The 71,536-nt window shown below is 43.3% G+C and overlaps 4 protein-coding genes across 7 annotated transcripts; 1 reads left to right on the top strand and 3 right to left on the bottom strand.

The window, feature by feature from the left end:
* The first annotated feature begins 15,469 nt into the window (after positions 1-15,469).
* Positions 15,470-19,054, top strand: LOC123181827 (peptide chain release factor PrfB3, chloroplastic). Its single transcript, XM_044594214.1, has 6 exons — positions 15,470-15,766; positions 16,016-16,233; positions 16,534-16,734; positions 17,097-17,309; positions 17,954-18,134; positions 18,221-19,054. Exons 1-6 carry the CDS (start codon positions 15,628-15,630, stop codon positions 18,496-18,498), a joined length of 1,230 nt encoding a protein of 409 aa, XP_044450149.1. The 5' UTR covers positions 15,470-15,627; the 3' UTR covers positions 18,499-19,054.
* On the bottom strand, positions 18,975-20,563 carry LOC123159153 (protein synthesis inhibitor II-like). The gene is made up of 2 exons (XM_044576978.1): positions 20,491-20,563; positions 18,975-19,968 (listed from the first exon to the last, which is right to left on the bottom strand). Exons 1-2 carry the CDS (start codon positions 20,561-20,563, stop codon positions 19,079-19,081), a joined length of 963 nt encoding a protein of 320 aa, XP_044432913.1. The 3' UTR covers positions 18,975-19,078.
* Positions 20,508-27,386, bottom strand: LOC123181828 (28 kDa ribonucleoprotein, chloroplastic). Of its 3 annotated transcripts, none has more exons than XM_044594216.1 (14): positions 27,250-27,386; positions 26,548-26,766; positions 26,367-26,456; positions 25,914-25,979; positions 24,977-25,042; positions 24,771-24,859; positions 24,639-24,684; positions 23,581-23,635; positions 22,921-22,997; positions 21,608-21,758; positions 21,390-21,523; positions 21,214-21,318; positions 20,990-21,121; positions 20,508-20,823 (listed from the first exon to the last, which is right to left on the bottom strand). In XM_044594216.1, exons 2-14 carry the CDS (start codon positions 26,563-26,565, stop codon positions 20,758-20,760), a joined length of 1,095 nt encoding a protein of 364 aa, XP_044450151.1. In that variant the 5' UTR covers positions 26,566-26,766; positions 27,250-27,386; the 3' UTR covers positions 20,508-20,757. The 3 variants fall into 3 exon arrangements, with proteins under 3 accessions (XP_044450151.1, XP_044450150.1, XP_044450152.1); XM_044594215.1 differs by having other exon boundaries at positions 21,608-21,761; XM_044594217.1 differs by lacking the exon at positions 26,548-26,766 and having other exon boundaries at positions 21,608-21,761; positions 26,367-26,504.
* Positions 27,387-28,574: 1,188 nt separating this feature from the next.
* Positions 28,575-36,740, bottom strand: LOC123181830 (uncharacterized). Of its 2 annotated transcripts, none has more exons than XM_044594218.1 (14): positions 36,501-36,740; positions 36,310-36,411; positions 36,176-36,208; positions 36,026-36,093; positions 35,532-35,629; positions 35,300-35,351; positions 33,039-33,164; positions 32,361-32,471; positions 31,322-31,520; positions 30,365-30,789; positions 30,043-30,152; positions 29,812-29,870; positions 29,490-29,677; positions 28,575-29,010 (listed from the first exon to the last, which is right to left on the bottom strand). In XM_044594218.1, the coding sequence occupies exons 1-14, from the start codon at positions 36,568-36,570 to the stop codon at positions 28,822-28,824; spliced, it is 1,830 nt and encodes a 609-aa protein (XP_044450153.1). In that variant the 5' UTR covers positions 36,571-36,740; the 3' UTR covers positions 28,575-28,821. The 2 variants fall into 2 exon arrangements, with proteins under 2 accessions (XP_044450153.1, XP_044450154.1); XM_044594219.1 differs by having other exon boundaries at positions 33,039-33,131; positions 36,501-36,675.
* Positions 36,741-71,536: the final 34,796 nt, after the last annotated feature.

A 71,536-nucleotide genomic window follows, 5' to 3' on the forward strand; every position in this document is an offset into this window, starting at 1 on the left:
GCACGAGTAGAACACAAGTTGTTGTGGGCGTCGATTTTGTCAATTTACTTGCCGTTACTAGTCTTATCTTGATTCGGCAGCATCGTGGGATGAAGCGGTCCGGACCGACCTTACACGTACGCTTACGTGAGACAGGTTCCACCGACTGACATGCACTAGTTGCATAAGGTGGCTAGCGGGTGTCTGTCTCTCCCACTTTAGTCGGAACGGATTCGATGAAAAGGGTCCTTATGAAGGGTAAATAGAAATTGGCATATCACGTTGTGGTTTTGGCATAGGTAAGAATCATTCTTGCTAGAAACCTATAGCAGCCACGTAAAAGTTTGCAACAACAATTAGAGGACGTCTAACTTATTTTTGCGGCAAGTGTCATGTGATGTGATATGGCCAGAAGGATGTGATGAATGATATATGTGATGTATGAGATTGATCATGTTCTTTTAATAGGAATCACGACTTGCATGTCGATGAGTATGACAACCGCCAGGAGCCATAGGAGTTGTCTTAATTTATTTATGACCTGCGTGTCAACTGGAACGTCATGTAATTACTTTACTTTATTGCTAACCGTTAGCCATAGTAGTAGAAGTAATAGTTGGCGAGACAACTTCATGAAGACACGATGATGGAGATCATGATGATGGAGATCATGGTGTCATGCCGGTGACGATGATGAACATGGCGCCCCGAAGATGGAGATCAAAAGGAGCAAAATGATATTGGCCATATCATGTCACTATTTGATTGCATGTGATGTTTATCATGTTTTACGTCTTATTTGCTTAGAACGACGGTAGCATAAATAAGATGATCCCTCGCTAAAATTTCAAGAAAGTGTTCCCCCTAACTGTGCACCGTTGCTAAGGTTCGTTGTTCCGAAGCACCACGTGATGATCGGGTGTGATAGGTTCTAACGTTCGCATACAACGGGTGTAAGCCAGATTTACACACGCAATACACTTAGGTTGACTTGACGAGCCTAGCATGTACAGACATGGCCTCGGAACACAAGAGACCGAAAGGTCGAACATGAGTCGTATAGCAGATACGATCAACATGAAGATGTTCACCGATGATGACTAGTCCGTCTCACGTGATAATCGGACACGACCTAGTTGACTCGGATCATGTATCACTTAGATGACTAGAGGGATGTCTGTCTGAGTGGGAGTTCGTTAATAATTTGATTAGATGAACTTAATTATCATGAACTTAGTCTAAAAAACCTTTACAATATGTCTTGTAGATCAAATGGCCCACGCTAATGTTGCCCTCAACTTCAACGCGTTCCTAGAGAAAACCAAGCTGAAAGACGACGGTAGCAACTACACGGACTGGGTCCGTAACCTGAGGATTATCCTCATAGCTGCCAAGAAAGCATATGTCCTTGAAGCACCGCTAGGTGATGCACCTGTTTTCCCAGCAACTCAAGACGTTCTGAACGCCTGGCAGTCACGTAGTGATGATTACTCCCTGGTTCAGTGCGGCATGCTTTACAGCTTAGAACCGGGGCTCCAAAAGCGTTTTGAGCAGCACGGAGCATATGAGATGTTCCAAGAGCTGAAAATGGTTTTCCAAGCTCATGCCCGGGTCGAGAGATATGAAGTCTCCGACAAGTTCTACAGTTGTAAGATGGAGGAGAATAGTTCCGTCAGCGAACACATACTCAAAATGTCTGGGTTGCACAACCGCTTGTCTCAGCTGGGAGTTAATCTCCCGGATGACGCGGTCGTTGACAGAATCCTTCAGTCGCTCCCACCTAGCTACAAGAGCTTTGTGATGAACTTCAATATGCAGGGGATGGAAAAGACCATTCCTGAGGTATATTCAATGCTGAAATCAGCGGAGGTGGAGATCAAAAAGGAACATCAAGTGTTGATGGTGAATAAAACCACTAAGTTCAAGAAAGGCAAGGGTAAGAAGAACTTCAAGAAAGACGGCAAGGGAGTTGCCGCGCCCGGTAAGCAAGCTGCCGGGAAGAAGACAAAGAATGGACCCAAGCCTGAGACTGAGTGCTTTTATTGCAAGGGAAACGGTCACTGGAAGCGGAACTGCCCCAAGTACTTAGCGGATAAGAAGGCCGGCAATACCAAAGGTATATGTGATATACATGTTATAGATGTGTACCTAACCAGCGCTCGTAGTAGCTCCTGGGTATTTGATACCAGTGCGGTTGCTCATATTTGTAACTCAAAGCAGGAGTTGCGGAATAAGCAGAGACTAGCGAAGGACGAGGTGACGATGCACGTCGGGAATGGTTCCAAGGTCGATGTGATCGCCGTCGGCACGCTACTTCTACATTTACCTACGAGACTAGTTTTAAACCTCAATAATTGTTATTTAGTGCCAGCTTTGAGCATGAACATTGTATCTGGATCTCGTTTAATGCGAGATGGCTACTCATTTAAATCCGAGAATAATGGTTGTTATATTTATATGAGAGATATGTTTTATGGTCATGCCCGGCTGGTCAATGGTTTATTCTTAATGAATCTCGAACGTGATGTTACACATATTCATAGTGTGAATGCCAAGAAATGTATGGTTGATAATGATAGTGCCACATACTTGTGGCACTGCCGCCTTGGTCACATTGGTGTCAAACGCATGAAGAAACTCCATGCAGATGGACTTTTGGAGTCTCTTGTATATGAATCATTTGACACGTGCGAACCATGCCTCATGGGCAAAATGACCAAGACTCCGTTCTCCGGAACAGTGGAGCGAGCAACCAACTTATTGGAAATCATACATACTGATGTGTGCGGTCCAATGAGCGTTGAGGCTCACGGTGGCTATCGTTATGTTCTCACCCTCACTGATGACTTGAGTAGATATGGGTATGTCTACTTAATGAAACACAAGTCTGAGACCTTTGAAAAGTTCAAGGAATTTCAGAGTGAGGTTGAGAATCAACGTGACAGGAAAATAAAGTTCTTACGATCAGATCGTGGAGGGGAATATTTGAGTCACGAATTTGGCACACACTTAAGGAAATGTGGAATTGTTTCACAACTCACGCCGCCTGGAACACCTCAGCGTAATGGTGTGTCCGAACGTCGTAATCGCACTCTATTGGATATGGTGCGATCTATGATGTCTCTTACCGATCTACCGCTATCATTCTGGGGTTATGCTTTAGAGACTGCCGCATTCACTTTAAATAGGGCTCCGTCGAAATCCGTTGAGACGACACCGTATGAATTATGGTTTGGAAAGAAACCTAAGCTGTCGTTTCTTAAAGTTTGGGGATGCGATGCTTATGTCAAGAAACTTCAACCTGAAAAGCTCGAACCCAAGTCGGAAAAATGCGTCTTCATAGGATACCCTAAGGAAACCATTGGGTATACCTTCTACCTCAGATCCGAAGGCAAGATCTTCGTTGCCAAGAACGGGTCCTTTCTGGAGAAAGAGTTTCTCTCGAAAGAAGTAAGTGGGAGGAAAGTGGAACTTGATGAGATGACCCCTCTCGAACCAGAAAGTAGCGCAGCACAAGAAAATGTTTCTGTGGTGCCTGCACCGACTAGAGAGGAAGTTAATGATGACGATCATGATCAAGTTACCACTGAACTTCGTAGGTCCACAAGGACACGTTCCGCACCAGAGTGGTACGGCAACCCTGTCCTGGAAATCATGTTGTTGGACAACGGTGAACCTTCGAACTATGAAGAAGCAATGGCGGGTCCAGATTCCAACAAATGGCTTGAAGCCATGCAATCCGAGATAGGATCCATGTATGAAAACAAAGTATGGACTTTGACAGACTTGCCCGATGATCGGCGAGCGATAGAAAATAAATGGATCTTTAAGAAGAAGACGGACGCGGATGGAAATGTTACCATCTATAAAGCTCGACTTGTCGCTAAGGGTTATCGACAAGTTCAAGGAGTTGACTACGATGAGACCTTCTCACCCGTAGCGAAGCTGAAGTCCGTCCGAATCATGTTAGCAATTGCCGCATTCTACGATTATGAAATATGGCAAATGGACGTCAAAACGGCATTCCTTAACGGCTTCCTTAAGGAAGAATTGTATATGATGCAGCCGGAAGGTTTTGTCGATCCTAAGAATGCTGACAAAGTATGCAAGCTCCAGCGCTCAATCTATGGGCTGGTGCAGGCATCTCGGAGTTGGAACATTCGCTTTGATGAGATGATCAAAGCGTTTGGGTTTACGCAGACTTATGGAGAAGCCTGTGTTTACAAGAAAGTGAGTGGGAGCTCTGTAGCATTTCTCTTATTATATGTGGATGACATACTATTGATGGGAAATGATATAGAATTCTTGGAAAGTATAAAGGCCTACTTGAATAAGTGTTTTTCAATGAAGGACCTTGGAGAAGCTGCTTACATATTAGGCATCAAGATCTATAGAGATAGATCGAGACGCCTCATAGGTCTTTCACAAAGCACATACCTTGACAAGATATTGAAGAAGTTCAATATGGATCAGTCCAAGAAGGGGTTCTTGCCTGTATTGCAAGGTGTGAGATTGAGCACGGCTCAATGCCCGACCACGGCAGAAGATAGAGAAAAGATGAGTGTCGTCCCCTATGCCTCGGCCATAGGGTCTATTATGTATGCCATGCTGTGTACCAGACCTGATGTAAACCTTGCCGTAAGTTTGGTAGGAAGGTACCAAAGTAATCCCGGCATGGAACACTGGACAGCGGTCAAGAACATCCTGAAGTACCTGAAAAGGACTAAGGATATGTTTCTCGTTTATGGAGGTGACGAAGAGCTCGTCGTAAAGGGTTACGTCGATGCTAGCTTCGACACAGATCTGGATGACTCTAAGTCACAAACCGGATACGTGTATATTTTGAATGGTGGGGCAGTCAGCTGGTGCAGTTGCAAGCAAAGCGTCGTGGCGGGATCTACATGTGAAGCGGAGTACATGGCAGCCTCGGAGGCAGCACATGAAGCAATCTGGATGAAGGAGTTCATTGCCGACCTAGGAGTTATTCCCAATGCATCGGGGCCGATGACTCTCTTCTGTGACAACACTGGAGCTATTGCCCTTGCCAAGGAGCCCAGGTTTCACAAGAAGACCAGGCACATCAAGCGTCGCTTCAACTCCATTCGTGAAAATGTTCAAAATGGAGACATAGATATTTGTAAAGTGCATACGGATTTGAATGTCGCAGATCCGTTGACTAAACCTCTTCCACGAGCGAAACATGATCAACACCAGAACTCTATGGGTGTACGATTCATCACAATGTAACTAGATTATTGACTCTAGTGCAAGTGGGAGACTGTTGGAAATATGCCCTAGAGGCAATAATAAAATGGTTATTATTATATTTCCTTGTTCATGATAATTGTCTATTGTTCATGCTTTAATTGTGTTATCCGGAAATCGTAATACATGTGTGAATACATAGACCATAACATGTCCCTAGTGAGCCTCTAGTTGACTAGCTCGTTGATCAATAGATGGTTACGGTTTCCTGACCATGGACATTGGATGTCATTGATAACGGGATCACATCATTAGGAGAATGATGTGATGGACAAGACCCAATCCTAAGCATAGCACTAGATCGTGTAGTTCGTTTGCTAAAGCTTTTCTAATGTCAAGTATCATTTCCTTAGACCATGAGATCGTGCAACTCCCGGATACCGTAGGAATGCTTTGGGTGTACCAAACGTCACAACGTAACTGGGTGGCTATAAAGGTGCACTACAGGTATCTCCGAAAGTGTCTGTTGGGTTGGCTCGGATCGAGACTGGGATTTGTCACTCCGTATGACGGAGAGGTATCTCTGGGCCCACTCGGTATTGCATCATCATAATGAGCTCAATGTGACTAAGTAGTTAGTCACGGGATCATGCATTACGGAACGAGTAAAGTGACTTGCCGGTAACGAGATTGAACGAGGTATTGGGATATCGACGATCGAATCTCGGGCAAGTAAAGTACCGATTGACAAAGGGAATTGTATACGGGATTGCTTGAATCCTCGACATCGTGGTTCATCCGATGAGATCATCGTGGAACATGTGGGAGCCAACATGGGTATCCAGATCCCGCTGTTGGTTATTGGCTAGAGAGGTGTCTCGGTCATGTCTGCATGATTCCCGAACCCGTAGGGTCTACACACTTAAGGTTCGATGACGCTAGGGTTATAAGGAAGGTTTGTATGTGATTACCGAATGTTGTTCGGAGTCCCGGATGAGATCCCGGACGTCACGAGGAGTTTCGGAATGGTCCGGAGGTAAAGATTTATATATGGGAAGTCACCATACGGTCACCGGAAATATTCGGGGGTATACCGGTATTGTACCGGGACCACCGGAGGGGTTCCGGGGGTCCACCGGGAGGGTCCACCTGCCCCGGAGGGCCTTATGGGCTGTAGGTGGAAGGGAACCAGCCCTTAGTGGGCTGGGCGCCAACCCCCCTAGGGCCCATGCGCCTAGGGTTTGGGGGAACCCTAAAGGGGGGGGGCAAGCTCCCTCCCCCTTGGCCCCCCCCCCCTCTAGATCTCATCTAGAGGGGCCGGCCCCCTTCCCCCTTCTCCCTATAAATAGAGGGGTGAGGGGAGGGCTGCAGTACCACATCCAAGGCGCAGCCCCTCCCCTCCCCAACACCTCTCCTCCTCCGCGTGTGCTTGGCGAAGCCCTGCCGGAGAACTGTCACTCCACCACCACCACGCCGTCGTGCTGCTGTTGGAGCCTTCTTCCTCAACCTCTCCCTCCTCCTTGCTGGATCAAGGCGTGGGAGACGTCACCGCTCCGTATGTGTGTTGAACGCGGAGGTGCCGTCCGTTCGGCGCTTGGATCATCGGTGATTTGGATCACGACGAGTATGACTCCATCAACCCCGTTCTCTTGAACGCTTCCGCTCGCGATCTACAAGGGTATGTAGATGCACTGCTCCCCTCTCGTTGCTAGTAAACTCCATAGATTGATCTTGGTGATGCGTAGAAAATTTTAATTTCTGCTACGATCCCCAACATCCATACCTTTACTTGTGGTGCTTGCTAATTAGCTTGTTGCTTTTACTTTCCTAGTTGCTAGCTAGCTTGTTGCATCATATAGGTTGTTCTTACTGTATATGTTGCACATTGGGAGATCTTACTTTATCCGCATTACCCCAAATTTGTAAAGAAATGATAAAATTTGGTAGTTTCATATTCAACCCCCACCCCTCCTCCTTCTAGACGATCTCTTCAATCCTTTCACCGGCTAATCTCTATTTCTATCTACTCTCTACTTCTCTACTTATATCTTGTTCTGTAATTTATACTCTATCTCTATATTTCAGAGGAACCTAAGGTTTCGTCATAGGTCGTCTATTTCCTGTGACACCCCACGTCCCTCCCTCCACGTACGTTCTCTTCCCACCCTCCACCAAATTTGCACCCCACATGGTTTTCTATTCTTTCGCCCACACGCTTCTCATCAGACCGGCTAATCACTATCTCTTCTCTACTTCGGTAAATATGAAAATTGTGGCCAACTACCGGTACGAGAGGAGGATATATCATCTAAACATTTTTTTACATTTTAAAATATTTTACATTTCCATACACCGATAAAAAAACATGTTATTTATTTTTAAATCAAATAGTCATGCAATGGTTGAGACAAATGTCTATTATACCCCTCTCCTAGCTTACCCTAAAGGAAAGGATAATAAAATTTATTTATATTGAATTTATTTATTTTGTGGGAAAATGTATACTCCATTGAATTTCAACCCATGCTCTCTGGGTGAGGCGTAGAGAGACTGTACCGACTGTTTCACTCTTCATTCTCTCTTTCTCTCTTCATTAATGAATTAGGCAAATCTTCTGCCTTGGTTTCAAAAAAAAAATTGTTTCTCTCACAGGAAAAACAGCAGCAAATTGTGTGAATCATGTTTGGTCTCATTCTCAAGTGGGAGAAAAGCAGTCCAGTGGAAATTCTTTATCGCCGGCAACGCACAGCCCCAGTTATATGCATACACAACCGAAAGGCCCTTTAATCCTTTCCCTGCTTATGTGGCCGGCGGCGCACACCTTGTCCCGTCATCGAGTAGATCGATCGCTACAGGCTCCCGATCAGGCGTCGTTGCCTTGCTGGAATTCTCTTCTTGGTGCCTTCTCCCGGCGGCTCCCGCCGGCCGCGAGGGGCGGCTGGTTATCTTCTTGGACTGCGATCCTACGTAGGCCCCTGCCCTTTTCCTCCATGTCCTTTTGCCCCCGCTGTCTCTCGACGGCCACGGCATCTTCTTCGATGATTCCTGTCATCCTGTGTGTGTCCTCGGAGCAAACAGCAGCAGCGCTGGACGGACGGAGATCCGATCGTCTCGAAGAAAACAAGAATGGCTAGGCCCTACAGCGCCACACACACACACCGGCCGGCCGTTACTAACTGTACATTGAGATAAGAAGACGCTCTCCGTCTCACGTTGCTCGATGGATGAATTGAATGCACACGTAGAAAGATCGGATCACATTTCCTTCCTAGTCACCCGCCGGAAAAATAAACAAAGGGTTCACATTTTTTCTGGATATTAAAAAGCGCCGGCACAATGCATAATGTACACTCCAAAAAGCCATAGCCACCAGTAGCCAGTAGCCAGTAGAGTAGACGGTTTTCTCGTAAAATAAATCTATGGCAAGTTGAGCTGAAAGGGAGGTCGATCACTTCAAGGAAGAAGAGACGAGAGCGAGGTGAAAAGGAGGAGGATATGCACGTAACGGAATGTCATGCTTGGGACCATGATCAAACCAGGGCCCACAACTGTTACGTGATAAGCGCAGAAGTTATTGGCTAAGCCCGACGGGTCGGACCGGACCAACGGATATTTCCCGGCAAAGCGGCGGATAAAGCCGGTAAACCTCACCGTTCCGGCTGGATTTGGACGAACGAAGTAGACCGGGCTGCGTGTCGTCGATGAAGATCGTTTACTTTTCCCGGAATCTTTTCTTGCCCATCACCTTCATGAATTCATCCATTCGTTCGCGAGAGTTCCGGCAACTCTTCTCTTCCTTTCCTTGCTCGAGTGGGTCTCCTTGGCGGATAAGCCACAAAAACGACTTGAAGCCCCTGCGTGCCCGATCAGGATAAGTGTAGATAAGACCTCCGTGTCAGTTTTACCACACACATCGCAGGCACACACTCAATGCACCACTGCGTGTATCTACGTACGTGTTTGCCTACGTATACGTGCATAAATACTACGGCGCCGGCGTCTAAAAATTCCGCATTTCGAGATACTGGCCAGCTCGAGAATGTACGTACCTCGAGGATGTGCTCGTTGGTTTTGATATGTACGTATCTATAATTACGTGGGATGGGCACATTGGTGTCCACATGTATATCCACACGTACGTATACATGCATGCAGTGTGTGTGGTATGAGAGCATAAATCGTGGTCTGTTATTTGACTTGTCTTTGCGCCGACTAACGTATATGCACGTAGTATACACAAATATCATCGCCACTGCGTGGTCTATAGCCGTATAAAACTATGTATATTGCACGAATTCACTTTTGTTTTGGCATAAATAAAAAAATTGTTTATTGATTGGTCGATGTCGACGTGGCTCAGCGGGCCAAAATATAAGAAGCTTGGACCCCATTCGGCCGGAGTTGAATAGAGCGGATAAGATTTCCGTGTCACCTCAGCATGCCTGAACCATCCATACCTACGTGTATGTGTGCAAAGTGGACGTGTAAGACTGCGCGGTCGATCGACCAGAAGCTGCGAGGGACGTTTTTGTTGGACTGCGTGGATTTATGCAGCGCGTACGCTAGCTATATATTTTCTTCCTTCTTGTCATGGCAGGAGCCTAACTTGTTATTGTCATGCCACGCGTTGCGTCTCCTGAGCTCGTCTCAGAAACGGCCAAACATGTCGCAAAGTTGCATCTTCATATAGCTGAAACTAAATTGGGTTGGGCTTCCCATGCATGTAAAAGAGAGAGAAATTTGGTCAGAATTTGTTAAAAAGAACGGACGTGCGAATGGAGCACAACAAAAATAACAGTACACAGTACTCTCTCCCTCTCTCAAAAAGGAGTACAACTTACACTGAATAAATGAATCCAGAGACGACCTGTTCTCCCCTAGCTAAAATGTGAAAAGAATAGAGAGATTCTTATCGGGAGCAGCTAGCTCGTGTGCATTGTTTTCCAACACGTAAACATCCATATCACCTCATGAAATTGCTTACAAGACTCTACTTCCTTTGATTAAGCCGCCTGTAGCAGTACAAAGTAGGTGTGTTTGGGCGTGATCCTTGACGTTACTTGGCCCGTGGCTAGTCAAATTGGTGTGGTGTGGTGGCACAAATCATTGCATACGCAAAACTAATAAAATAGCCCATCTTAACAAGTGTGGTTTTCCAAGTTCCAATCGGACATACGTAACACTATATATATTTTACACCATTGACGGACATGAAATGACAATTAATGGTACAACATGAAAGGTTGGTTTTCCGTCCTATGCCATCCTCGCTTGGGCAAGTCTTTGTAAGGTCTCAATAAAAAAATTCTCTATAAGGCCTAGTTCAGTTCCATGAGATTTGAAGAGGTTGAGAGGGATTAAGTCCCTACGAGTCAAAATCCTCAACAATCCCCTCCAATCCTCTCCAATTTCCTCGTGGAAAGGAATAATCGAACAAGACCTAAGGTGGCACTATGGTGGTGGCAGGAAGCTCGCATTGAGAGAAGTGGTGCGCTTTGGTGACAACCTTGGATGGTGGGAAAAGCAACATACTTATGATAAGGCAACGTCTTGAGTGATGGCGAGAGGCCATGGCCGTGAGGGTGGCATCATGATTGGTGTGGCAGATGTCTTGGCGGCTGGGCACTCTCGGATTTGAGTGCAGAGATGTCTTGCAGGGGTGAAAACCTAGCTAGCTGCCCATGGCCTACAACGACGACACCCGTTGGAATCGTTTCCTTCCTAAAGCCATCGTTGTGGCATTCCATCTCCCTCTCATGTGCTCTGGGTGAAAAGACTACATCTGCTCTAGGTCGAGGATTTATGATGGTCTCGCCTTGAAGTGCATAGTTCTCTAGTCATCCGATGGTTAATTGGTGCGCAGTGGTGGGAACATTTGGAGGAGGCTAAGTCTATTGCGATGGGTCGAGCACTAGCTAGTGTGCGAGCTTGACCTATAGGGAGCGCTCTTGCCAACCAAGGGCGATGTTTCTCCATCGATAGGGGTTGGGTGGTCCTCTCACGCAGGAAGATTGAAGGCGGGGTGGTTTCTTCATGCGGTCTGGTTGGGTCCATTCAGCGACTCGATATCTTCGGATGTTGTTGTCCCTACGTCATGTGTACTCCGACTCGACTTACATTTTGGTTCTATCTTAAGCAGGTTTCGTCGCACTTGCCTACTGAGCTCTCCTATGGTATTCTCGATGATATTGACCTTTGTAAATTTTATTGACCTAATCTTGTGCGCGCGGCTGTAGTTCTAACGTTATTTATCTTATGTTGTTTTTGGTATAAATTTTATTTGGCGCCATTCTAAGCACCTCTTTTTAAAGAAATGTTACTACACAAGTCCTACTAATTATTGTCTGGGGTAGTGACTGCTCTCACCAAAAGATAATCATTGATCACTTAGAATAGCCTTGATCGGCACTTATCTTGTACTACTAGCTGAGACGGGTCGGCCGGTATGCATGGTCATAGTTCCGTCACGGCCTTTCGGCCCGTGCACATGTAACTTTCGCGAGTCCTGTGAGGCAGCTTCTACAAGCAGCCGCCGCTGGCGAGGATGAGCTCCAAGTGTCGATCGGGCTCTTTGTTAATTGGTAGTAGTGGAAGAAGAGTACACTGCGTCTCCGTGATGGCGTGGTGTGGCGATGGACGTCCTAATCCCCTTGGCCTGTCCCTCACGCTAGCCATGACATGCCGTTGAGCGAGGGAGGGTGGCATATGCATATGCAAAGGTCATTCGTGTGACGCGATGCCCGGACGGAGACGGATCCGATTAAGAAACGGAGGCCGGTCGTTATGTTAGGTACACGTAGTCCGTAGGACAACGCACGCACTCAAAAAAAAAATCTGTTGCTGCGGGTGAGGAGACGTCGTCGTTGGTTTGGTTCCGGGACGGCGCACGCCCGGGCACGCACCGAGGAAGTCGACCGGCGGCGGCGAAAGTGGCACGGAGGCCATAGGCAACCCCCGACTCGAATAACGGAGGCCGGCCGGCCATGCGTGCGTGCGTGGCGTGGGTTGGATCGGTTGCGTTTGCGTCGCGTGCTTTTTGCCCGGCCGGCGCACGCGACTCGATTCGTGCCCATCGACGGACGGGATGCCGAGTCCGCTCGTGTCACTTGCTGACTGCGCGGAGCAGTCGTGGGCGCACGCACCGGGTTTGTTTCGGGGTGCCGTGGTGAGCTCCGCCACCGTTCCAAGATGGGTGGCCGGCGGGTTTGTTCGATCGTCGATCGGTTAGCTAGGCCGGCCGGCGTCGCGGGCCTGCAATTCGGGCGCACGTAATCGTGTCGTGCGCCGACTCTTGCTTTTTTGCCTTCACAAACGGAGGAACGACTCTTGTCGTCAGCGGCTTAGCTTTGCTTTAGCTTGGGAATTGGGGTGAACTTTCGGGGAGCTCCTGGCTTGCGCGGTCAGTTATCACGGCTTGCATGCGTGTGTGATACGTGACGGCGCGGCGCCACTAGTGTGATACGTGATACGCGTTGCTGTTGCCCAAAAACTTGGAGCTAGCTGCACCAGCAGCGCACGGGCAAGGAGTGTTCTTCCTATGTGTGAATGCCTAATACGGGTCAGGGCCTGGGCTAAGCGGGCTTTAGTCTTGGTCGAGCCCAAGCCCATATGAGGGAGGATATATATGATTAAACGACGTAACCATAGCAGCCCAGCACCATCTGGCCCAGCACGGCCCCTTCCTTCGACTATTTTTGGGCCCTCCCACTACATGTACAACTGAGCCGGTGGTATACAATTGCTACACATACTATAGGAGTACAACGGCAGCAGTCTGATCAAAATTACACGATGCTAGTTTTCTGAAGAAAAAAATACCTTCTGCACTAAAATTTCTGTCATCTCTGTATAACTAAAACTGCCAGAAAAAATGTTCGTGAATGTCATTTTTTCCTGGGAATGTTTGCCAAGATATTGTGGTCATAATACAGTTTATTATCTGGTCAGTGGTCATGTTGCCGCAGCAACAAAAGAAAGACCATTTGGTCATGTTGCCTTAACTTCCTTTAAAAAAACGTTTTGTTAACGAGAACTTGCTGCTCGCTACGCACAAGACAGGTGTGCCGCCGGCCGCCGGCCGTCAGCAACGTCAAACGGCAGAACCAGCGCAGAACCTGCCTCAGGGCGTACGCACCTTTGAAGCTTGGCACGCATGTTGTCTGTTCGTTCAGTTGCGCACGCAAGTGTAAATAAAATTTAAAAAATTGCAATTTGAGTATGTCATACTCCTATTTGATACGGAAATTCTACAAGTTGGCGGGACCATTTCCGTCCGTGACAAAGAAAAAGGCAAGAAAAAGTGACAAGGAGATAAAGAGTCCAGATTGGAACGGGTGGCCGGACGACCATCTATCCATGGCGGACCTGACGTCTTTGTGTCGCCGCCGCCGGCGGCCCAGCGCGGCTGTTTGCCTCTTCCTTTGGAGAACGTGGCTGATTACACTTCTTTTTCAGTTGTTTTTAAGGTGGCTCTGATTACGGAGAGCTTCTATATATGCCGCTCGCCGCGGCACAGTCGCATGAACGCACAGGGCAAACCGCCGACCAGTCCGGCCCACTGGCGCCACGAGTAGGAACAGTGGCAGAGACAATTGTACTGTAGCGACCTGGCTACTGTAGTGTCCTGTTTTTCGTTTTTTTTTCATTCAGTTTTTGCAAAACACATGGAAGACGATATTTCATACAGTACGAACGTTTTTTAAAAAAAATGTGAACATTTTTTGAAAACATGAATGGTTTTAAAAAAATGAAAATTCAAACATTTTTAACACGTGAACATATTTTGAAAAAAGGTGAACATTTTTAAAAAGGTATTAACTTAATTGAAAAAGTGATTTTTTTTAAATGAACATTGCATCAAATTTGTGAGCATTAATCTCATAGAATACCCTTTCTCAGACCAAATACAACTATGGAAAGAGAGGATTTCATAGTATAAAATATGCACTTTTACATTTCTTTTGTCCCCATGCATTCCATTTTTCCGGTGACTATGGATTGATGTATTATCATTACTCCTCTAATCACTTGTTATTAGCATGAAACCGTATTTTCACTATAAGAGTCAGGTGGAAACGATGTGCATGAAAGTGGCCATAGATCTCATATCCTGTTTTTTTAGAGAGAGCCATGGCTCTCATATCTAGTGGCCGCACGAGCCCAAGATCATATGGGAAAAGAACTGAAAATCCACAATGTAGATTTTCTCATGCTAATTGATGTGGATACTACAATGAGTTCAAGAATAAATATGTGCGCAGAAGAAAATACTTAAAGAACCTGGTTTGGTAGACATTTGTGTTGGGTGCCTACTCGCTTTGATCTGGCATGACCACGCTAGCAGGCCTGAATGATGTGAAACTGTTGTTGCTTCATGCTATGAAATGGAGCAGGGGAAAGCCCTTTCTTTCAAAAAAAAGGGGGGGGGGAGTGAAATGCATGTTTTAATTTTATGCCTAGTAAAAAAACATGGACATGTTTAGTCCAACTTCAATAGTAATATGAACACATGTATTGACACACAGGGGCGAAGACAGGACAAGGGCATGCCCAAAAATGCTACACTTACGGACTCAATTCTACACACTCGACCTATGAGCTAACTCCATCCTTTGATTTCAGCGTGACACTCCCTATGCCTAGTAGTGACCCAGTTCGTGACATCAAAATTCTTTGATATGTAACACCTATTGTAATTGCTCGAAGACAGTCTAGGGCCTGATGCCGGCCTAGGTTGGATTCACGTGGCCTTAGGGTTCCTCGCCTCGCGCCGACAATGCTTCCCTTTTAGGAGTTTTTTAGTTTTTTTTAGCGTTCGTGTGCTGCGCAGGAAGGGGATGCAGCGACAACCCTTTGAAGATGGAATAAAATTCTCCCCGCCTAGCCCCCGTCCCCGCGGTGCATCTCACGAGATTCAGCTGGCAGTTGTCTTCGGTGAATCTGTATGGATTTGGTCTTCATTCGTCCGCATTCATGCATCTACAGGTTGGATCTTTTTGATATACGCTTCTCTTCATCAGCGACGGTCAATGCTCTGGTGCGCTGGTCCTTTGGGGACTTGGCATGACGAATTTTTGACTGTCTACTACAATGAAGTTTGCCTGCTCTAGTGAGAGAGGGCGATGGTCTTTGGCTCGCTCAAGTGCTTGTAGTTGTCGCTAGATGGTTGAACATGGATGTAGTTTTTATTACTTCCCGTGCTCTTTGTAATGTTTGATGAAGTAGATCGGAAGTTTTTCTAAAAAAAAAATCTGGTTGCATAAACGAGCTGATGAAGCACGGAAAAGTTGGCCTGTGCCTTGTGGGCTGTGGCGATTGGGCGGAGGATGAGGCGCGTGTGAGCCACACCACGCCAGGCTACACCTTCCTCCGCCGCACACCGCGCCCCCGAACCCCTCTGAAAATCACTCCCCACCGGCCACCGCTCGCATTCTTACAACAGCCATGGCCACGGCGGCCTCGCCGCCGGCGGCAGCCTCCGCTCGGGCGTCGGCGATCCGCTCCCGCGCTGGCCGCCTCTCCCTCCCCTCGGCCCTCCCGGCGGACGGCCGTGGTGACACTGCCACCACCTACAAGGAGCTCGGTAGGTCCGCCTTTGCAGTTTTCTAGTGAATCAATCAATTAGACTGATTAGAAATTACATGGTCCTGGATTTCCCATGATTAAGATCAGTCCTGAATGTACAGTTCAGTTTGCGTAAAATGTGCCACCTGAATGCACCCAATGTACGAGCCAGATTTGAACGTCTTGCTAAACTGCTACTCCCTCCGTAAAGAAATTTAAGAACTAAAAGAACTGATTCTAATGCCATTTGTTGGTTAATCTTATTAAGGCTTGTACTCCTGGAAAAGGAGGATCGAAGATGCGGTTATCCGGGTCGAGTTGTCTGCATCCAATGCACTGGAGAGGGAGGAAGCACGGAGAATCAAACACGAAGAAGTATTGCAAAGCCGTAACTTGTGGGACAATCCGGCCAAGTCACATGAGACGCTCTCGGCTCTGTCGGATGCCATCAGAGCGGTTGATCATCTCAAAGACCTTCTATATAAGGTGCTTGCTTAGATGCATAATGTGAGTTCAGTGAACTGTTTTACTTGTCCAAAATTTGAACCCCCAAAAAATACGCTTTATATAGCATATGCTTTATAAAACGGTTGTGCTATATAAAGGCATAAGGACCATGCTTGAGAAGCAGAAGATGGACTAAACGATGTGGGCAGTTACTTCCCTTCGCCACTTCAAAATTTATGAATTAGTGTCCTTGTCTTTTTGCTTTTATTGTGAACTGTGGAGATGATGAATTAGAGTTAGCATATTTGGTTATTGTTGTTCATTAGATATGATGTGCAGGCTGAAGAGGCTAAGTTGATAAGTCAACTAGCAGGCATGGATGTCATAAATGGAGAGCTATTTAAGCAAGCATATGATATCTCTTTGGATGCTAGTGAGTTTCTAGATCGTTACCAGATGTACGAGCTTCTTAAGGGTCCATATGACAAGGAAGGAGCTTGTATCATGGTCACTGCTGGATCTGAGGGTGTTGCTTCAGAGGTTAGTTGATTGCAGTGGCATTGAATAAGTCAAATATTGATCAAAGCTTGATGATGTTACAATAAGGCAACACCAATATAGCACTGATCACAATACCTCTTTACTATGCTATCATTATTTTTTCTTCAATTGGAATAGTGTAATATTCTATTTAGACAACAAACGATGATACATTAAAAAGGGTGGAGCGAAAAAAACAATCTAAAGGATGGTCATTGCTAACATTTCTTCCAAATCTTAGTTTATAGTTATCAGCACTTAAATGATATAGTATAGAAGTACATATGTCCATGTTTGTCCGAACTAGTCCTTTGATCAAATTTAATCATCCCCACCTTTTTGAATTCTTTTTCTGATTGCAGTTATGGGCAGAGAAGCTATTTGGCATGTATACAAGTTGGGCACGGAGGCAACGTTTCAAAGAAGGACTGGTAGAGAAGATCGCATCAATAAGTGGTCATATCCAGTTTGCAGCGTTGGAGATTGAATCAGAGTACATGTTTGGTACCCTTTCTGGAGAAAAAGGAATGCACAGAATGATCTACTCTTCTGTTGAAAATTCTGGCACTGGCGAGGTGATTCCATTTTCTATTCCTATTTGTTACGATATTTTTCGGTCCAAACAATTAAACACAAAGGTTATATCAATGAAACCTTAGTCGTACTTTCAGAACCATTTCAATAGAGCTGACTCGTGTGCATGTACTGAATATATCTGTGTCAGTGAGCAACTTGCAAAATATAGGAGCACCTCCTAGATGCTGAGTAAAAGATAGAAGTATGTCACGCTCCCTCAAGAACTGGAACAAATTAGGACATGGACTTCAATACAAATTTTAAAATGTTCAAATTAAATTTACATTTTCAAGATATTGCTTCAGAATTCAGCATTTTCTTTACACCCAATTATGTTGGTGTAAATCAGAACCAACAGTATGCATTCTGTGAAGTCTCTGGGTTCTAGGATCTTATGTCTTCCCAGTTCAAATCCTTTTCATTTAGTTTTCTGGAGAAACTGTGGTACAATGTTCTGGAGGCCCAGATTGTGTGTGCAATTTTCAGCATAACCTTCTCCTTATGCATTTTGCATCAGAAGGCATTTTACAATGATCTTTTCCTTGTGATGCTTGATACTAGAATGGATTTATTTTTATCATGATCTTTTCCTAACAATGCTTCATATCAGAATAGCTAACTCTAAACCTACCAAAGCTTCCAGGCGATTTCAGCTAGAGTCGATATAATTCCTCTCTTCTTGGATAGACCAGTTAATTTTCACTTGGACGACAACGATCTGGAGATTTCTCCACTACCCAGTGAATGTGAAAATCGAGATCGAAGAAATGGCGCCACTGTGAGAGTTCAACACATACCGAGTGGAGTTACTGCCGAAAGCTCAGGTAATGGACACAAATGTAGAATGTTCATGCAAGTGGGAACCCGCATATAGCTGCAGGCTAAATGTACTGGGTTGGTCTCTCCACAGGTGAAAGAAGCTATTTCGCAAACAAGCTAAAAGCCGTGAGCAGGCTGAAAGCAAAGCTACTCATCATAACAAGAGAACTAAGAGTACCAGACGCGAAGATGATCGAGAAACAAGCCGTGGAGGAAGGATGCAACCGCGAGACGAGACGATACACGTTCGGGCCCCAGGAATTGGTCCATGATCTTAACACGGGCATCCAGTTGTCCGACCTTAACTCGGTCCTGGAAGGCGACATCGAACCGTTCATCAGGGGTCGTATTGTTTCAAGACATGGATGACGATACGCAAGAATTCGTGTGCAGTTCTGTAAATCCGAAAGTGCCTTTCTGCTCCCGAGCTCATTTGAGCTCGGTGAACAGTAAAATCGAAAAAAATTCAAAAAATTCCAAATTTTTTTTGAGAGAAACATTGACAAAAGTTATAAGTGCCTGCAAAAATTCATCATGAAATCACATTCCTGTAAGGCGTGGCAAAAAAAAATTTCAGTGCTTCAAAATGCTTTTGAAAGTAGCTTTTTCAGAGTACTGTTTTTTTTTTTTTGCCATGCCTTCTAGGAATGTGATTTCATGACGAATTTTTGCAAGCACTTAGAACTTTTGTCAATGTTTCTCCCAAAAAAAATTGGATTTTTTTGAATTTGTTTTGATTTAGTTTTGATTTTACTGTTCACCCGAGCTCATTTGAGCTCGGGTGCAGAAACTCCGCGTCCTGTAAATCCATTTTTGCTGATACAGATATAGCACATTACCAGAGGAGAACCTCTGTAACATGGGTCACATTTCAAGCCAAAAAGGCAAATATACCAGGTATAGGAAAGCATGTTCTCTGACCAAACTCTTACTCCGACAGTCCGAGTCGTCATGTACTGGATGCAGATGCTCTTTCCCTGTCAAGCTTGCGGGCGTGGGCTCTCACGGCGCGCCAGTGCTCGTCGAGCGCCGCCTTGTGCTTGTCCTGCAGCCCCCTCTGCCGGTTCAGCGCGACGCCGAGCGCCATCATGGCGTGGTCCTGGCAGTCGATCTTCGCCGGCGCGAGCAGGTGCTGGGGGATGTGGCCATAGTGCTGACTACCGTCGGCCTCTATGTACGGCAGGAACGGCTGGGCGTAGAGGACGGCCCCGAGCCAGTACTCGGACAGGCTCCTCCAGTTCTTCACCTGCTCCACCATGTGCGCCGGCAGCACCCCTCGCCGCGCGGCGTTGCACATCATGTGCCCGAGCGCGTCGCCGACGCTCCTGAACCTGATGGCTTCGCTAACCATCACCGACATGGTCATCAGCGATCTTGCGATCTCCTGCTGGGTGCCGGCGCTGGCCGTGAGGCGCTCCGCCGCGGCTTCGAGCTCCTCCTTGCCCAGGGTGAGTGCCGCCTTGGCCACTCTCGCCATGTTGCCGTAGCTATCGGCGAACGAGAGTGGCTTCGCGCCGGCGATTAGGGAGCCACCGAGGAACTCGGACCACAGACCGTCCGAGCTCCGGTAAGCGGAGATGTAGAGGTTGTCTGCGCATATCCGGAGCAGCGCCGATTGCCTGGGGCCGCATCGGAGCATGACGCCGATCCATGGAGCCTTTCCGGGGTCCTCTGACTGGGGAGGAAGCAAGACGAGCTCCAGGTGGCGCATCGCGCCGGCGTGGAGCACGAGCTGGTCGCGCACGCTGGAGACGAACCTGCCGTAGGATGGGCCCCGAGTGACGTCCAGCTCCGCCGTGAACGCCGGGTTCTCCAATCTCCATGACAGATTATTTGATACTGGTTGACAACGGCGAAAGAAGATGGGTAGCCAGCAAGAACTGGTCACTTGGTCAGCACGCGGCACTGGGTCATGCACATCATCACAGTAGTTTACTACTCCCTCCGTCTCAAAATAAGTGTTTTAACTTTTTCAAAAAAAAATGTCTTAACTTAGTACAACTTTGTACTAAAGTTAATGGGTTTTTGAAATCGTGCTTGTCTGACTCGTTTGCTTATTTTACCGTTTGGCTAAAACACGTTTCAAATACCTTCTTTTTGGGAGGCAACGATGCTGCAACCGCAAACTAAGAAAAGGTGGTAACAAGGCCCAGTAGGTTAATCACTTGACCAACATTCAAAAACCCAAGGGAATGGTGCGCCTTTGGTTCAGTGATTGCCAGATGCTGACAGCACATGTGCATTTTAGAGGAAATCCATGGATAGAACATGAGCAACCGGAACCTTGGCTAGCCGAATTTACCCAAGGAGCAAACCAAATAGACCCAACGCTGAAAAACGTAACCAAACTGCACAGCTAACCCGTCTGCGAGCTAGCATAATCTGCAATGTTCAGAGTCTGCCACACCATATAATTAAATTTCCGGTGGCACATGAATACAGAAAAATGTCATGAACAAAAAGGGTTACGCATATATCCTGGACAAAAACAAACATAAGTATACACGGTACCATAGAATCCTGACAACGGAACATCCTTTTTTTCACTATCATGTTCTCACAATGTCATAAGCATCTTCATGCTACTACCATGTCGCTTAAATGCTGTGATGGCTCCAAGAGAGTGCCTCAGTAGGGTCTGTAGCGTGGTTGTACTCTTGATCTGCTGCTACTTCCACTGGGACCATAACCATACTGAAACGTGAGAAAGATTTGTTAGCAAATGTCTCACAACTCACAAGTGATAATCGAGAAAGTCGAAGAGCGAGTGAGAAACTAATTTGAAGCCTATGCCGCTTCACACAAATATATATGAAGAAGATGAAAACAGTAGTAGCTTTAGTTACTGCTCTCTACTTACATCATAACCAAGACTGCCAGAGAACTGGCCATAAGACATCATCGGGCTGTAAGCTCCATACGGCCCAGGTGGTTCAATGTAACCGCCTCGACTGGGGCCACCCTCAACGGGTGCAGCTGAGTCTACAGCAACCTGGGGAGAAAACACAAGGCAGATCAATGAATTAATCTCCACACTGGCATTTTTGGCAGGCTGAGCTGAGGCAGTGGCTCTTGTTGTCTCACCTCCTGTCCCAAAATTTCATGACTTCTTCGCGCTACACGATCTGCTACACCGTCCTCAGCAAAAGTAACAAAACCAAAACCACGGTGGCCGCTCTTTTTTGGATCCTACGATACCACTAGGGTTTGTAAGTTGTCAAAAGACTAAACACTACCAATAATGATGGGCAGAGCCAAACCTTTGGAATGTATGCATCCACAATTCTGCCAAATCGGCCAAAATAATCCCATAAATCATCAGTATTTGCTTCTTGTGGGAGTCTACCAATAAATATCTTTTTGCTTGATACAGGGGGCTCATTCAAGTAACCTCCTAGCCAATTTTTTTGCAATATTCAGTAACAATTGATTGTTTCCAAGTCAAAATATCAGGCAAAGTGTAGAGCTCAAGACTTACTTCCATAAGCTGGCCCAGGATGATCATACAGTGTTGGTACGCCCAGAGCTGCATATCTGGTAGCAGCTGTAATGTATGCATTGTATGAGCCATAACCACCCTCGCCCTGTGCTCCTCCCCCCCTCCTTGGAGGGTGCCTGACTTCTTCATCCTGCTATGTAGGAGGGAAAGCAATATCTTAAGTGGATAACTAGAGCACCAGTGTGAGGCTACCAAAGCCCTTGTTCTTGATCTCTTTATCTCTCTCTAATCAAGTAACACCTAATCTCAAAATGTGTGCATGTTTGTCAGTATTCAAACAGCTCTGTTGAGCAATTATTGTGGTTGTGTCTCATATGGGATCAACAAGCCATAACACTATAATCATGTGCTTTTCACATCCCTGAGTGTTTCAATTTCTTCGTACCAAAGAGGCCCTTTATAGAATCATGGTTGTATCCAAATGCTAATTGTAGCATATTTAGGATCATGATCCTGCGGACTTACATTTGTAAGCAAAATTTAGCATTTAGTCTGCGTTGTTCTTTATATGCTTTCATACTGCCTCCATTTTCCAGTACATTGAAACTGTATCATTTATTACTGTTAGATGCTACAGTTCTTCATTAATTCTACCATTACAACAATTTTCAATCAGTATAGAAACATTTGCCCGTACAGGTTCATCAAACAAGAAAAGCATATACATTTGCTATGACCTTCCAACTTCTTAAGTAACACATTGCTAATACATAAATAAAGATAAAAAAGTACATAGTTATAATGAATTGTATTGTATGTATTATTACTCCCTCAAGTTCCATAAAATTGGTCGCTTTGGACATAGCAAAATCAAACTTCAAAAACTCTGACTGCATATGTATCTTTAAAAATGTTCAGATTGGACACTTGACAATCATACATATAGGTTTATCTTGACAAAAATCACAATATAGTTTTGTTCAACTTTATACATACATTGCAATAGGAATAAGTAATCAAAGTTGCATTTTGGGGATCATGTCCATGTCCAATATAACCCCTTTTCAAGCACTAGAAGGAGTAAATTGGTAGGATCATGGTACGATTGGATATCACAACCCGGACCAGTTCAACCGCAAAACGATCCACCACTTTTCAAGCACTAGAAGGGGTAAATTGGTAGGATCATGGTACGATTAGATATTACAATCCGGACCAATTCAACCCCAAAACAAACCTTCCTACTTTAAACCCTGGGTGTTAGTTCTAGTTTAAGTATTAGAGATGGAGCACACAAACTAATACATGTATTCCAAGTTCAAACACTGAGCTAAGTAAATTGGGATATGTACCTTCGGAGTTGCACGATCAACAACAACGGTTGTGCCATCAATCTCATGATTTTCTTGCATGACATTGTCCACGCATTCTACAAATTACAGTTCAAAGTTACAAACTAAAGCTAAACAGGTTGTTGAGGAACACTATATTACTCATTGTAAATGGTGAAGCAAATGGAAGTTCCAAGAATGATTTAGGAATGCAGCTTCCAAATTAAAATCAAATCCTAGCTCATGCACAAGTGAAGTAGATGAGAACAAATAAAGCACTTAGGCAGAAGAATGTAAGATCGTAGATCTGAGTCAAAACTCTAGTTACAAAACAGAAAAGAACAAATGTAAGCTAGTGCGGGCATTGCTGCTGCAACCCTACTGCGTGAATTTAAGGTTATGGGTGATGGTGAAATTCATAGGGGGTCTTGCTGTACTGCGGCGGCACTACAAGCACCAGTCCCACCATTATATTGCTATAGTACAAAGGCAATGTTTTTGCATCACATGGAAGACCAAAGTTATACTCCCCTGATCCAAATTAATTGACACAGCCTCTATACAATGTACATACAAATTAATTCAGGATCGGAGGGAGTAACATTATTCCTCTATTTAGTTCAACTGACCTACCAATGTATTAATTATTTAAACGTCTCTTAGAAGATTCTATACGCGTACCTGCACTTCGGAAAGTGACAAACCCAATTCCACGATGTTCTTTTGAACCCAGTTCCTGCACGAGATCAGTGGGAGAACAAAACCCATGTTAGCAGAAGCATCTTGACTCAAACTGCAATTTCTCTGTAGAATATTTTGGACATAATCATGGAATGGTTGCATCAAACAGGTGGCCAGCAAATAAAAAAGATATTACAGGGACTAGAAAATAAAGGAAATTGGGCATGTGAAAATCCAATTCCACCTGTCTTGTCTATTCTAACTAAAGTGATGCAAGCGAGCTGACCAGACTCCTCAACAGGTTGTATGCTTCCACAGGTGTCTAGCGGTAAACAAGTCTGTAAGCTTGAACCCTCATCTATGTCCATCACAATAATCTGGGTTTATTAGATATGGAAGCTCCAAAGACTAGATGAAAAATCATTCTAACTTCTAAGGAAAGTTGTCTCAAAGATTCTTAGGTTATACTGGACGAATCTCTCTTCAACAGTACACACTTGACAAATCAAGGCATTGTGTCTTGTCAGGTTTTCAAAACCAATCGAACACGTGTCAGGGAAGTAGCTTGACCATAGTATAACAGGTTTATGCAACAACAACAACAATAAAGCCTTTAGTCCCAAACAAGTTAAGGTAGGCTATATAACAGGTTTATGCGTTCAATTATATTGAAATATGTCCTAAAGATGCTTGAACAGCATCAATTTTAATTGTCAGTCAAAAGAAAACTAGAACATTCTCTGGTATTTGCCTCCTTGAGTGATTGTGAATGGCCAGGAAAGGTGTAAAGTCTTTAAATCAGTAATTTGGTGATCTTTAACGTGAAAAATAACTTCCACTAAAACAGTGCAAACGTTGGCTGGAAATATATCTTCAATGTACTATCAAAAAAGAGAAGGTTGCAGATATTAGCATACAGAAAATTGATGCCAATCAGCAACTGTTTTTGTTGTTTGTATATTACCAGAGTTTTAGTAAATACACTAACATGAACAAAACTAGATGACGGCACTTCGATCTAGAATATTATATATCTCATAACAGCTTAACTTCCTCACCTTGGGCATATAAAGATCTGTTATTTCTCCAAAAGTTTGAAAATGCCTGTTCAAACAATCTCAACGCTTAGACAAGTTCATATATTGAAGGTTGCGTAGATCAACAGTGGCAAAAGATGTACTGGAGCTCACCTGCGAAACATTGACTCATCCACAGACTGTGGAATCCGAGCAACAAATATCCTAGTAGCTTTCTTGTTTCCTGGAGCTCGCATTTCTTCCTGTGTTTAGAACTCAATCACATCGTTACCGAAAAAGGCAAGCAAAGGTCTGGCACTGAAGATCTGTCGTATGCTGCATATGGTAGATGAGATTTTCTACTTTTTGCAAATATTTACCTTGGGAGTCGCTATCTTCACTTCCAGAGTTCGGTCTCCAAGAATATGCTCAGAGTTAACGACATTCTAAAAATAGTATACAGAGAATCAGAGTTAATAGAGGCGACAGGAGAGAATCATATATAACTAAACTAGTCGAAAGATGCCATCAAATCATATCCTAATCACTTCTCAAAACTTTCTTCATTCAGTTGACTAAAGCATTACCAAGACAAAGGAAAATGTATTGCTTTGCTCAGAAATGTCTGTACTTCTGGCACACTCCCTCCGTTCCAAAATATAAGCTATATTAGCTTTTTCTAAAAGTCAAACTTATCTATATCTGACCAATGTTTATATCCACATATACAATACCAAATAAATGAAACATGAAAATATATTTTATGATGGATCTAATGATAATGATTTGGTAATGTGGTTATTGATATTTGTCTCTATAAGCCTGGTCAAAAATAAAGAAATTCGATTTCAGAAAATTAATACACCTTATATTTTGGAACGAAGGGAGTATTGTTGATGGCTAGAACACTGATAAAGTACCCATCTTGACCTAACAAATTTTTGTTACAGTTTAACATTTACTGTTATACTTTAGATAATGTTCAATATGATTGGTTTGAGCGAAGCAATAGCATGTATTAAATGACTAGTTGCCCATTTTCTTTTAATGGTTGATAAACAAGCAAGATGCTATTACAGGACGTTAAAACTGAGGAGAACCTCACTCATTGGTGATCAACTAGATGTACAGTATACAACCACAAGACAGGTAAAAACAAAAAGATCTTTGTCGCAAAAGGCAATGTAGAGGTTAGTTATGTACATTGTCAAGGAATGAAACGTAAACAATAGACCGAGTAAGCATTACCATTTGCCACTGGCCTCAGATAAGATACAATTGAAGTCCTAATAAACTGAAGGGATTCCCGCTTATTACCTTTGCATCCTCTACTGATGAAAACGTCACGTATCCAAAACCACGAGATCGACCAGATGAGCGATCCTGACATTTTGTAAAGGTACAAAACATGTTGGTAAATTATTGGATTGGAAATGAGCAATAAAACATGATTTGAGTAAAAAATGATGTAGCCCATGAAGAAACAAAATTCAGTCGTCCATTAAAGAAACAAATGACATAATAGAGAAAGATAAAAACACAAAAGTCAAACTTGTTTTGATTGCAATAAGAATAATATCCATGTGTGCCTTGGGAAATCAAGGGCAGACCGTCAATTAGACAAGAGACAGTTCAGTTTTCAACGTTGCTTAAAGAATGATGAATATTAAGTATAAACTTATTTAAAACATCAGCGCTGAAAAATTGAGGAACAACACAAGAAAGACTATGCTTCATCGAATTGACTGCGGATGTTGAATTGTCACAAACCTTCATAACAATGCAATCATCCAGGGGGCCAAACTTGCTCATGTACTCTTTTAATCCTTCTGTATCCACGTCCCAGGGGATTCCAAGAACCTAAGCGCATGAAGTGCTCACCCTTGTTACTCCTGGAGGAAGGCATCCCTAAAATAGATCTCGTGAAATAAAAAAAGGATTAGTAACTAACCACAAGCTTTGAAGCCATGCTATCACTACGCAGCTCTCCTGTACTTCTCAGGCCAAGAAAACTCCCCGATCTATGCTTCTTCAGCGACACCCGGGTGTTGCTCTTATCGAGCTATGTGTCCAAAGGAAAAGGTTCCCAAGCCTGAGACTCTCCCCTCACTCTTGAGGCTGAACTGGCGACCTCCACTCTTTATCGATCTCACTCAGCTCACGGTAGTAACTAGTAAAACAATGGTAAAAGTTACTCGATTAGTACTTCAACATCTATGGCATGAAGAACAGTAGCAACATGTTGTTATAATTATTACTCGTCTACAGTAAAAACAAAGGTAGAGAAAACTAAAACACAGGGCAATGGAGACAGCAGGAACGCGGTGTCCCCGGCGGGATTGAGGCGTCGGCGATAACGCTAAGGTAGGTCACAGGATTCAGGCGGAAGAAGAAGCAAAGGTACACGGGATAGTAGGGTTCGGCTCTGGATTGGACATGATGTAGAATAACAAATCAAGATAAAATCGCGTCGCAATTTTCAAACCATCGAAAAAAATCCAAAATTCCAAATCTGACGGCGCGTCAAGCCATCTTCTTGGAGCGCCTAAATCTCGAATTGCTCCGGGGAAGGGGCTGAATTCCCTGGCGCGGAAACCCACGGGGCAGGGACGGACCTACGTCTCGCGGAACGAAGGTGGGAAGAGAAGCGCACCTGATGAGGTGAAGAAGGAGATTACGGCGGCGGAGAGGCGAGGTCGATGGATCGCCCCTGGCTCCGAGACTGAGGAGAGAGGACGGGGTCGGGCAGCAGATTTGGGTCTTTGTCAGCAGAAGAAATCAGGTTACGGATTTATGTGGCGGTGTGCACCCAGGTCCTTCGTACAATTCAAATTTATAGTCTACCCCAATTACCATTGTTTCCCTTTTTTCTTTTTCTTTTTGTGGGTCTATTGTACCAACTTTTATTTATTTCAAAAAAACTTTTATATTGTCGCAAAGCATCATCATCCACAAGACCACGACGAGGCCAAAAACTACCTAACAACAAAATCCGCGCGGTCTATATATATCTTATGGCGCCACGTTGGTATGCGATAGCTAGGGTTTCCCAAAGTTTTAAAACGCATAGGAGGATTTCGTGGGCGGCTCTCAGCTGCCATAGCGTGCAATATCGGCGATAGCGGCAATTCTCTAGTGGGGATAGAGGATTTCGAGGTTGTTATTGAATTTGGCACGTTTAGCGGGACTTTTAGACAATTTTGCATTGGTTACCATATTGTGGCGTCCAAGCTCCCCGACGGCAATGTTGACGTGATCATGACAATTTCGCGGGCGATTTAAAAATTGCGGGTTTTCTCCATCTTCTCGCACTAAGGTCGGCTATCCCCACCACGACCATATATTATAACTGCAGGCGGTCGCTAGGTAGTCGAGGCATGCCCGCTCACCGACATTGCTCATCATGGTTATTGCCCACTAAAGTCAAACTTAATACGTTGTGACTAAAACCTAACATAAATCAAAACTTTTCTTGTCTTTCCTACCCATATGCGAATCGTATCAAAATCTAGAATATTATGGGTATAAGATTTATGTTGGACATCATGGGTGTTGAACCATTAGAATATGTATGCCCTCATTCCAACGCACACAGTTTGGGCTTTTAGACTTTCACAGCTACTTCAAGTAATCGTTGTATGAATCAATATGTGTAGTGTATGTTTTAAATTCCATAACCTGTTACATGGTAGGAGAATAAAGTGAATAGAATTTTTTTTGGCATGTTACACTGAAACTACTTAAGAGTAATGTTGGGGCAGCACACAATTGATCTTTCATGTGATGAAGTTTAATAGTGTTGTGGTGGTACAAATTCATATTGACATGTTAGTTCGATCCTATGGGAGGATCAGACTATGGATTCATATCCTACATGCAATCTAAAAAAAGATCATTTTTTAGTTAGTCATTTGCTAAACATAGCAACCAATTTAGCCACTCAAAATCTGCTGTGTTTTGTAGTTAGATTATAATCTATTTTTTCAAACAAAGTTGTACTTTATTCACCGACTAATTTTGCATAGCAGATAACAAAATAAATCTAAGCAAGGCCACAATGCAGAAAGTTGACCAGTTTGATAGTTTCTACATGCGGTCACACGACAGGCATATGTACACAAATGCCATAAAGCTTTGAGACACCAAATATACAATAGCCAACGAAGGAGATAACTTCGCAAAAGTGAGTATAAGTTCGGCCACTAAACTATGAAGTTGAGGCACATCAGAGAGATTCTGCAAACGGGGGCGCGTCAAGGTCAACCTCTTGCCTCATGACACAGGTCATGAGCCACTCACTGCTGAATGTCTTTATGCCTCTTTTTGCTGCATCCATTGCAAGCTCCATACCTTCTTCACATGCCAAGAAAATTGTCTTTGAGGGCTCATCTATCTCATCGAGCTTACTGATGATCTGCAAAGTAAATACATATGAATAGACTTAGAACAGCTTGTGTAATTATGTTCTCTTAGGAACTAACAATAGAAACATTCCAAATGATGGACTCGTGCAGAATTTGGAATTGAACCAAAATTATTCTCGGGAGCTTATAGTAATGCCATCTAATCAATACTTGCAGTTTAAGTGTCATCTGTATGTAAGCAAATCATTTTAAAACATTTTCCATAAATAAAACCACATGTCTAGCAGCATAAGTTTGCACTTGAACTTCAATGGTGACATGTGTTATTTAAAGATGCTGCAGCAGAACTTCATGCCTCACATAATAGAGCGTAGAAATTGGAATGCCCTTAAATATTTCACAGAAATAGGACCTCCAGGTTCTAGAATGTTTCGTCGGATGGTAATTGGATAAGTTCTGCTAAATCTGTAACATGTTCAGGAAGTTTGGCCATACATGAGTTTCACATGGCAGGGTGATCTTTAGTTACCTTGCCACCAGAGGATTTGATAACTGGAGAGAGGACACCAGGAGAGGGTTCGATGTGCTTGGTCAAACAGAAAGTGTAGCCAGAAAATAACAAGCAAGGCCTCTCTTTAGCCCTCATAACCGCATCTCTCATTTCAGACTTGTACTTCATCTTATATTCTTCATCATCCAGAACATGTTCTGCTTCACCTACAAAACAACAGAAAAGTGCAAGGTAAGAAAACAGCATAAGTTGTTTCTTTTGCTCACACGTTTAATTTCTTCCATTGCACAGAAACACATGGCAATAATTGGTTACCTAGCCATCTCAAGTTTCGACTCACCTACAAATTTCCCTTGTTTGAAGCTCTGTTTCAGCCAGTTTGGAGAAACTATCCAAGCCCTGCAATCAGTATATGGCCCAGTCAACTGAAAACTATTTCTCCACGGTGAGCACTATGCTTCAACAACTATATGTGAAATGTAATTCAGTGTAAAACATGGAATGGAAATTGTATTATAGTTTGAAACGTGATGAACTGGGTTGTGTAAGGAAAATGTAGATGAAAACTAACCCAGAGCTCAAAGCAATACAAAAGTTCATAGTCCTTCGAGCTTTTCCAGTAACGACATGTGTGCATGAACTTCCTTCGCACGTAACAACTCCCCCAAGCGTTTCAACTACCTGAACCATAATTTAAAATCCAACACAGTTAGAAGCAAGACAAATAACTAAATTAGTGCAAAAACAGAGTATGAACTTTTTTCTAAAAGAAAAATAGATTGCAGTTTTCATCAGTGCACCGGTGACAGTTTAGTAAGCACATACTCATACATTGCTTTATTTTGGAAATGCCGCTCACATTTCCTCAAAAGTAAGGTTTATGTAGAAATTACCTCTGTAAGCCGCGTCTTCTTTGTTTCATCTGCAATATTCATGAGCATAACTGAAGGCCTTCCATTGGAACAGGTAGTGGCCTTAGCATCTCCTGATATTTTGTTGTCAACGTGGACTACCATACTAGGAGTCAAAGGTGTGCTATTTATGGTCAGAGATTTGTCACAGATATCATTCTGTCTCATGTCTTGTGTATGGTCAGTGTGACCGCTGCATCTTACTCTTTTTGACTTCAGTGAAGACGATGAGGATTCATATGTCCGTTTCTTTGGTTGTTGATCAGATAATGAGCATCCTTCACTACCAGCAGAAGCTTCATTTCTTACTACTTTTGCAGTCTTGCTGACTTTGTGGCATCCAGTGGTCTGGGGAGACAACTTTTCACAGGAGGGAACTACAGTATTCATATCACCAGGAGAGATGCCTGAAAAAATATCACAGAAGACCAGTATTAGGCATGTCACAGAATTTTCTGCATATGCACCAATGCTTATAGGATTTAGCCAGGTGTATTGTCCTTGTTCCTAAGGTTTGAATGAAATCAAACTTGATAAACCAATAAGTTACAGACTTGTCAAGTACTATTGCAATGTATGAATAATAGTTGTAGCATAATATATGCTCAAAATTTCAGCTTTTCACTCTTTGCACAACTTCCATTGTTGATTCACAAAACTAACACACTGCAATCTGCACAATAAAAGATTCCCTTTGAGCAAATAAATGAACCATTGCATTGGATATATATTGGCATGCCGCTTCTCTATGGCCAGATTCTGTCTATCATGGCTCCTGTATGGCCAGACTATGTATCATGGTTCCTCCTAATTTATAAAAAAAATGGAGTTCTTAATTGCCCAACTTGGATATAAAGTGATGACCAATTCTACTGGAATTAGTGCTCTAAGGTATCTGAACAAGAAAATTTACATAATTATGACTTCATGAAGACTTACTATCTGGTACCACGGCATGGAGCTGAGAAGTTTGCAATTCTGCCAGTGAATTTTTGGACATAGTTGGCAAATCCTTCTTAATATGTGTAACCATAAGTGTTGAACTGCCTGGAAAGCATAGTGCTCTCTTGATATCAGCCCTTACTGGAATTCTGCGAATCTTACCTTTAGTATCCACCTCTCCAACAGACACAAAACCCTGTGATGCACTCAGTAGAACAGACCAGTCATATCATTAGCATAACCTTGCAATTCTTACTGGATAACCATGTTATTAAAGTAGGATACAAAATAGGAGGATATTTTGTAAAAAAAAACTCACTAACAGAACAATGACTTAAATGAGCAAAGGAAGTTCATTTACTCTGAACTTAAATTCATCTGGTTGCTTTACAAGTAGGCCTGTTCAAAACCTGAGCCTGGCAGGCCTTTGGTCTGGGATTCAAAAAGCCCAACCCAAAATTGCCAGCACGCGTAAATGCTAACCTTTGTGGATAATACATCATTTAAATCACTTTCGGAATAAAATAGTGATTATTTTCCCATCAACTACTCCTCTTGGAGTTTCGGGCCAAAAACCAAGCTGGGACACCCATGATCAGGTATACTTATAAGTAGCTAAGGGGTTGTTTGGTTGGGATTCCTGCCAGCTTCCGGCTTCCGGGTTCGAAGCCAGAAGCTGTTATTTAGGGGCTTCCGGCTGCAGCTGTGGCTTCCGGCCTTATCGAAGCCGGAAGTCGGAAGCTGGCAGGAATCCCAACCAAACACCCCCTAAGTGTTGCTAATGGCATTGAACAATTATATAAGAACTCCTATTAGAAGCATAAGAGTGCAGATACTACGGACTGTCAAAATACAAAAGTATAACAAGTCAAGCATGTTTTCTTCATTTCTATTTGCTGAATGTTTCTCTTGCCAGCAATGCAAGCACGAGATTACCAAACTATTTAGCATTTGCCAAGCTCTGTATTAGGATATATTTATTATACAAAAAGAAAACTGAAACAGACAGAGATATCAAATTCCCATTTCCACTTGCCTGTTTAAGCCAAAATCCTTCAGAGACCTTATCTGCCCAACAGAATATATTGGTAACACCAACATTGTGAAGACGCTGGCTAAGTTCCTTATACAACAGATGACCAAAACCCTGGGATAATATTAAAACAACTACATTAACTATGAACCTTTTAGAGAAAAAGTAGACTATTGTGTACATTTCATTCACCATGTGTACTTTAGAGTGCAGAAATGGTATTTACTAAGAAAAACATAAAATAAGTGAAATGTGTTCATTATTAGTCTGCACTGTCTTTTTAATTTAGACTGAGAATGTCAAGCAAATATAACTGAATGCTTTGCATGCCATAAGAGGTCTAATTGTAGTCCAGGAAGTAGTTTTTTTAGCGACTTGTCTACCTTTTAGTAATATACTACTTCCCTCATAATCCAAGGATAGCTAGGGTAAGGTGTGTTCCCATCAAAAAAGGGGCAAGGTGTGTTACATTAGATGAATTGTAAATACCATATGATTTTTTGTAGGATATAAAGAACTTATGATGAGAGTCCATATATGGTATGTAGTATAAATAACCAGTAAGGGAGAAATTACCAACAAGGCATGCAGAAGTATTCAATTTTAGTAACATGAAATCGGAATAGATCTTGCAAAAGGGATGGTAGTTCTGAAGTTTAAGAGGGTTTATGAATGGCATACCACACGTTGAAAAGGCGATGTCACGGCTGCCAGGGGTATTTCAGCATATTGTGTGTCAGCTGGCACTATCTGATATGATACAGCAGCTATGATCTGTGTGACAGAAGATTTTAACTTTATCCAAACCTGGCATGGTAGTTCAGTTGTAAAAAGCAAGGAGTAACACTTCGATTATCCATAAATACTACATTACCCTTCGATTATCCATGAATACTAGATTACCTGCTCTTACATTGTTGTTCTACTTTAACATAGATAAATAGAGAAGTTCACAGTAGGTCAACTTCACTGTACTTACAGTTGTTCGAGGTTATTTATCTGTTTTCACTAGCCACTAGCAGAGCTCACTAGTCACACACATTTTCTGAGATAATTTAATCTATGTATTACAAAAACAATAGAAAAACGATCAACTTCGTCCACATAGACAAAAATATATGCTCCATTCAATATTACCAAGGCCTAGTTATAAATTTGAGATTTAATAATAAATCAACTATCTGCGTTAGCACCAGGGGGGTGATATCATGGATGAAATTAGCAAGCCAATGAGCCTATTCTTGCTTTCTCGCTCTATAGTTCTATCTGGGTCCTGAAAGTGGTAAGTTGCATCTCTGTTTCAACTAAGAAAAATACGTTTTATGTTTCAGTTAATCCAGCAAGCTAGATGTAATAGTGATTTCAAATTTGACATTTGATAAATTGTGCTCTCACAAAAATTACGATTATCACAGAGTTTTTTTAAAAACTCCCACAAATTGATGTGTTTAGTAAAATATGCCTAACATGTGTGGTGGCCGCGTAGTATAACTGTTGAGAATGTAGAAAACTGTGAGTTGATAATATGTGAATATCAAGAGCCACTATCTAGCGGTTGGTTATGGTGGATCCTGGCTATAATTGTTGAGATTTAGAAGTCCATAAAAGAAATGTATAATCTAAGTGATAATCTTATCTATAACTATACATAAGAAGTGTACAAAATGTGTCCATATAAAAATAAGTTATAGATTTTTTTTGAGAAAATAAAAGTGTTGTGCCTCATTGTGTTGATAGAAAGACTTATTTACAAGCCCAGAAAGGGCCACACCCAGAATTATTTACAACACTGCACCCCTAAGAGCTAGGCACCACCAGAAGTAGCGCCACAAAGCCCACCACCTCTGCTTTTCCCAGAACCAGGCTAGGCCTTTATTGTGTCAAGCAGGTGGCATTGTTGGGCTGCATACCATAGAAGGCGACCGGATTGTGCTGCTTCCAAATCCACCAAGCCGCAAGCATAGTCACCAAAGAAGTGCCCTTCTTTGCGACCGCAGAGGGAGAGTGGATGGCCTGCTGCCACCAGTTCACAAAACTTACCCCAGAAGCATAGTTAAATTATAACATCGCAGTGGCGATCGCATAAGCTACATGTATCATAGCATCGCAAAGATTGCATAAGCTACATGTATCATAGCATCGCAAAGATTGCATAAGCTACATGTATCATAGCATCGCAGTAAAGATCGCATAAGCTGCATGTATCATAAACTGTTGAAGTGTATATGTGGATTGCCTAGCCCTTTCCATTGGTTCGGACTTTTGGTCGCTTGGCTAGTGCATGAAGCTTAACAATAACATCGAAGTGGCAACCATCGACAAGATATACCGTTCAAGCAGTCTAATCAGAGGCAGATGGTTGAGAAGCGGTGAGAGAACCAAAGCAAAGAAAGGATGGAGGGAGATTTTATGTTTGGGTGAAAAAGCAAATAAGTGAGATGATAAACGACAAATACACAGCTTTCATTCACATTGACAAAATTATCTTTACCATTGGTCATGGTGGGTTTATAGGTGCAAATTAATCAGATTGATTAATCTATTAACAAACTATAAAAATACTACAAATACTATCACTATCAGGTGGGCAATAATAAGACAACTCCATTATACATATAAATTCCATAAGTTTCCTTCTGGGGGTGCTTATGTAGACGTACAAGTCTTCAAATCATTTAAGCACTATAGTACATCAGTGAAATCGAACACATCTCTGCAATCTCATCTGTTCCCTTTTGGGATGCTTATGTGATGTAGAGAAGTCTTCAAATCATCTCTATCCTTTTTATATTTGGCATACTTTGTATCGGCAAAATATTTGTGTAATTTACTTGGAAACGTAAAGCAAGTGGGCAGATAAATGAATCTAGAGTAGTATTTATGCATTATGTGGTCAAATAGGGCGATGCGTGGGTAAGGTACTAATGATGCTTAATGCTTACCTCTTCAGGCCCATCAAGTGAACTAGGCCTCAGAATTAGTGTCTTGTACTTCCTGGGGAAGAAACAAACATGAAACCATAATGTTAACTCTTTTCTACCCTTCCGAACAATAGCATGGTAATAATATTTACTCTCTGTGTTCTTACAAACAAACAAAATAGAATAATGTCAAAGCAAAAACTCCGGCAAGAATTTCACTGGTGCCATCAATTAAATAGAAGAAGATTTTTACCCATTCATTATGCATTTTTCAAGAAATCCTGATTTTCTCCCAGTGTCAGCAGCATAGTCCATAGTTGGAAGTTCCTTCTTATAAAGCCTCAGAACTTCCTAAACAATTAAGAGCAAAATACACGTTACCACAATATTTTGGGTACAATCATTAATGCTTTGGCATTAAATATTATCCCTGCAGTATTATATCAGCCAATTAAAAACTGAACTCTATAGCTTTGAGAAACCTAATGCCACAGTAATCACAATTCAATTAGTATTTTTACTACAGCTATATTTAAGTTAACTTCCTGTCTAATTGTACCAGTGTGTATAGCCAATATGCATCCATGTAATCCTTCAATTTATGTGTTTTGAGAAAATCGTTGTAAAACGTGTAGTCTACAATCAAGCACTTCATAGTATCAGAAAGTAAAACTCAGACAAGATAGCACTTGTTTGTCCCTGATGCAACAGAAAGCTAAATACAAAAAGTTATAAATGTTAGGTTACCTGGAGCAAAGATTTATTTAGGCTATCCGCCTCATTGGGGTTCAGAAGGATGAAATCAGAACCCTCACCTACAGACGATACAAATACTACATCAGAGCAATTAACAGAGCCACCACTGATTGGACTTCCCTACTGTTCTTCTCCACTAACCAGTCCCATCCGAAGAACTCCTGGCTCCATCGACTGCACAAGGATCATTGAGAAAGCTGTAGTATCAAGAACAGCATCTAGGACAAAAGCAGAAGAAAGAAAATGCGGGGAGCACGGTATTCCTCGCGCCGTACCAGTGATCAAGATCTTCGCGCCCCTGGTTCCCGAAATGGTGAGATTCTGCTCCGTGGACACGCACCTTAGGCCGCTCCCGTGGATCTCCACCTTGCAGTTGCCTGCAAAATGGGTGGTTTCGCCTTGTGGGTAAGGCACAATCTACCGCCTGGTTGGGGAATCGACGCGTCGGGGGTAGGGTTCCGCGTACCGATGGAGAGGGCGGGGGACGAGGCCTCGGCGCCGCCGGCCTTCGCCTTCGTCTTCCGCGGTCTTCCCATCTGGTGATCCACTTGCTCGGATGGTTCGCGGATATTCAGCAGGGACTCGAAGCCTCGACTCTGATGCAGCTATGGCTGATTGGGATGCGAAAAGAGGAGTTTGGGCGGGGTGGGGGGGTGTGATTTGGAGTTTGGGCGGGGATTTCCGCGCGGGAACGAAAAGAGGAGACGATAGTCAAAGGCCGAAATATGCGGCTTAGTTTTTTTTTTCAATTCAGAGAGTTTTATTCAAAAAGTGTTCCACGGACAGTTAGCCAGAAGGCTGGTCACCAGGAAACCGGGACTTTCGTCAAGCCAGTTTTCGGTCACATTAAAAGTGTAAACACGCTTTGCACAGATGAAAATGCATGTGGCACTTAATTATTTTTTGGTTTGATGTGGTTAGAGGAACTAATATCGGTTGCTAAAGTTTATCTCATGATATTGGTTCCATGAAGTTTATTATGGAGTTATGTGACCTCCCAATTCAAAAAGATCAAATGTGTGGTTTACCGGCAACTCGAAGGTTTTCGTTTTGGTTCGATTTGAGTCGTAAAAGAAACCGCACTATTAAGAGGGGTCATCATTAATTTGTGTCACCAACTCCAGGCAGTCCACCTTCCATTAACACATGCGACTCACCTCGTAGTTGTGCCAAACGAACTCCCTCTCGCATCGACAAAGCTTCAACAATCAGTGGGTGTGAATTACCCACGTATGGTTTACTCTAGGCTCCCAAAAGTGCCAAAGAGGTACGTGCTACGCCACCCGCACCCCCCTTTCCATCGGCAAAGTTGAGTGCCCCGTCCGTCGTGATCTTGATCAGCCCTAGATCCGGTGGTCATCATCCATGCCCAGACAAAACAATGGGAAGACTCCGAGGAAGTTCAAGGAGGGCGAGCGCCTCCTTAGTAGCTCTGATAGCCGTTGTCGGGTCTCTCCCTTCTTCTCCATGCTTAATGCGGTTGCGAGAATGCCAGATCGTCCACATAATGGTAATTATCTTTGCTCGATCATCTTCACAAAGCGTGAGTCACATAAGGTATCCCGGGCCCAAGACTCCGGGTGTAGACGAGGGAGCCTGATGTCGAACCATGCACAAGCTTCCTCCCATAAGTGTTGTGCATGAGAGCAATGGATGAGGGCGTGCATGAGATCTTCCTCCCTTGCCAAGCAGACTTTGAATCTGTCAACGGCTGCGATATGACGGTGTTTTAGAGTGCAATCATCAGGAAGGATCCATTGTAGTACTCTCCACCAAAACGCATGAATTAGTTTTGGGATAACTTTGTGTTTCCATAATGCATTCCACATCTGTTGTTCATCTCCTGAGGTGCCGGTAACCGTCCCTTCTTCTAGAGCATGACGCTCGTTCTGAGTCACTAGAGCACGGTACGCTGATTTAACAGTGTAGTTGCCTGATCTCTCAAAGGCCCAGGCATAGAAATCACCACCACCCCTTGCCTGATAGGTATATTAAGGATCGCCTCTACATCTAAGGTAATGAACATTGATCGTACTAGCTCTTCCGCCATGACCAATTGTCTGGATCAATAAGATCCAGGACTGTTTGAATAGTGGTGTTCGGTGGCTTCAACATAGGGGCATGGCAATTGTCCCAGAAATCCATTTTGTCTGCCCAAGCATCGATGGAAGTCATGTCCCCCACTCTTTTTATCAAACCCGTCTTCTGTGCTTCTTTGTCAATGATCGCCCTCCAAGTTGAAGAGGCGGACTTAGGGACGGTTGCATGCATAAAATCCGTGTCAGAGAAGAAGTAGCGGCCCTTTAAAACCCATGCACATAGTGAATTCATATTAGTTAAAAACCTCCATCTGTGCTTCACAAGTAATGCAAGATTGAATTGGTGGGGTTCTTGAAAACCCATGCCATGCACCCTTACACTTGGGTATCGCTAGATTCTTCCACAATACCCAGTGCAACGCATTTTTTTCAAGAGAAACTGCTCCAGAAGTATTTAGCCGTTGGTGAAGTCAGACTCTTATAGACATTCTTAGTGAGCAGAAAAGTAATCATCGAGTATGTGGGAATTGCCTGAACCACTGATTTTGGTAAAGTTTCGTGTCTTGCACATGCCAGTAGTTTTCATACCATCCCTGGATCTTACCGCGGGCCCTCTCACTGAATGTGGTCAAAGGCGCCGTTTGTAATGCGACCAACAGCCATGGGCATCCCAAGATAATGCTAGTTGAACGCTCCACGACAATATTAAGGACATCTTTCAACTGATGCTTCAACTGAGTAGGTGTATTCGAACTGAAGAAAACTGAGCTCTTATCACGGTTGACACATTGCCCTGAAGCTTCTCCGTAAATTCTCAAAATGTCATTCAGTCTTGCAACACTCCAGTTTGTTGCATCGATGATGATAAAACTATCATATGCAAAAAGTAAATTTGCGACCCAGGGTGACATGTAACTGACATGTATATATACCTCTGTCAATATGCCTGTCATTATCAAACTTGAGTAGATAAGAGAAACCTTTTGCGCATATCAAGAGTAAATATGGCAAAATCGGATCACCTTGCCTCAATTCGCGAGAGGGTGTGAAATAGGAAAGGTATTCTCCGTTAACTCGAACAGAGATGCGAATTGAAGATACATATTTCATGATCAACCGGACAAATACCATGTTGAAACCCAGTCTTGTTAATTTGGCCTCCAAATAATGCCATTCAGCTCTGTCATAGGCCTTCATCATGTCCAGTGATGATCCACAAGTATAGGGGATCAATTGTAATCCTTTCGATAAGTAAGAGTGTCGAACCCAACGAGGAGCAGAAGGAAATGACAAAGCGGTTTTCAGCAAGGTATTCTCTGCAAGTACTAAAAGTAGCGGTAACAAGTTGTTTGGTAGCAAGATAAATCGTAACAAGTAGCAAGTAACAATAGTAACAAAAGTGCGGCAAGGTGGCCCAATCCTTTTTGTAGCAAAGGACAAGCCGGAAAGCTCTCTTGTAGTCAACAAAGCATTCTCGAGGACACATGGGAATTCTCATCTAGTCACGTTCATCATGTTTAGTTGATTCACGTTCGCTACTTTGATAATTTGATATGTGGGTGGACTAGTGCTAGGGTGATGTTCTTACTTGAACAAGCAACCTTCTTATGATCACCCCCTCTCGCAAGCATCCGCAGCTACGAAAGAAGAATTAAGATAAATCTAACCATAACATGAAACATATCGATCCAAATCAGCCCCTTACAGGATAACACATAAACTAGGGTTTAAGCTTCAGTCACTCTCGCAACCCATCATCTACTTATTACTCCCCAATGCCTTCCCTTAGTCCCAAGTATGGTGAAGCACTACAAAAAAAAACACTTATGTGATGATACGTGTTTGTCACAGTAGGTCATGTTTTCTGTCATGCATGTACATCCATGAAGATTTTATGACATAATCAAGATAGTCATACATGTGCTGTCGTAGAAGTGTTCCATGACAATACCAAAATTATCATCACAGAAGTGTCCACTTCCATGACGATAAATGGCGCGTCATGGAAGTGCTTTCGTCAAAGGTAACCGACACGTGGCATCCACCATATCAGGTCGTTGTTAAGCTATCGGGTTCCGGTTTGGGTCCGATAACCCGTTAACAGCCCGGACCAGTGGGGATTTTCCACGTGTAAAATTCTCAATGGCCAAAGGAACCACGTGTCGGCTTAGCGTTGGGACAGATTGTTGGAAATATGCCCTAGAGGCAATAATAGATTAGTTATTACCATATTTCCCTGTTCATGATACTCGTTTATTATCCATGCTAGAATTGTATTGATCGGAAACTCAAATACATGTGTGGATACATAGACAACAACGTGTCCCTAGTGAGCCTCTACTAGACTAGCTCGTTGATCAAAGATGGCTATGGTTTCCTAGCCATGGACATGAGTTGTAATTTGATAACGGGATCACATCATTAGGAGAATGATGTGATGGACAAGACCCAAACTATAAACGTAGCATGTGATCGTGTCAAGTTTATTGCTATCGTTTTCTGCATGTCAAGTATATGTTCCTATGACCATGAGATCATGCAACTCACTGACACCGGAGGAGTACCTTGTGTGTACCAAACATTGCAACGTAACTGGGCGACTATAAAGGTGCTCTACAGGTATCTCCGAGGGTGTCTGTTGAGTTGGCATGGATCAAGACTGGGATTTGTCATTCCGTATGACGGAGAGGTATCTCAGGGCCCACTCGGTAATACAACATCACAACAAGCTCGCAAGCAATGTGACCAATGAGTTAGTCACGGGATCTTGTATTATAGAATGAGTAAAGAGACTTTCCGGTAACGAGATTGAACTAGATATGGAGATACCGGTGATCGAATCTCGGGCAAGTAACATGTCGATAGACAAAGGGAACTACATACGGGATTAGCTGAATCCTTGACATCGAGGTTCGACCGATAAGATCTTCGTAGAATATGTAGGAACCAATATGGGCATCCAGGTCTCGCTGTTGGTTATTGACCGTAGAGGTGTCTCGGTCATGTCTACACGATTCTCGAACCCGTAGGGTCGCACGCTTAACGCTCGGTAGCGCTAGGGTAGTATTGAGATATTAATAGTGGAAAGTCCGAAGGTTGTTCGGAGTCCCGGATGGGATCCGGGACATCACGAGGAGCTCCGGAATGGTCCAGAGGTAAAGATTTATATATGGGAAGTCATATTTTGGGCTCCGGAAAAAGTTTGGTTTTTTCGGCATTGTATCGGGAAGGTTCTAGAAGGTTCCGGGGGTTCCACCATGGGGCCCAACGACCTAGGAAGGGCCCACATGGACCGAGGGGTGGGGCTACAGACCACTTAGGCTGGCCGCCCCATTCCCCAAGGCACATGTTGTTTAAATCTAGAGATAAGGTCTTATCTCTAAATTTAAAGGGTTGAATCTAGAGATAAGATGTTATCTCCTAGTTTAAAGGGATTTCAACCTTGTGGCCGGCCCTAGATGGGTTTTGGACGCCCTCCCCTGCCCCCTAGCCTATATACATATGGGGGAGGTGCATGGGGGCAGCCAACTCTTCACCCTTGCCCATTGCCTCTCCCAACTCCTCTCACGTTTCACCGGTACGCGCTTGGCGAAGCCCTACCGGAGTTCCGTTGCCACCACCACCACCACACCGTCGTGTTGGTTCAGATCTCATCTACCTTCTCTCTCGCTTGCTGGATCAAGAAGGAGAGGACACTGCCGAGCCGCACGTGTGCTAAACTCGGAGGCGTCGTTCGTTCGGCACTTGATCGGGAGTTCGTGGACGGATCGTGATTGGATCGTGAAGACGTTCGACTACATCAACCATGTTTCTTAACGCTTCCGCTTGGCGATCTACAAGGGTATGTAGCGTAGTTGTTCATCTCCTAGATCGATCTTGGTGAGCGTAGGAAAATTTTTGTTTTCCATGCAACGTTCCCCAACAGTGGCATCATGAGCTAGGTCTATGCATAGATGACATCACGAGTAGAACACAAAGGATTTTGTGGGTGTTGATATTCAGATTGCTTCCTTCCTTGGTATTTTCTTGATTCGGTGGTATTGTGGGATGAAGCGGCCTGGACCAACTTTACATGTCCACGTACATGAGACCGGTTCCATCGACAGACATGTGACTTTGTTGCATAAAGATGGCTGGCGGGTGTCTGTCTCTCCCACCTTAGTTGAATCGGATTCGACAAAGGCGGTCCTTGTAGAAGGTTAAATAACAACTTGCATATCACCGTTGTGGCTTTGCGTAGGTAAGAATCGTTCTTGCTAGATACCCATAGCAGCCACGTAAAACATGCAACAACAATTAGAGGATGTCTAACTTGTTTTTGCAGGGTATGTTGTGATATGATATGGCCAAAGACATGATGAAATATATTTGATGTATGAGATGATCATGTTTGTAATAGTTTATATCGACTTGCATGTCGATGCATACGGCAACCGGCAGGAGCCATAGGGTTGTCTTTAATTATTGCATGACTTGCGTGTCAATCATTAAGCACTATGTAATGCTTTGCTTTATCGCTAAGCGGTAGTAATAGTAGTAGAAGCATGGTTGGCGTGACAACCCCGATGGCAACACGATGATGGAGATCATGGTGTCATGCCGGTGACGATGGAGATCATGCCGGTGCTTTGGAGATGGAGATCAAAAGCATGAGTTGATGGCCATATCATGTCACTTATGATTTGCATGTGATGTTAATCCTTTAATGCATCTTATTTTGCTTAGGACGATGGTAGCATTATAAGGTGATCCCTCACTAAATTTTCAAGATAAAATTGTGTTCCCCCCAAGTGTGCACCGTTGCGAAAGTTCGTTGTTTCGAAGCACCATGTGAAGATCGGGTGTGATAGACTCTACGTTCGCATACAATGGGTGCAAGCCAGTTTTGCACATGCGGAACACTTGGGTTAAACTTGACGAGTGTAAGTGCATCTAGTGCCCCTTAGTGATTTTGGTGTATTGAAGACCTATAGGTCAAGGGGCTAATGTGTTTGTGAGTGTACATAGGTCTATAAGTCTATGAGGAGTTTGATATTTACGATGAAAGTCGACCCCTAAAAGTGAATGTCTTCAGCTGAAGACTTTGGCCTTCTGAAGACTTTGAAAGTGAAGAAATTGGTGTGACCGTGAAGACTTGATATTCATGCGAGGAATATGAAGCGTGAAGACTTTTGTTTTCGTAGTTTCGTTTTTCTCTTTCTTGAGTCATAGGAAACACCGTACTGTTAAAGGGGGTCGAGGTAAAACTAAGGAAAAGTTTGCAAGTGATGCTCATCTCAAAATCCTACACCTATCCAATCCCTTCGAGTGAAGCCATTGGAAATCTCACACGGTTCAGTCAATATCTTCAGTGACAGAGACGAAGTTCTTCTGTTCTCTCGGGAATTTGTTCTGACTAAGGAGTTAGGAATTCGCCAGTGCAGATTGCCTACAAGTGAGGAACATGATAGCCCTAAGGAATTTGATAGTCAAATTTCCGACCGTTGTTGTGCTATGCGCCAACTGTCCCAAAATATCTACCCACCTAACGGTCATATCATTGAAGGGCATTTATATCTTATCATGTCGGGCTGCTCCCTAGGCTATAAATAGCCGCCCCCTACAACCACTAGTTGGTTGGCTGCTCCGAGAGAAACTGACACTTGTCATTGAGAGCATCCCATCCTCCGAGGACTTTGAGCGAAGATCATCAAGTGAGGAAAACCCAAACCCAAACACCTACGAACCCAAAGTGATTGAGCATCACTGAAGAGATTGTTCCTGTGTGGAACCGACGCTTGTTACCTTTGAGGATGTGCATCCTCCAGACGGTTAGGCGTCATGGTCTAGAGCATCCAAGAGGAAATTGTGGATCGCCGAGTGACCGAGTCTGTGAAGGTTTGGAAGTCACCTGAAGAATTACCACGAGTGATTGGGCGAGGTCTGTGTGATCTTGGCTCAAGGAGAATACGGTGAGGACTGTGTGTCCTCAGGTTTAAATACCTAGCTGCTCCAACCAGACGTACGACTGTCACGGAAGTTGGAACTGGTCTACCAAATCATCATCTTCACCAAGCTACTGGTTCTATTTCCTCAACCCTTTCATTTCCTCATTCTTGTGTTGAAGTAATTGATCGTTAGTGTTTGAATACTTTGACTGAAGACTTTCTCAATTTCCTCAATCCTATTTCTTTAGTCAGTTTGTCTTCAGCCCGCTTATCCTGTTTACACGCTACTTGTACTCTGTGCTTGTTTTCATTTCATCATGATGATTGTGCTTCTGTTCTATTATGCATGCATCTGAGTACTTATTCTGCTGCTAAGTAGTTTGTTGCTTAGGAATTTCCTCACCTTGAAATTCCCCAGTGACGAATTTGTAAAAATCGCCTATTCACCCCCTCTCTAGTCGATATAACGCACTTTCAATTGGTATCAGAGCAAGGTACTCCCTTGTTCTGTGTGATTTTGGTTTAACCACCTGGAGTTTAGTTATGTCGACCGCAGGAGTGAAGAAAGTGACATGCCCCATCTTTGACGGTCATGATTATCCCAAGTGGAAGGCCATGATGAAGAAGCGCCTCATGGCGATGAACAGCGAGCTATGGACCGTCACTGAGATTTGTGTTACCGATCTTTGCAAGATGGCGGAGGCTGATGATATTCGCAAGTACACTCGACTTGACATCATGGCGAAGGATATCATTTGCTCCTGCTTGGAACATTATGCATCTCTGCCATGCAAAGCTTATCTGGGACCGACTCTCTGATGTCTATGAAGGTCATCGAACTCGTCATGATCCCTGGTTCGAGGATTTCAAGGAATCGCTCAAAACGATGACTTTCGACCCTGAACCATCATCCTCTGCGCCATGCCTAATGGCAAAAGGTGCCAAGGTAACCGAATGTTTCTTATCCGAGTCTAGTGATGATGAATTTGGACAAAGCTATACCAAGCTTGCTTCTCTTGCCACTAAACAACAAAAATCTTTGGAAGAAGTTCAAAACATGCTAGATGAAAGCGATGATATGTTGGGTGAAGAAATTGATCGAACTCAAACTCTGAATGGTAATCCTCAGAGACTTCAGTCTAAGTTTGACAACCTTCAGAGTCATCATAACACTCTTAGCTGATCATGAGAAGCTTTTTTATGAACTTCTTCAAAGAAAGCAAGATCTTGAGAAGCTAAGGGTGAGTTATGAAGATCTTCAGAAGGAGCGTGATTCATTACTTGCTCAACAGATCAGTTCCGCTTAGGATGAACTCATTCCACCATGTTTGAAATGCATTGAACGTGAATCTGCTAATTCTTCACCTGAAAGTTCAAATGCTTCTATTGCTACAAATTCTTCAACTATCTCTATTGTCACAAATTCCTCATCTGAGGATACCACTAGTATCACTTACAATGTAGGGCTGAAGGAATTGTATGTGACAAGCATGTACAAAAGCCTCAAAAGGGCATTAGGCTCTTTATGATGTGCTTAAAAAGCAGACCCTCAACAGGAACCCTAGGAAAAAGGGTATTACCTTTGAGAGGAAACTCAATGCTGATGAGACCTACTGGAAACCTGAGCAGTATCCCAAAACTTCATGGGTTGCTGCGAAAGGACCTCCCGTAGATCCATCCACTTTATCTGGCTTTACTTGTGAATCTTCATATTCTTCTGATGAGTCATTTGACTCCAACTATAAACTGTTCAAAAATCATAATGGTGAAGTATTTGCTAGATATGTTGGCACTAACTGCAGGAACGGTCCCCCTATGAATAAAATGTGGGTTCCCAAAAGGTGCCTTGAAAGTCTTCAGGTGAATGTCATCATGACACCACTTGTGAAGAAAAGGATCCCCAGATCAAATTCTTCATATGGACCAAAGTATTCATATGGATCGCAGTCCTCATATGGACCAAATTCCCCATGTGGATCAAATTCCTCGTATGGATCAAAATCTCATATGAACATCATCATGCTAACACTTCTGTTTCACAGAGAAAGCCTAAGGTCTATGAATATGTGCATTATTCTTCAAATCATTATGTTCATAAGTCCTCAAAGAATTTCTCTGCTTATTCATATGCCTACTCTAACCCCTCTTTTGTGAAACAAAGTGGACTGGCTTCTTTGCCACCTTTCTCATATGGAGCTCGCAGAATGATGAACTCTTTGCCACCCCTGCAGATGTGGGTGGTGAAGAAAAGCAACTAATCTCTTATGCAGGGTCAGGTCTCCAGACGAACTTGAACGTCTGATGAATTTGCTGGAGACCTGAATATGCTTGAAAGGATGCAAGCTAATCATGAAGAAATTAATTTTCATTTCTCACATCCTCATATTGCTATATCTGTTGTACTGCTTGATGAAATTCAAATCTGATGAATTTGATGTCATATTCTTCATTGATGAAGTATATGAGTTCGTAAGATGCACTAATTCATCTGCAGGATGATCAACCCAAAGCTACCGAGTGGGTCCTCGACAGTGGATGTACAAATCACATGACCGGTGGCAAGAACTTATTGATGAACACTGCTTTATCTCCATCGCATCTGAAGCATATCACCTACGCTGACAAAGGCAAAAGCACGGTATTGGGTCTAGGTAGGGTTGTGATCTCAAAGGATCGACACATGGACAAGGTCATGCTTGTCGAGTCCTTAGGATTCAACCTCATGTCTGTCTCAATGCTTTGTGATCTTGATATGGTTGTTGTCTTTGTCAAGTATCGTTGTGTTGTGATCATTGATACGTCTCCAACGTATCTATATTTTTTATTGTTCCATGCTATTATATTATCTGTTTTGGATGTTTAATGGGCTTTATTATGCACTTTTATATTATTTTTGGGACTAACCTACTAACCAAAGGCCCAGTGCAAATTGTTGTTTTTGCCTATTTCAGTGTTTCGCAGAAACGGAATATCAAACGGAATGAAACCTTCGGGAGTGTTATTTTTGGAACAAACACAATCCAGGAGACTTGGAGTGGACGTCAAGGAAGCAACGAGGCGGCCACGAGGTAGGGAGGCGCGCCCAGGGGGGTTAGGCGCGCCCCCCACTGAAAGTGCGTTATATCGACTAGAGGGGGGGGGGGTGAATAGGCGATTTTTAGAAATTCTTCACTGAGGAATTTGTGGGTGAGGAAATTCCTTAGCGAAGAACTACTTGCAGCGGAATAAGTACTCAAAAGTATGCATAGCAGAACATAAGCATAGTCATCATGATGAAATGAAGACAATCACAGAGTACAGAAAGCGTAAACACAGGATAACACAAGATGAAGACAAACAGACTGAAGAAATTGAACTGAGGAAATTGAGAAAGTCTTCAGTCAAAGTCTTCAAACACAGATATGAACAAGTGCACAACACAGTAATGAGGAAATGAAAGAGTTGAGGAAATAGAACCAGTTGGCTTGGTGAAGACAATGATCTGGTAGACCAGTTCCAACTGCTGTCTCAGTTGTATGTCTGGTTGGAGTGGCTAGGTATTTAAATCTGAGGACACCCAGTCCCGGACACACAGTCCTCACCGTATTCTCCTTGAGCTAAGGTCACACAGACCTCGCCCAATCACTCGTGGTAAGTCTTCAGGTGACTTCCAAACCTTCACAAACTCAGTCACTCGGCGATCCACAATTTCCTCTTGGATGCTCTAGACCATGACGCCTAACCGTCTGGAAGAAGCACAATCTTCAAAGGTAACAAGCGTCGGATCCACGCGGGATCAATCTCTTCAGTGATGCTCAATCACTTTGGGTTTGTAGGTGTTTGGGTTTGGGGTTTTCCTCACTTGATGATTTTCGCTCAAAGTCCTCGGAGGATGGGATGCTCTCAAATGACAAGTGTCAGTTTCTCTCGGAGCAGCCAACCAGCTAGTGGTTGTAGGGGGCGGCTATTTATAGCCTAGGGAGCAGCCCGCATGATAATACATAAATGCCCTTCAATGATATGACCGTTAGGTGGGTAGATATTTTGGGACAGCTGGCGCGTAGCACAGCAACGGTCGGAAATTTGAGGTTCAAATTCCTCAGGGCTATCATGTTCCTCACTGTGTAGGCAATCCGCACTGGCGAATTCCTAACTCCTCAGTCAGAACAAATTCCTCAGAGACCAGAAGAACTTCGTCTCTGTCACTGAAGAATATGACTGAACTGTATGAGATTTCCAATGGCTTCACTCGAAGGGATTGGTAGGTGTAGGATTTTGAGTTGAGCATCACATGGAAATTTTTCCTTAGTATTTCCTCGACCCCCTTTAACAGTACGGTGTTTCCTATGACTCAAGAAAGAGAAAATGAAACTACGAAAACAAAAGTCTTCACGCTTCATATTCCTCAAATGAATACCAAGTCTTCAAGGTCACACCAATTTCTTCACTTTCAAAGTCTTCAGAAATCCAAAGTCTTCAGTCGAAGAACTTCATTTTTAGGGGTCGACTTTCTCTGTAAATATCAAACTCCTCATAGACTTATAGATCTGTGTACACTCACAAACGCATTAGTCCCTTAACCTATAAGTCTTCAATACACCAAAATCACTAAGGGGCACTAGATGCACTTACAATCTCCCCCTTTTTGGTGATTGATGACAATATAGGTTAAGTTTTCAACGGGGATAAACATATGAAGTGTAAATACTGATATTGAGGAATTTGATTGCAAGATATAGAAGAACTCCCCCTGAAGATGTGCATAGTGAGGAATTTGCTTTTGAAGCAATGCACACTTGAAGAGTTGAATCATGGAGATCTCCCCCTATATCTTGTAATTCATACACGCATTTGACATAATATATGAAGAATTTGAAATGCATGATGAAATATGGTGACTGATGTAATTCAGCATGCGTGCAATAACATTAACGAGGAATAAGCATGCAGAAGAAACAACAAAAGTATCAGGCCACCATAGAGTTTAAGTTTACAACTCGATCCAGCAAAGTCTTCAAAAGAACGAGAGTTGCAACTTAGAAAAAAACGCCCATATAAGATAGACCCGCTTGAAGACTAACTCAAATTTCTCCCCCTTTGTCATCAAATGACCAAAAGGGTTGAAAATGAGGACTAACGCCCCTGAAGAATATCAAGGTGATGAAGGAGCGTCAGCGTTGTTGGGGTCGTTTGTTGATGTAGGGCCTGCCGCAGTGTCGTCCAAATCTTCATGTTCATCAGTGTCACGTGATGAAGAATAGGAGCTGGCCACCAAGGAAGGAACCTTGACCTTCTTGTACTTCTTCGGAGGAGGTGCAGCCCAGTCAAGATCGTCCTTGAGACCCATTGTCTTCAGATCTTCTTCACTATAGACTTGAGACAGAACAGCCCAGGTGCGGTTGAGGATTTCATGAAGGTAGTAGTGGTTTTTCTTCACTGCATTGTGGGTAGCAGTCATGTTGTGAAGAATTGAACCAAACTGACGCTTGACCCATTTATGATTGCGATCAACCTTCTGGTGAAGACTGAGGAGAAGCTCACGGTCAGTCATCACCCTGGGTGCTGTGCCTTGAGGATTTTGCTTGGGTGCGTTGGCGGCAGAGTCATGGGTGGCAGAGTCATCATTGGTGGAGTAGGATGCAGCCTTGCGAAATTGTCCATCCAATGGACGAATGCCTTCATCAATTACAGCAGTAGCCTTGCCCTTTTCATCAGCTGAGGAAAATGTCCGTTTGAGGACTTCAATTGGGGGCAAGTAGCTGCAATGGTTCAGTGTATCAGCTTTATAGTTGAGTGAAGACCTTGTCCTGATGAATCTCATAATCCAAGGTGCATAAGGCTTCAGCTCAAACGGTGACATGGCGACATTGGCCAGAGTCCTCATGAAGAAATCATGGAAGTTGATGGGAATGCCATGAATGATATTGAAAAGCAGATTCTTCATGATGCCAACGACTTCTTCTTCATTTGAGTCGTGGCCCTTGATTGGACTCAATGTCTTCGTCAGAATGCGATAGACAGTCCGAGGCACATACAACAATTCCTTCACAAGGAATTTTGTTCTTGGGGCCTGACCTGGCTTCAAAGGCTTCATCAGCACTTGCATGTAGTGATCGGTAAGCTCAGGTTCATTGTAGACGCAACAAGCACCTTCAAGGGGCGGACTGAGAGGTAAGGCACGAAGCAATTCAGTAGCTGGTGCCTTGTAGTGAGTGTTTTCAGACATCCAGTCCAGCACCCATGAATTCACATCTTCAGAATTTCCAGTGATGTGCAGCGTTGCATAAAATTGAAGAATGAGCTCTTCATTCCAATCACATATATCAGTGCAGAAATTTAACAGTCTAGCGTCGTAAAGAACACTGAGGACTGGCACGAAGCACGGAAGAGATTCCATATCCATGTGAGGAATGTGCTCATGATCGAAGACTTTGTCTTTGTTGAACAGCACTGAGGAATAAAAATTTGCCTGGCTGGCAGTCCAGAAATGCCTCTTCCTAATGCGAGCAGAGTCATAGGGGTTGTAATCAGTGAAGAATACGTGCTCACCGAAGAAATCATTAGCCTTGAATTTTGCTTCCTTAAGAATGGATCCTTTGGCTTGGGCAGAGGAGTGTCAGTCAGTTGCATTACAACCTCAGGAATCGCAATCTCAGGTTCTTCAGGCTGAGGAATTTCTGGTTCCTCTTTAGTGGCAGCCTGGTTCTTCATTTCTTCATTTTCATTTTTTTCAGCACTAGCGGCTGGAATGTCTTCATGAGCTTCATCAGATCCCAATTGAACTATAGTGACTGGGGACTGAGAAATTTGCTGCAGTGGAGTGAAGAGTGGAGAATTGAGGTGCTGACTTTCCCAAAAGTCATCATTCATCACAGGTGTGGTACAGCCAATGTCCACATCTTCATCTTCAATTTCTTCAACGCCGGCCTCTTCAGCAGTAAACTGAGGCACAGGCTAGGAAACAACTGGGGTTGAAGGGATTTCATCCACTTCAATTTCTTCATCCATCTGCTCTGACGTAGCAGCAGAAGGAGTTTCTTCATCAGATCCACTAGGGATCACATATTCTTCATCAAAAGGAACAAGGTCCTTTGATGGCATGGTTGAGACTGGAACAGCATCAATCGGGTTTGCAAAAGAGCTGGTCATAGGCTTCATTTTCTTCGGTGCTGAAGAATCTGAAGGAGCTGATGCTTTCCTTTTCTTCACAGCTGCACGCTCTGCAGCCTTGGTCTTCTTCGCATCTGATGCAGATGGAAGGATTGGAGTTGGAGTAGGCGCAGGAGGAGCAGAGGAATTTGGTGCAGTTTCTTCAGGCACAACTGATGCAGTTGCCCTGACCTCTTCATTTTCTTCAGGCGCACCACTAGTGGGTGCCCTGGGAATTTCTTCAGTGGCTGGAATGCAGTCATCAGCCTTGGAACTCACATTGTCTTCAGCACACTGATTGTCATCAGCGGTGCTGGCATGTTCTTCAGTTGGCTGAGCAGATGCTTCAGCCTGAGTGACTTCAATGTGCACAGGGGCAGCGGCACTTGAAGTGAGTGTCTTCGTCAGATTGACGAACCTGACCTTGGCTCCTTTCCAATCAGCATAGTAAGCGTTGAAATCATCGCTGAGGACTTTGATTTCAGACTGGAGCTTTACAAGTTCATCAGTTGTCATAGAGACAACGTTGTTCTTCAGGAACTTCTCCTTCCCGTACTGTGCTTTTTTGAGTTGCCTGGCCTTCTCATATTTCCATTTTTCTTCACTGATGAAATGGGTCAGCATGTGACTTTGGCCAGGTGTCAACTTGAAATCAGGCATAGGAGTGTTTGGGTCCTTGTGCCAGAGATCAATATAGTCGAGGATCAACTTTGGATCCAAAAGCAGTGGCACTTCTGTGCCCTTGGCTCTAGCGGCCCTGACTTGCCTGTCTCTGATGATTTCAGCAAGTTCTTCATCATCAGCCTCGTCTTCTTCAGACGGTACTTGGAAGGCGACCTGCTTCTTCTGAGGACTTGGGCGAGAGCCTCGTCCAGCAGTGGTCTTAGTCTTCAGCAGAGAGGGTCCTGTTGAAGAATTTGGTGCAGCTGAGGAACTAGCTGAAGCTCCTGAGGCAATGGAGATGCCTGTGGTCCTTTGGCACGTGGCAAGATGCACAGGTGCTGAGGATTTTGTCGGAGCAGCTGAGGACTTTGGAGGAGCAGGAGCGGCTTGAGGAATTGGCCGTGAGGGCTTGGCTGAGGAAATTGGCCGTGAGGGCATTGAAGACGAGGCACTTGGCTTGTGTGCAGGCTTCTTTGCCATGGATTTCTTCGGCCTTACAGAGGCCTCAGCAGCAGCAGCAGTGGAATCTTCGTTGAATTTCCTCACTGCATCTTTAGCCTGTTTGGCCAACTTGGCCTGGCGCTTGGCCCATTCTTCAGGAAATTCCTCACCGCGCTTGATGCTAGTGGGATCTGCCTCTTGGCCAGGTGCCAATGGAGGTCTTGAGCATGGAGGAGTAACAGCGAATTTCTTCATGTATTTTGGAGTCACATACCTGTACTCCCTCCACTCTTTTGCCCATCTCCTTTCTATCCTCTGAATGCGCACCTTGCGCTGATTTTTGTCTTCCTCAGGGGGTGTGCAGTACCCAGCATAAATGTCCTCAGGGATTTCAAAGGCAGTATTGACCTCAGGCCTCTTTCCTCCTTTCTGTGGCCTCTTTTCACTAGCCATTTTCTTCAGTTGAGGAATTTGAACAATTGAACTCTCTGAAGAAGTATGCAACTTTTCTTCAAGGAACGCTGCAAATGAGTTAAGTTGATGAGAACCTAGTGATTCAGCAGCGGACATGAGTACCTGTGAACAGAGTATAGTTGCGAGGAATTTGGAGGGGTCATATGCGTTCTCAGAAGGTTTTTCAAAAAGAACAAGTTTGAGGAATTTGACCAGATGAGTCTTGAAGAATTTCACTAAGCGTTCTTTGTCTTAGGTTCCAGAGTTGTATAGATCGAAGATCCACACAATTGAGGAATCTTGAAGAAAAATGATGCTTAGAGAAACGAATCAAGAACAGATGACATGTGAGGTGTTTAGTGTGTGAGGATTTGAAGAAAAACACCTTTGAAGATTTTGTAGTAGCCATTTGAATCAAAGAGGGCAGTAAAAGTAACTTTTAATTACCCTGAACGAAGAACACGACGAACTGAGGTGTGGAGAAGTGAACCTCGTCTATGCAGATCTTCCATGCCCTAACTTGGCGGAGGAAGACGGCTACGGCGGCGGCGGAGTGAAGATTTCCGCGGCCGGCGTGAGTACGGCGGCGACGAGGTCGAGGCAGTGAAGCTCTTCCTCACCGGCGATGATGATGTAGCGGCGGCGCTAGGGTTTGAGAAGCTCGAGCGGGAGAGAGGTCCAGCGGAGTAAAAGAAGTGAGGAAGGGGAGAGGGGGTATTTATAGCCACGGTGAAAAACGGTTCGCCCGAAGAAATTGGACGAACGTGCCCCTGACCCTTTTCATCCGCATGACATGTGTCACCCATGTACTGAGGAGTGGAGATCGTGTTAGATCGTGGGTGAATAGATAAGTATATCGTGGGAAGCGGAACGGTTTGAGCGGCAAAGCCGAAAATTTTGGATAAGATAAGTTAAAAGTTCCGTTCGCAAATTCTTCAGCTGACAAGGACACAGTGAAGATTTTGAACGAGTTTCAAATAGAACGCACATGAAGAATTTGTGAATAGATTGGTTGAGTAGAGCATAGAGGGGGAAGGGCCCGATCACATTCACTTAACAGAAAAACCAACTTGAAGAATTAGCCATAAGTGAATGCTGTAGAGGACATAAACTTATATAGCCAATGAAGAAAAACGACGGAAACAGTGAAGATTTTGCAAAGTTGAAGAATATGAACAACTGAGGAATTTCAAAACTGAGGAAAAACTCAAATTGAAGATTTTCAACTTTTGTGGTGGCGTGTCCCACCGTATAAGAATGATGATTTCAGACACCGCGTACAATTGTCGTAGGGTTCTGAGAATCAAATTCTTCATTAATTTCTTCACACTTAGAGTGTCATTCTTCATTGATTGAAGAAAAACGTTTCTTCATGTGTTGCACATCTAAGTCATCAATTTTGCATAAGTGTTAGGATGAGTGTCCTTTTCAAAGAACATTCGAAGATTCTAAGATATTTAGCTCACACCGCAACTTGCTAAATCTCTTCTCATCCAAGGGCTTTGTGAAGATATCGGCTAGCTGTTCTTCAGTCTTCACATGCTCAATAGAAATGTCGCCCTTCAACACATGATCGCGAAGAAAATGATGACGAATCTGAATGTGCTTTGTCTTCGAGTGCTGAACTGGGTTGTGAGCAATCTTGATGGCACTCTCATTGTCACAGAAGAGAGGCACATTCTTCACGTTGACGCCGTAGTCCTTGAGAGTTTGCTTCATCCACAGCAATTGAGCACAGCAAGAACCAGCAGCAATGTACTCAGCTTCAGCAGTAGACAGTGATACGCAGTTCTGTTTCTTCGAGGACCAACAGACCAAAGATCGTCCGAGGAAATGACATGTACCAGATGTTGACTTGCGATCCACACGATCACCAGCATAGTCAGAGTCAGAATATCCAACGAGATCAAAAGCCGAGCCCTTGGGGTACCATAATCCTAGTGTTGGTGTGTGAGCTAGATATCGAAGAATATGCTTCACAGCCTTATGGTGTGATTCCTTCGGTGTAGCTTGAAATCGGGCACACATGCAAACACTAAGCATAATATCTGGCCTAGATGCACATAAGTACAATAAAGAACCAATCATGGAGCGGTATACCTTTTGATCGAAGTCAATACCATTTTCATCAGTGCACAGATGGCCATTTGTGGGCATCGGAATTTTGACGCCTTTGCAATCTTGCATGCCGAATTTCCTCAGTACATCCTTGAGGTATTTCTCCTGAGATATGAATATGCCATTGCGCTGTTGACGAATTTGAAGACCTAAGAAGAATTTCAACTCTCCCATCATAGACATTTGATATTCTTCACTCATCATATAGGCAAATTCATCACTATAACGTTGGTCAGTACAGCCAAAGATGATATCATCAACATATATTTGGCATACAAACAATTCATCATCATATGATTTAGTGAAAAGAGTAGGGTCGAGTGAACCGGGTTTGAAGCCTTTCTTCATGAGGAATTCCTTCAAAGTATCATACCACGCCCGAGGGGCCTGCTTGAGGCCATAGAGGGCCTTATTTAGTCTGAAGACTTTGTCAGGATGCTTAGGATCTTCAAAACCTGGGGGTTGAGCAACATATACTTCTTCCTCAAGCTTACCATTGAGGAATGCACTTTTCACATCCATTTGATATAAAGTGATATCATGATGGTTAGCATAAGCAAGTAATATGCGAATAGCTTCAAGTCTAGCAACAGGTGCAAAAGTTTCATCGAAATCAATTCCTTCAACCTGTGTGTAGCCTTGAGCTACTAGCCGTGCCTTATTCCTCACCACAAGGCCATTTTCATCTTGCTTGTTGCGGTAGATCCACTTTGTGCCAATGATATTGTGTTTGCGAGGATCTGGACGATTGACCAGTTCCCAAACGTTGTTGAGCTCGAACTGATGTAATTCTTCTTGCATGGCCTGAATCCACTCAGGCTCCAGAAATGCTTCATCTACCTTAGTGGGCTATGAGATAGAGACAAAAGCATAGTGCCCACAGAAGTTAGATAAATGTGAAGCTTTTGAGCGTGTGAGAGGACCTGGTGCTTCAATGTCATCGATGATCTTCTCAACTTGCACTTCTTTTGCAATGCGAGGATGGGTATGTTGTCGTTGAGGAATTTGACCAGCATTTTCTTCAGCACCATTTTCTTCATCAATTTCTTCAGGTGCATTAGCTCGACGATCTTCACGTTCTAGAATGAATTCTTCAGCAGATTCTTCGATAGGAATGACATCCTTAGTTGCCTTGAACTTGATAGTTTCCTCAGGTGCTGGTTCATCTATCACAGAGGGTAGGTGCTCTCTTTGCGAGCCATTAGTTTCATCGAACCGCACATCTACAGTTTCAACAACCTTGTGAAGAACGGTGTTGAAGACTCTGTAGGTGTGCGAGTCCTTTCCGTAACCAAGCATAAAACATTCATGTGCTTTCGGTGCAAATTTAGCATTGTGATGAGGATCTCTAATCCAACATTTAGCACCAAAGACTTTGAAATAACTCACATTGGGTTTCTTGTCAGTGAGGAGTTCATAGGCAGTCTTCTTGAAGAATTTGTGAAGATATACCCTGTTGATGATGTGGCACGCAGTATAAATTGCCTCAATCCAGAAGTGACGAGGCGTCAGTTCTATTCTTGCGCTCCACGACGCCATTCTGCTGAGGAGTGTAAGGAGCAGATAGCTCATGAGTAATACCAAGTTCATCAAGATAGTCATCAAGACCAGAATTCTTGAACTCAGTTCCATTGTCACTTCTGATGTGCTTGATCTTCACATCAAAGTTGGTTGAAGCCCTCGAGGAAAATCGTTTGAAGATTTCCTGCACTTCATGTTTGTAAGTAACAATGTGTACCCTAACGAGAGTAATCATCAACAATAACAAGCCCATAGAGAGATGCGTCATTTGTGACAGCTGAGTAATGGTTAGGACCAAAGAGGTCCATGTGAAGCAATTCGAATGGTTGAGTAGTGGTCATGATAGTCTTCGCTGGATGCTTAGCCTTGGTCATCTTTCCAGCTCCACAAGCTCCACATAGGTTATCCTTGAGGAATTTGACATTCTCAATGCCAATGACATGCTTCTTCTTCGCAAGCGTGTGCAAATTCCTCATGCCTGCATGACCAAGTCATCGATGCCATAGTCACCCTTCTGAAGCTTTTGCAAGTAGGCACACGGCTGGTTGCGGTCCTGTAGAGAAAGCAACAATATACAAGTCTCCTCTCCTAAAGCCTTCGAAGACTTTGGAATTGTCAGCTTCCAAAACCACAACACAACGATACTTGCCAAAGACAACTACCATATCAAGATCACAAAGCATTGAGACAGACATAAGGTTGTATCCTAAGGACTCGACAAGCATGACTTTGTCCATGTGTCGATCCTTTGTGATCGCAACCTTACCTAGACCCAATACCTGACTTTTGCCTTTGTCAACGAAGATGATATGCTTCAAATGCGATGGTGATAAGGGAGCATCAATCAATAGATTCTTGTCACCAGTCATGTGATTTGTACATCCACTATAGAGGACCCACTCAGTGGCTTTGGGTTGATCATCCTTGGCACCCTTTGCCATGAAGCAATAGGTGGGAGCGTAGTCATCATTGCCTTCATCAGCCTTGTTGGTGAGGTCATTTTCTTCAGGGTTGAAGATAGACTTGCTGACGAATGCAGTAGCAAGGGCTAGGCTCGCCACACCGGATTCGGAATCCTCAGATGCCTCCTCTTCCTCATTTTCTTCAGATTCAGCATCAGAGTCCATTTCCTTGCCAATGAATGCCCGAGCCTTCTTGGAGCTGCTCTTCTTGTGAGATGAAGACTTTGAGGATTTTGATGATGAAGATTTTGAGGATTTCTTCTTTTTCTTAGCATCATCAGAACTGTAATCCTTGTATTTCTTCTTCTTTGATTCCTTTTCCCACTGAGGACAATCTTGAATGTAGTGTCCTGGTTTCTTACATTTGTGACAAAGCCTCTTCTTGTAGTCACTGGATGAGGAATCATTGCTCCGTGAGGGTCTTCCAAAGCGACCATGTCTTGAGAACTTCTGGAATTTCTTCACGAGCAGTGCTAGATCATTGCTCAGTTCTTCAGGATCACCAAGGCCGCCGTCAGAGTCTTCATCTTTAGGCTCAGAAACTGCCTTGGCCTTCAGTGCACGTGATCTGCCATAGCTCGAACCATAGAGATCTCTCTTTTCAGCAAGCTGGAACTCATGAGTGTTTAGTCTTTCGAGGATATCAGCGAGGTCAAGTGACTTGTAATTAGCACGCTCTTGTATCATCAATGCCAGAGTATCAAATGAAGAGTCAAGCGATCTCAGCAGTTTCTTTACCACCTCGTGGTCGGTGATGTCATTGGCACCAAGTGCTTGAAGCTCATTTGAGATGTCAGTGAGGCAATCGAAGGTTTGTTGAACATTTTCATTGTCGAGTCTTTTGAAGCAGTTGAAGAGATTGTGAAGAACATCAACTCGAGAGTCACGTTGTGTTGAGACTCCTTCATTTACTTTGGACAGCCTATCCCAGATAAGCTTAGCAGTTTCCAAAGCACTCACTCTTCCATACCGTCCTTTGCTCAGATGGCCACATATGATATTCTTCGCTTGAGAATCGAGTTGCTTGAATCTCTTCACATCGGCAGCGTTCAGTGAGGGTGAGACAGAGGGAACACCTTTTTCCACAACATACCAGAGATCGTTATCAATTGCCTCAAGATGCATTCGCATCTTATTCTTCCAGTAGGGGTAGTCCGTCCCATCGAAGGTAGGACACCCAACAGAGACCTTGATCATTCCTGCGGTCAACATAACTAAAACTCCAGGCGGTTAAACCAAAATCACACAGAACAAGGGAGTACCTTGCTCTGATACCAATTGAAAGTGCGTTATATTGACTAGAGGGGGGGTGAATAGGCGATTTTTAGAAATTCTTCACTGAGGAATTTGTGGGTGAGGAAATTCCTTAGCGAAGAACTACTTGCAGCGGAATAAGTATTCAAAAGTATGCATAGCAGAACACAAGCATAGTCATCATGATGAAATGAAGACAATCACAGAGTACAGAAAGCGTAAACACAGGATAACACAGGATGAAGACAAACAGACTGAAGAAATTGAACTGAGAAAATTGAGAAAGTCTTCAGTCAAAGTCTTCAAACACAGATATGAACAAGTGCACAACATAGTAATGAGGAAATGAAAGAGTTGAGGAAATAGAACCAGTTGGCTTGGTGAAGACAATGATTTGGTAGACCAGTTCCAACTGCTGTCTCAGTTGTACGTCTGGTTGGAGCGGCTAGGTATTTAAACCTGAGGACACCCAGTCCTGGACACACAGTCCTCACCGTATTCTCCTTGAGCTAAGGTCACACAGACCTCACCCAATCACTCGTGGTAAGTCTTCAGGTGACTTCCAAACCTTCACAAACTCGGTCACTCGGCGATCCACAATTTCCTCTTGGATGCTCTAGACCATGACGCCTAACCATCTGGAAGAAGCACAATCTTCAAAGGTAACAAGCGTCGGATCCACGCAGGATCAATCTCTTCAGTGATGCTCAATCACTTTGGGTTTGTAGGTGTTTGGGTTTGGGGTTTTCCTCAGTTGATGATTTTCGCTCAAAGTCCTCGGAGGATGGGATGCTCTCAAATGACAAGTGTCAGTTTCTCTCGGAGCAGCCAACCAGCTAGTGGTTGTAGGGGGCGGCTATTTATAGCCTAGGGAGCAGCCCGCATGATAAGACATAAATGCCCTTCAATGATATGACCGTCAGGTGGGTAGATATTTTGGGACAGCTGGCGCATAGCACAGCAATGGTCAGAAATTTGAGGTTCAAATTCCTCAGGGCTATCATGTTCCTCACTGTGTAGGCAATCCGCACTGGCGAATTCCTAACTCCTCAGTCAGAACAAATTCCTCAGAGACCAGAAGAACATCGTCTCTGTCACTGAAGAATATGACTGAACTGTATGAGATTTCCAATGGCTTCACTCGAAGGGATTGGTAGGTGTAGGATTTTGAGTTGAGCATCACATGGAAATTTTTCCTTAGTATTTCCTCGACCCCCTTTAACAGTACGGTGTTTCCTATGACTCAAGAAAGAGAAAAATGAAAACTACGAAAACAAAAGTCTTGACGCTTCATATTCCTCAAATGAATACTAAGTCTTCAAGGTCACACCAATTTCTTCATTTTCAAAGTCGTCAGAAAGTCTTCAGAAATACCAAAGTCTTCAGTCGAAGAACTTCATTTTTAGGGGTCGACTTTCTCTGTAAATATCAAACTCCTCATAGACTTATAGATCTGTGTACACTCACAAACGCAATAGTCCCTTAACCTATAAGTCTTCAATACACCAAAATCACTAAGGGGCACTAGATGCACTTACACCCACCCTCGTGGGCCCCTCGTGGCTCCACCGGCCTACTTCTTTTGCCTATATATACTCATATACCCTGAAAACATCCGAGAGCACCACGAAACCCTATTTCCACCACCGCAACCTTCTATACCCGTGAGATCCCATCTTGGGGCCTTTTTCGGTGCTCCGCTGGAGGGGGAATCGATCATGGAGGGTTACTACATCAACACCATAGCCTCTCCGATGATGTGTGAGTAGTTTACCACAGACCTTCGGGTCCATAGTTATTAGCTAGATGGCTTCTTCTCTCTCTTTCGATCTCAATACAAAGTTCTCCTCGATCTTCTTGGAGATCTATTCGATGTAATTCTTTTTGCGGTGTGTTTGTCGAGATCCGATGAATTGTGGGTTTATGATCAAGATTATCTATGAACAATATTTGATTCTTCTCCGAATTCTTATATGTATGATTTGATATATTTGCAAGTCTCTTTGAATTATCAGTTTGGTTTGGCCTACTAGATTGATCTTTCTTGCAATGGGAGAAGTGCTTAGCTTTGGGTTCAATCTTGCGGTGTCCTTTCCCAGTGACAGCAAGGGCAGCAAGGCACGTATTGTATTGTTGCCATCAAGGATAAAAAGATGGGGTTTATATCATATTGCTTGAGTTTATCCCTCTACATCATGTCATCTTGCCTAATGCGTTACACTGTTCTTATGAACTTAATACTCTAGATGCATGCTGGATAGCGGTCGATGTGTGGAGTAATAGTAGTAGATGAAGAATCGTTTTGGTCTACTTGTCGCAGACGTGATGCTTATATACATGATCATGCCTAGATATTCTCATAACTATGCGCTTTTCTATCAATTGCTCGACAGTAATTTGTTCACCCACCGTAGATTATGCTATCTTGAGAGAAGCCACTAGTGAAACCTATGCCCCCGGGTCTATCTTCCATCATATTATTTTCCTGTCAATTTGCTATTTCTGCCGCCGTTTATTTTGCAATCTTTACTTTCCAATCCATACAACAAAAATACCAAAAATATTTATCTTATTATCTTTATCTGATCTCACTTTTGCAAGTGGCAGTGAAGGATTGACAACCCCTTTATCGCGTTGGTTGCAAGGTTCTTATTTGTTTGTGCAGGTACAAGGCGACTTGCGTGTAACCTCCTACTAGATTGATACCTTGGTTCTAAAAAACTGAGGGAAATACTTATGCTACTTTGCTGCATCACCCTTTCCTTTTCAAGGGAAAACCAACGCATGCTCAAGAGGTAGCAAGAAGGATTTCTGGTGCCATTGTCGGGGAGGCTTACGCCAAGTCAAGTCAAGATTTGATCTCCCAGCAACTAGCCATTTCTGGCGCCGTTGCTGGGGAGATCTACGCACAAGTCAAGACATACCAAGTACCCATCACAAACTCTTATCCCTCACATTACATTATTTGCCATTTGCCTCTCGTTTTTCTCTTCCCCACTTCACCTTTGCCGTTTTATTCGCCCTCTTTTTCCGTTCATCTCTTTTTGCTTACCTTTTGTGTGCTCGTTCTTTATGCGATTTGCTGCCATCATGTATGAAATTGGGGAGGTTATCATTGATAAGGATAGTGGTAATAACATGGAAAACTTTGATGCTTTTGGTGATCCTCATGAAGATCCTACTATTTTACACACTAAAAAGTTTCAGATTGATAGTGGTAATATTATTGGAAAAGGAGTTATTCAAGATTTCTTTACTTGTGCCGGTGCTTTGCCCACTATGGGAGGGTCAATTCTTCATAGAACTAGTAGTCTTGCGGATGCTATATCTTTGCTCATAGTTGAACTTGAAAGACAATTTATGCACATGCATCCTTCCATACAAAGGATTTTCTTAGAATTTTCCAATATTGAGCATTCCTCTATCAAACGTGCAGCTACTATCTTTTTGGCACATGAGTTTAGATTTATTATGAAAGAAGCCAGGGAAATTTTTGCGCACTATAAGGTGGATGCCGGCCGTCCACCCATAGAGGCTATCCTTTTTAATCAGGAAGATATAATGCGTTTAGGGTGTGTTTGGTAGCATGCATGAAGAGTGTATAGGCCTAAAAGTTCCCTATCCGACCCACTTTTCTCTGTTTGGTAGACTGTATGGGCTCCCTCGGGCATAGTCGAACCGATGCTAAAAAGGGCCTCCACATAGCTGAGTCGAAGCACCCCACACAGGCCTGCCGGGTCGAGCGAGGCTGAGACCGCACAGGAGAAAAATCTCCCCCCGACCCACTTTCTCTCGAACGACCACCCCGCCCCTGCCCTCGCGCAACCCGCTCCCCCCTCCCCTCGCGCGACCCCGTCTAACCTAGCCGCCAGCGCCCGCCCGCCATCGATTCCCTCGCGCTACCCCGCCGCCGGGCCCCTCCTTCTTCAACCCCTCGTCGTCGTGTTGAAGGTGTACGTCGCCGCCGCCCCGCCCGTACGCCTGGCCGGTCCTCGACTTGTCGCCGGCCCGCCCCTGCTCCTGGCCGTCCTCAACTCGCTACCGCCACCGTGCTGAAGGTAGCAGATCAGCCCGTCCCTTCCCTTCCCCTGCCTTCCTCCTCTCTTCCTTCCCCTATCCGTCCTTCCTACCTCGGCTCCCCACCTTGAACAGGTAGAGCTCTTGTTGCTGTACAGGGAAGAACAGAGAAGAGATCTTGTTCCTGACTCGGCTCCCCACCTTGAACAGGCTAGAGCTAAAGTGGAATAAGAGAGAATTGCTTATCATGCTTGTCATGCTGACAAAATTGCTTATCATAATTGGAATAGGAATTTATTGAACTATTTATCTCTGTTCATTGCTTGTCATGCTAAAAAAATTATGGTGTGCTAAGTTTCCTGTTATTTGTTTGTATTGTCATAGATGGATGAATTGGCAAGAAAACGAAGGCAACTAATTGTGAGAGGAGCCGGTCTAGTGGCTGGATTGTATGCTTACATGATGGTCATGTTTAGAAGATCTAGGCAACAAACACTAAGGATAACCGTGGGCAGCATGGCCGATCGTGCCATATCTAGAGAGTCAAATTTGAGATACATTTATCACTCTAGTGACATAAATTGTTCAAATCAACTTAGAATGAGAAAAGCTCCATTTTTCCGTTTGTGTGCTATATTTAGAGAGAGAAATTTGTTGTTGGATAGCATCCATACTTCTATCGAGGAACAAGTTGCCATGTTTCTTTACGTAGTTGGCCATAACCAAAGGTATAGGACACTACAACCTATCTTTAGAAGATCTATCGAAGTCATTAGTAGGTATTTTAAGGCAGTGCTTTATGCTGTTGGGGAGTTGAGAGATGAGATGATTCGGCCTCCCTCCAACCATTGCCATCGTAAAATACAAGAAAGCACCCGCTTCAATCCATATTTCAAGGTAAATTTTTTATTCAAATAAAGACAAACAATTGATGGGACTTATGAATAATAACCATTTGTCTTTATTAATTAGGATTGTGTTGGAGCAATAGATGGGACTCATGTGCTTGCTAGAGTCCCAAAAAGTATCTCAGCTGCCTTTAGGGGCAGAAAAGAGGGGACTACCCAAAATGTAATGGCCGCGGTAGACTTTGATCTAAAGTTTACATATGTACTTGCGGGTTGGGAGGGGTCAGCTCATGATGCCCTTATACTTGCAAATGCATTGGAGAGGGAAGATGGGTTGAAAGTTCCTACAGGTAATAAATTAGAGCCTACTACCTAAGTATATTAATATTTCTACCCATAGCTAATAGTTGTTTGTTCATAGGAAAATTCTTCCTTGTTGATGCGGGGTATGCTGTGAGGCCGGGTTTTCTTCCACCATACCGTGGCACGAGGTACCACTTGAAAGAGTAAGGTCGAGGGAACCATCCTCAAAATGCCAAAGAGTTGTTCAACTTAATACACTCTTCTTTGAGGACATCGGTTGAGAGGGCTTTTGCTGCATACAAAAACCGTTGGAAGTTTGTCTACAATAAGCCATTCCATGGTTACAAGACCCAAGTAAAAGTAGTGCTAGCTTGTGCAATTCTTCACAATTGTGTACTTCAATATGGTGGGGATGAATATTTCCCGCCCGAGGAAACATGGGATCCGAAACCCAATGATATTATCTATGACAATCATTCTTGGGCTCAAAAGCAAGATGAATTTGCAAATCATATGTGGGCGAATAGAGGACTAACAAACATTTGATGTATCATGTGTCTTGGTGTTGTAAAACAATTTATGTGTCACTTGGTATTGTTGGAATATCATATTTATGTGCTGGAATATCATATTTATGTGCTGGAATTCATTTTTAGGTGCTGGAATATCATATTTATGTGCTGGAATTCATTTTTAGGTGCTGGGATGTGTTTTCTAGGGGCTGGAATATGTTTTTGAGCTGCTGAAATATGTTTTTATGTGTTGGGATGTGTTATTAACTTCTGGAATTTTTTTGTTGTAGATGGATGATGAGGTGCTGGAGGTTCCAACTGTTGGTGCTCTGCCCAAGAAGGCCCCCAAGGTCATGAATTGGACTCCGCCTATGTCGGCAATGATGTTGAAAGGTCTTTCAGAGGTGGCGGAAAGAGGTGCCAAGACTGACAAAGGATTCAAAGAGGCAGCAAAACTGAAAGTTGCAAAGTCTATATCTGCTTTCGTTGGTTATGATGTGTCTATTACTCAAGTGCACAATCATATTCGCAAGTGGCGGAATAGGTGGACAAGAATTGTTTATTTGAAGAGTTTAAGTGGGGCACTTTGGGATGATGACAAGAAGATGGTACTTCTAGAAGAACATCACTATTTGGGCCACACTCAGGTATGCATGCACTTTGAAATGAATAGATGCTTCATTGCTGAAATGATGTCTTTGTTAGTTACTTACTTTCAAACAATGGTGTTGTAGGATCATCCAACAGATGCTGAACTTCTCAATTCCCCACTTGAGAACTACAACTATATGGAAAATTGCTTTGCTAATAAACAAGCCACCGGGAATTATGCAATGGCCATCGGTGTGCCACTGGGAACACCTATCTTTGTGGAAGACAAAGATAAACCCAATGTCATGGAGGGGCATGTAACAACTGATGAGGTATTGCAACATCTTCCTGGGTCTAACTTCGTACTTCCAACTGCTAGTGCCACTCAGGACCCTTCACCTACTTCAAATAAGAAGAGAAAGAGGGCATCAGGTTTGACTGAGGAGGACACAATCTAGTGCAGCAACATGACTGATGCTATGCGTGAGATTGCAAGTGCTATCAACAACACTTGCCATGCTGAAACACACCTTGACTTGTACAAGGCTGTCATGGACCTTACTGTGTTTGATCAAAATGATCGCTTGGTTGTTCTAGATTATCTCACAGAACATAAGGCAAAAGGCCTCAACTTTGTGAAGATGAATGATGAAGTCCGTCAAGCATCGTTCAAACGTATCTTGAAAGCTAATCCTGATCTTCTTTGAGTTCGTGTTAGTCGGTGCTTGTCGAGACTACCCCTTTTGTAATAACTGTTATAAAGTGTATTCCGAATGAGGTTATGTAATATGAATCTACTGATGCAGTACTAGAAATTATGGTTATTATGTCTAATGTAATGTGAACCTAGTGATGCACTGCTACAATTCTGGCTTATTATGTCTTATGTTAATTGTTGAATTTTTTTCTTCACATTATCATCATTCAGATTATGTTGGCATAGTAATGTTTTATTGCTTGAATTGTTTTAGTTATCTCATCCAACATAAGGCAAAATACTCATTCATGCAGCATACCTCATGCAGTCTACCAAACACCGTCTCAGCACACCATGTCTTCTCTGATGCAGGCTACCAAACACAGTCTCAGCTCAGCATGCATCAGTACATACATTGCTACCAAACAGCTGCAGTTGCATGTACTCAGCATGTCTAGACTAAGCATGTCTCAAAGGGGAACAACTATGCTAGGGTGGGAATAGCTACCAAACACACCCTTACAATCTTTAGATCATGTTGTTTAGAAAGAAGGTTCCTATCGATGTTCTAGTCAATAAAGTTTCTGAGCTTAAGTATAATTTTACCATTCAGAACAACGGGCTAGGCTTTTCTTTTGAACAAAGTCTCATGACTTTTTGCCAAAAGAATTCTTATAATGATGAATTAGTTGTGCAATATAAGGGGCCAAAGGAGGAACCCATACCTCCCGAGCTTGATCTTGGGGACTTTTGTCCCATTAAATTTAGCCCTTTTGATTACTTTTGCTTGCCTCAAAGAAAACTTGCTGCTGAACGTAGGGAATACGAGATGAGTTTTCGCGATTTGCCTTACCATTATTATGATAATACCTAGATCTATTCTTGATTTTATGCCTAGATAGGGGCGTTAAACGATAGCGCTTGCTGGGAGGCAACCCAATTTATTTTTGTTTCTTGCTTTTTGTTTCTGTTTAGTAATAAATAATTCATCTAGCCTCTGTTTAGATGTGGTTTTATGTTTTAATTAGTGTTTGTGCCAAGTAGAACCAATAGGGTCTTCTTGGGTGATAGTTGTTTGATCTTGCTGAAAAAGACACAAACTTTGCGCTCACGAAAATAATTGTTAAAATTCACCAGAACGTGATAAAATACCAATTCTTTTTGCAATAGGTCAATATACTAATTATACAGGTTGTCCTAGTTTTTCAGAATTTTTGGAGTTCCAGAAGTATTGTAACAAATCTGATTGCTACATATTGTTCTGTTTTTGACAGATTCTGTTTTTCGTGTGTTGTTTGCTTATTTTGATGAATCTATGGCTAGTATCGGGGGGTATGAACCATAGAGAAGTTGGAATACAGTAGGTTTAACACCAATATAAATAAAGAATGAGTTCATTACAGTACCTTAAGGTGGTGGTTTGTTTTCTTATACTAACGAAGCTCATGAGATTTTCTGTTGAGTTTTGTGTTGTGAAGTTTCCAAGTTTTGGGTAAAAATTTGATGGATTATGGAATAAGGAGTGGCAAGAGCCTAAGCTTGGGGATGCCCAAGGCACCCCAAGGTAAAATTCGAGGACAACCAAAAGCCTAAGCTTGGGGATGCCCCGGAAGGCACCCCCTCTTTCGTCTTCGTCTATCGGTAACTTTACTTGAGGCTATATTTTTATTCACCACATGATATGCGTTTTGCTTGGAGCCTCTTGTATGATTTGAGTCTTTGCTTTTTAGTTTACCACAATCATCCTTGCTGTACACACCTTTTGGGAGAGACACACACGAATCAGAATTTATTAGAATACTCTTTGTGCTTCACTTATATCTTTTGAGCTAGATAATTTTGCTCTAGTGCTTCGCTTATATCTTTTAGAGCACGGTGGTGATTTTATTTTATAGAAATTATTGATCTCTCATGCTTCACTTATATTATTTTGAGAGTCTTATTTAACAGCATGGTAATTTGCTTTGGCTATAAAATTAGTCCTAATATGATGAACATCCAAGATGGGTATAATAAAAACTATCATATAAAGTGCATCGAATACTATGAGAAGTTTGATACTTGATAACTGTTTTGAGATATGAAGATGGTGATATTAGAGTCATGCTAGTTGAGTAGTTGTGAATCTGAGAAATACTTGTTCTAAAGTTTGTGATTCCCGTAGCATGCATGTATGGTGAACCGTTATGTGATGAAGTCAGAGCATGATTTATTTATTGATTGTCTTCCTTATGAGTGGCGGTCAGGGACGAGCGATGGTCTTTTCCTACCAATCTATCCCCCTAGGAGCATGCGCGTAGTACTTCGTTTTGATAACTAATAGATTTTTGCAATAAGTATGTGAGTTCTTTATGACCAATGTTGAGTCCATGGATTATACGCACTCTCACCCTTCCACCATTGCTAGCCTCTCTAATACCGCGCACCTTTCGCCGGTATCATACACCCACCATATACCTTCCTCAAAACATCCACCATACCTACCTATTATGGCATTTCCATAGCCATTCCGAGATATATTGCCATGCATCTTACCACCGTTCGTTGTTATGACACGTTTCATCATTGTCATATTGCTTTGCATGATCATGTAGTTGTCATCGTATTTGTTGCAAAGCCACCTTTATAATTCTTTCATACATGTCACTCTTGATTCATTGAATATCCCGGTACACCGCCGGAGGCATTCACATAGAGTCATATTTAGTTCTAAGTATTGCGTTGTAATTTTGAGTTGTAAGTAAATAAAAGTGTGATGATCATCATTATTAGAGCATTGTCCCAGGTGAGGAAAGGATGATGGAGACTGTGATTCCCCCATAAGTCGGGATGAGACTCTAGGCGAAAAGAAAAAAAAGAAAAAAAGAGGCCATAAAAAAAAGGAGAAAAAGGCCCAAATAAAAAAATGAGAGAAAAAGAGAGAAGGGACAATGTTACTGTCCTTTTACCACACTTGTGCTTCAAAGTAGCACCATGATCTTCATGATAGAGAGTCTCCTATGTTGTCACTTTCATATACTAGTGGGAATTTTACATTATAGAACTTGGCTGGTATATTCCAATGATGGGCTTCCTCAAAATGCCCTAGGTCTTCGTGAGCAAGCGAGTTGGATGCACACCCACTTAGTTTCTTTTGTTGAGCTTTCATACACTTATAGCTCTAGTGCATCCTTTGCATGGCAATCCCTACTCACTCGCATTGATATCTATTGACGGGCATCTCCATAGCCCGTTGATACGCCTAGTTGATGTGAGACTATCTTCTCCTTTTTGTCTTCTCCACAACCACCCTTCTATTCCACATATAGTGCTATGTCCATGGCTCATGCTCATGTATTGCGTGAAGATTGAAAAAGTTTGAGAACATCAAAAGTATGAAACAATTGATTGGCTTGTCATCGGGGTTGTGCATGATTTAAATTTTTGTGATGAAGATAGAGCATAGCCAGACTATATGATTTTGTAGGGATAACTTTCTTTGGCCATGTTATTTTGAGAAGATATGATTGCTTTGTTAGTATGCTTGAAGTATTATTATTTTTATGTCAATATTAAACTTTTATCTTGAATCTTTCGGATCTGAACATTCATGCCACAATAAAGAAAATTACATTGAGAATTACGCTAGGTAGCATTCCACATCAAAAATTCTGTTTTTATCATTTACCTACTCGAGGACGAGCAGGAATTAAGCTTGAGGATGCTTGATACGTCTCCAACGTATCTATAATTTTTGATTGTTCCATGCTATTATATTATCTGTTTTGGATGTTTAATGGGCTTTATTCTGCACATTTATATTATTTTTGGGACTAACCTACTAACCAAAGGCCCAGTGCAAATTGATGTTTTTTCCTATTTCAGTGTTTCGCAGAAAAGGAATATCAAACGGAATCCAAACAGAATGAAACCTTCGGGAGACTTATTTTTGTAATAAACGCAATCCAGGAGACTTGGAGTGGACGTTAAGGAAGCAACGAGGCGGCCACGAGGTAGGGAGGCGCGCCCAAGGGGGTAGGCGCGCCCCCACCCTCGTGGGCCCCTCATGGCTCCACCGACCTACTTCTTTCGCCTATATATACTCATATACCCTGAAAACATGCGAGAGCACCACGAAATCCTATTTCCACCGCCGCAACCTTCTGTACCTGTGATATCCCATCTTGGGGCCTTTTTCGGCGCTCCGCCGGAGGGGGAATTGATCACGGAGGGCTCCTACATCAACACCATAGCCTCTCCGATGATGTGTGAGTAGTTTATCACAGACCTTCGGGTCCATAGTTATTAGCTAGATGGCTTCTTCTCTCTCTTTCGATCTCAATACAAAGTTCTCCTCAATCTTCTTGGAGATCTATTCGATGTAATTCTTTTTGCGGTGTGTTTGTCGAGATCCGATGAATTGTGGGTTTATGATCAAGATTATCTATGAACAATATTTGATTCTTCTCTGAATTCTTATATGTATGATTTGATATCTCTGCAAGTCTCTTCGAATTATCAGTTTGGTTTCGCCTACTAGATTGATCTTTCTTGCAATGGGAGAAGTGCTTAGCTTTGGGTTCAATCTTGCGGTGTCCTTTCCCAGTGACAGCAGGGGCAGCAAGGCACGTATTGTATTGTTGCCATCAAGGATAAAAAGATGGGGTTTATATCATATTGCTTGAGTTTATCCCTCTACATCATGTCATCTTGCCTAATGCGTTACTCTGTTCTTATGAACTTAATACTCTAGATGCATGCTGGATAGCGGTCGATGTGTGGAGTAATAGTAGTAGATGCAGAATTGTTTCGGTCTACTTTTCGCGGACGTGATGCCTATATACATGATCATGCCTAGGTATTCTCATAACTATGCACTTTTCTATCAATTGCTCGACAGTAATTTGTTCACCCACCGTAGATTATGCTATCTTGAGAGAAGCCACTAGTGAAACCTATGGCCCCCGAGTCTATCTTCCATCATATTATTTTCCTGTCAATTTGCTATTTCTGCCGCTGTTTATTTTGCAATCTTTACTTTCCAATCTATACAATCAATTTGCTATACCAAAAATATTTATCTTATTATCTTTATCAGATCTCACTTTTGCAAGTGGCCGTGAAGGGATTGACAACCCCTTTATCGCGTTGGTTGCAAGGTTCTTATTTGTTTGTGCAGGTACAAGGCGACTTGCGTGTAACCTCCTACTGGATCGATACCTTGGTTCTCAAAAACTGAGGGAAATACTTACGCTACTTTGCTGCATCACCCTTTCCTCTTCAAGGGAAAACCAACGCATGCTCAAGAGGTAGCAATCATGGAAGCCGACCATTCCAAAGTCTTCGAATGCTTTAGGAGAGGAGACCTGTATATTGTTGATTTCTCTACAGGACCACAACCCGCCGCCTGTCTACTTGCAAAAGCTTCAGAAGGTTGGTTACGGCATCGATGACTAGGTCATGCTGGCATGAGGAACTTGCACACACTCGCGAAGAAGAAGCATGTCATTGTCATCGAGGGTGTCAAATTCCTCAAGGACCATCTGTGTGGAGCTTGTGAAGCTGGAAAGATGACCAAGGCCAAGCATCCCTCAAAGGCCACCACCACTACCACTCGTCCATTTGAATTGCTTCACATGGATCTCTTCGGCCCTACTCATTATGCCACATTAACTAATGCTGCATCTTTATATGGCTTTGTTATTGTTGATGACTATTCTCATTATACATGGGTGCATATCATCACTTACAAAACTGAAGTGCAGGAAGTCTTCAAACGATTTTCCTCAAGGGATTCAACAAACTTCGGTGTGAAGATCAAGCACGACAGAAGTGACAATGGGACCGAGTTCAAGAATACTGGTCTTGATGACTATCTTGATGAACTTGGTATTACTCACGAGTGATCTGCTCCTTATACTCCTCAGCAGAATGGTGTCGTGGAGCGCAAGAACATGACTCTTGTTGATATGGCGTGCACTATGCTTGATGAATACAAGACGCCTCCTCGCTTCTGGCCTGAGGCAATTGATACTGCGTGCCACATCAT

Source organism: Triticum aestivum, chromosome 1D, assembly GCF_018294505.1.
Source record: "Triticum aestivum cultivar Chinese Spring chromosome 1D, IWGSC CS RefSeq v2.1, whole genome shotgun sequence".
Classification (NCBI taxonomy): Eukaryota; Viridiplantae; Streptophyta; class Magnoliopsida; order Poales; family Poaceae; genus Triticum; species Triticum aestivum.

Coding starts and splice junctions, on each gene's coding strand:
- LOC123181827 (XM_044594214.1), top strand. CDS start 15,628: ATGGCCACGGCGGCCTCGCCGCCGGCGGCAGCCTCCGCTCGGGCGTCG. Junction 15,767..16,015: donor CACCACCTACAAGGAGCTCG/GTAGGTCCGCCT, acceptor AATCTTATTAAG/GCTTGTACTCCTGGAAAAGG. Junction 18,135..18,220: donor AGTTACTGCCGAAAGCTCAG/GTAATGGACACA, acceptor GTCTCTCCACAG/GTGAAAGAAGCTATTTCGCA.
- LOC123159153 (XM_044576978.1), bottom strand. CDS start 20,563: ATGTGCCACCGGAAATTTAATTATATGGTGTGGCAGACTCTGAACATT. Junction 19,969..20,490: donor TTATGCTAGCTCGCAGACGG/GTTAGCTGTGCA, acceptor GTTGTCAACCAG/TATCAAATAATCTGTCATGG.
- LOC123181828 (XM_044594215.1), bottom strand. Junction 21,762..22,920: donor TTGATCGTGCAACTCCGAAG/GTACATATCCCA, acceptor CCTCCTACATAG/CAGGATGAAGAAGTCAGGCA. Junction 21,122..21,213: donor ATGAAATTTTGGGACAGGAG/GTGAGACAACAA, acceptor TTTTCTCCCCAG/GTTGCTGTAGACTCAGCTGC.
- LOC123181830 (XM_044594218.1), bottom strand. CDS start 36,570: ATGGGAAGACCGCGGAAGACGAAGGCGAAGGCCGGCGGCGCCGAGGCC. Junction 30,790..31,321: donor CCATGCCGTGGTACCAGATA/GTAAGTCTTCAT, acceptor ATATTTTTTCAG/GCATCTCTCCTGGTGATATG. Junction 29,871..30,042: donor TGTATTGCTTTGAGCTCTGG/GTTAGTTTTCAT, acceptor TACTGATTGCAG/GGCTTGGATAGTTTCTCCAA.